At 47.2% G+C, this 70,784-nt stretch overlaps 1 protein-coding gene and 1 long non-coding RNA gene across 2 annotated transcripts; one reads left to right on the top strand and one right to left on the bottom strand.

Moving 5' to 3' along the window:
* Window positions 1–12,100: 12,100 nt before the first annotated feature.
* Window positions 12,101–57,314, bottom strand: LOC101532801 (myosin-13). The gene is made up of 40 exons (XM_058676275.1): window positions 57,103–57,314; window positions 54,874–55,017; window positions 54,629–54,785; window positions 52,102–52,129; window positions 51,902–52,013; window positions 51,371–51,463; window positions 49,419–49,482; window positions 49,230–49,328; window positions 49,011–49,114; window positions 47,553–47,691; window positions 44,953–45,071; window positions 43,768–43,917; window positions 43,433–43,603; window positions 42,326–42,635; window positions 40,536–40,603; window positions 40,355–40,442; window positions 37,978–38,095; window positions 37,508–37,631; window positions 35,877–36,013; window positions 34,264–34,519; window positions 32,252–32,494; window positions 30,570–30,746; window positions 29,433–29,578; window positions 29,251–29,341; window positions 27,590–27,979; window positions 26,123–26,249; window positions 25,925–26,043; window positions 24,274–24,470; window positions 23,710–23,893; window positions 22,517–22,682; window positions 21,431–21,559; window positions 20,728–20,729; window positions 20,018–20,326; window positions 19,726–19,929; window positions 17,152–17,277; window positions 16,749–16,919; window positions 14,440–14,544; window positions 14,253–14,348; window positions 12,491–12,625; window positions 12,101–12,191 (listed from the first exon to the last, which is right to left on the bottom strand). The coding sequence occupies exons 1-40, from the start codon at window positions 57,304–57,306 to the stop codon at window positions 12,177–12,179; spliced, it is 5,817 nt and encodes a 1,938-aa protein (XP_058532258.1). The 5' UTR covers window positions 57,307–57,314; the 3' UTR covers window positions 12,101–12,176.
* Window positions 13,851–15,776, top strand: LOC131482403 (uncharacterized). The gene is made up of 3 exons (XR_009246965.1): window positions 13,851–14,442; window positions 14,886–14,986; window positions 15,525–15,776. It is a non-coding gene; the product is annotated as an uncharacterized LOC131482403 (long non-coding RNA).
* Window positions 57,315–70,784: the final 13,470 nt, after the last annotated feature.

The raw sequence follows: 70,784 nt of genomic DNA, 5'->3' as shown, positions 1-70,784 counted from the left end.
AGGAGTGAACCAGCAGATAGGAGATCTTTTTCTCAGAGTGTCTTTCATTCTATAAATCTGCCTTTCCAATAAAAATAAATAAATCTTTTAAAAAAGAGAGAGAGAATTCACTGAATCAATGTTCCTGAGTGAAATTGACTTACAATTTTTGTGTGGGCACCAAGGTGATGCCAACCTCGTGAAATGAGCAGGCATATGATTTTGTTATTGTTCTCTGGGAAAGTTTGAATAGGGGCCATGGCCTAGTAGACTAAGCTTCTACCTGTAGCACCGGCATCCCATACGGGCGCCAGTTCATGTCCTGACTTGTCTACTTCTGATCCATCCATTTGGGGAGTAAACCAGCTGATGGAGGATATTGCTCTCTCTCTCCCTTTTAAGTATTAAAAAAAAAGTGTGTGTCGGGGAGGCCCTGGCTCTATGGTTCAGTGGCTAAATACTCACCTTGCACACACTGGGATCCCATATGGACACTGGTTAGTGTTTTGGCTGCTCCACTATCGTTCTAGCTCTCTGCTTGTGGTCTGGGAATGCAGGAGCAGATGACCCAAAGCCTTGGGACCCTGCACCCGTGTGGGAGACCTGGAAGAAGCTCCCACCCCTGGTTTTGGATTGGCTCAGCTCTGGCTGTTGTGGCCGTTTGGGGAGTGAACCAGTAGATGGAAGATCTCTCTCTCTCTCTCTCTTTCTGTGAGTCTGCCTTACCAATAAAAATAGATAAATTTTTAAGGAAATGTTTTCTTTTAAAAAGATAAAAGCAGAGAGAAAGAGAGCAGCAGAGGTGTATTCCATTGGTGGTTCACTTCCCAGATGCTTGTCCATTTTAGATCTTCCTGAGGTTGCAGGGATTTACCTGCTGCCTCTACAGGTGCACCTTCTCAGGAAGCTGGAATTGGAAATGGAACTGGGACTATAACTTAGACACTCCAGAATAGGCTGTGTGCCTTGGTTGGCTTCTCACCTGCTGCCCCAACCACCAGCACCCCATCTTTTTGCTTTCCCCTAACACATAAAATTCATATCTGTGTATGGGGCACCCTGTGAGGTTCTGGCGCATGTGTGTATTGTAAAATGTTCAAATCAGGACAAATACAGCTGTCCCCTCCAACACTGGTCATTTCTTCAGCATATTCACAATCCTTAGAATGACGGGGGAGTCCACAAACCGGCTTGTCATCCTGCAGAGGGGCCCCGGTCATCCTGCTCTTTTCCCGTTGTAGTGCATGGGCTACAGACGCGTGTGTCATTGACACTGCGAACTTCCTGTAGACCCCACAGAACTTCCTGCTGCGTTTACATCCATGTCCTTGACACTGACACAGATTGGACTAGAAAAAAAAAACCAAGGTTAGTTTATGTAAAATGGCAGTCATTCACCAATTGAGATGAATGTAAGCATTTTTTTTTAATGAAAATTCACTTTAGGGAGATGTATGCATTATATTTTTGCAACTCCAATTTTTCTGAAGGCGTAGAAAACAACTGATTGTCGTATCTGCTTCTGTATGGAACATCTGGTAACGTGTGTTGCCTGTTTGGGCCAAGCATGTAAAGAGAATTTAGCCTCACATAGATGTATAATTATAAAAGATGGAATTGTTTTCAGCGCTTTTCAGATAATTATTGGTGTTCTTCATTGATTGTTCAGCAAAACTCGAAATGTGGTGGTTCTCAGAGGTCAATTTCAGTGTGAAATATCAAGCTACATCACTAACCATTTCCTAGTCTGCCACAATAGTATCCATCGCTTTGAGCAAATGTTGCAGCCACAAATGACTATGTAAGGTTTTGTGTTAGTCAGTGGGAACGTGGAGTTGTGCAGACATTCCAAAGGCTAATGGGATTTATTGTAGGCGGGCGATGGCTAGATCTGCAGAAACTCCCAGGGAGCCAGCCTGATGGAATTTGCAGAGCAAGCTCAGGACTCTTGAGGGGCTGGGAGCAGTCTTGAGACCATGGCCTCAAACTACAGCACTTGCACATTGCCTGAATGGAGACCCCCTCAGCTCCATCTGAACATCCACTTGACATCACCTGTTTTGCCATCTGACCTTGGGCAGGTCGCTGTCCTCATTTCTCAAGCAAGAATTCCCATGTAACAGCTCATAGGTTATTGTAAGGTTTCAGGGAGATAAGGAGTGGGAATGTGTTTTGTAAATGGTGAGCTCACCCATTTCTGGCAATCACCCAGCTTATTAAATATGGTAATTGCAATGAACATGGTTGGCTGTTAGGATACTCTACCTTACTTTAGGCTAGAAGCCAGATCTTAGAACACTTACACCAGCAGCCTGGACCTGTCTCCTAAACTGCAGCAGTAACTCACTGCGTGGCCCCTTGGGCTGTCAACATTAGCATCACTTGGGAGCCTGTTACACCTGCAGATCTCATGCCCCAGCCCAGAACCAGTGGGTCAGGAACTTTGGGTTTCTGAGACACTCCAAAGTTTAAGAACCACTCATCTGACCACAGCGTCTCAGACTGCCCCTCCTAAACCACATGGACCAACCAGATACAACGTTCAGCTCTGCCACATTGAAATTGCATCTTTCTTAAAGGGATGGCTGTGGTGACCATGAACTTGGACAACACAGAGGTGCCAGATTGTTTTAAAAGCTTCTGAACACTCTGAGTGCGTGGCCCATGTCTCCCAAGTAGACCATTCACAAGCAGTTCCGAGCTGGGCACTGGTCTCTGGGCCAGAACTTGAGTAGAAGAGATCCATGTGTGTGCTTCTTGAATGTGACATGCCCAGAGAAGGCTGCGGGCTTTGCCAAGGGGCACGTTGGGATCCCCTAAGTCTGGGAGATGGCTGAGAGTCCATGCTCCTAGGCATGCCCGGGAGATTGAGGCTGCACTGTGGACCGTGCCTAGAAGAATAAGACTTTATAGACCAGAGCAATGGAGAGTATGTTCCCTTTTCTCATAAAAATCCACCTGAACATGCGCTAGCCATCACACTCTCATTTGTTAGGCTTCTGCTTCTTCTTCTTCTTCTTCTTCTTCTTCTTCTCTCTCTTTAAATATTTATTTTTATCAGAAAGGCAGATTCATAGAGAGAAGGAGAGACACAGAGAGAAAGATCTTCCATCCACTGGTTCACTTCCCAAATGGCCGTAACAGCTGGAGCTAAGCAAGCCAGGAACCAAGAGCTTCTTCCAGATCTCCCACATGAGTTCAGAGGCCCAAGGATTTGAGCCATCCTCTGCTGCATTCTCAGACCACAAGCAGAAAGCTGGAAGGGAAGTGGAGCAGCCAGGACATGAACCGGTGCCTATATGGGATGCTGGCATTTGCAGGTGGAGAATTTTAGTTGAGCCACTGCATTGACCCTGGTCAGGCTTCTTCTCTAGGCCAAACTTGACTGGTGTCCTCAACTCTTGCCCTGGACGTAGTGGTTCCACATTCCAACCCTGATCCAAGCTGTCCCATCTATGGATGCCAACGGCCCCTCTCCTCAAAAGTAACACCTCCTCTTCTCGCTTCTCCCTTCTCCCTCCTTTCTCTGACATTGAAACTATTCCCTTTGGTGTGTCCTGGGCTGGCTCAGCCCCAGGGGAATTTCCAGATAGCTCTTGTTTCTGGGAAGCTCTTGAGGGTCTGGAAGGAGGAAATCCCTGCAAGCTGGATGGCACAGTGCACATGTGCTTAACCTGGATGCCTGCCCGGCCCTTGCCTCTTGGCGCTGCTCTCTGTGGGCTCTTACTGTCACATGAAGAACTGGTACAATCCACTTCCAGAGTCCTGGGCTTTCCTCTCTCCACTCAACCATTGAGCACCCTGGGGCACTTGGGGAGTACAGGGCAAGTGACACTGACCCCATGGGGACGCCCTTCTCCAAGCTCTCCATCTTATCACCCCAAAGTTCGTTCTTCCATCTTTCAATGCAGCCCAGAGCCAATCCCACCGCCCTCCCCACCTCCCACCACCAGCCCTGAGTCAAGGATTGTTTTTCTGAAGTTCCTGTCTAATGCATGTTCCGGGAGAGAACGGAGGAACTGATCGACTCACTCCTTAACATCTCAGAAAGGATGGATAGCTTAAAAAGTTACACATTCAACTTACAGGGAAAGGAAGACTCAAATTAGAAACCATTTTATTCCCCACGCATATGATTTTCTTTGTGATGTCTCTTTACATTAAAAAATATACATTGATTGACTTAATCAAAAGGCAGAGTGGCAAGGGGATAGGCAGAGCTCTTCCTTTCTCAGATTCACTCCCTAAATGATTATAACAACCAGGACTGAGCCAGGAGCCTGGAACTAAATCTGGGTGTCCCACGTGGGTGGCAGGGGCCCAGAAACTTGATCCATCTTTGGATACCGTCCTAAGTGCATTAGCAGAGAGCTAGATCAGAAGTGGAGCAGTTAAAATTTGAACCAGCACTCCCTTGTGGGAAGTTAACCTGCTATAACACAATGCTGACCCCCCCCCCCCCAAGTAATATGGGCTGGTCAGATAAACCAGAGACCACACATCTCTAGTGTAATGACCTCTGGCCTTGTGTGAAGAGGTGGTAAGCAGATTTGTGGAAAACAGGATCAGAACCATGGTAGAGTGGGGGAGGGACATGGAGCAGCAACAGGTCCTCCATGCCCCTGGTGCACATGTTTGCCACCACCACCAGGTGGCGCTCAGGACATCCTCCCCCAAGATCACACTTGCTCATCCTCCTGTAAGGCCAAAGCCACAGACTGGGTCCCTCCCAGGCACTGAGGGGAGGCGCATCTGGTGCAACAGCAGAGTGGTCTGAGGCCCTCAGACCTGTGGCGGGGTCCCGTGGGATGCACGTACATGAGGAAGAGAATGCCATAGAACAAAGAGCCAGAGAGCAGGTGGGCACTGCACGTGGAGAGGGCTTTACTTCTGCCCTTTGCTGGTGCCGCGCAGTGTCCACCTGCCACAGCCAAGTGGGAGGAGGGCGGGGCTAGGGGAGGAAAGGAGCAGGATGGGCCAAGCTGAGATCATGGGGTCTCATTGTGGTGCAGCCAGCAGTGACGGCATCCCATGAGGGTGTTGGTTCAAGTCCTGGCTATTCCACTTGCGATCCAGCTTCATTCCTTGAACTCTTTTTGGCTGACAATGAACACATCTTGATGTAAACAAGGGTCAATATACTCTTGCATTTTGATGGACATGACACCCTCTAATCAATCCTGGAGTCATGTGGCGGTGGCAAGTGTAGGCCCTATCACTATGAGCAGTGTGACACTGGGCACAGTCCTTACACTCTCTGAGCCACACCACTCAAATAAGGATAAAGTAAACATCTATCGCATAGGGGTTTGGATACAATTCTCCCGATGAAGACATTCAGTGTCTTGCATGTACTTGCAACAATAATTGTAAAAAAAAAACCAGAAAAAATGCCAGCCGCTGATATTATTGTTATGAGTATCATGGATGCCATTACTAATCATTCTGGGTAGTATGCAGGGACCTTAGGATGCTGGGCACACTGGCCCTTTCTGGTAGCCTGTCTTGGTAGCCTCATCTCCACTGGAGTGTACCGAGGCAGAGGAGAGAGTGCTGGGTGGAATCATTGGCTTAGTGGTGTGGAGACATTGGGAGAGGAATGATCAGGCTGAGATGTGGGAGAGTGCTAGGGAGGCAGCGGGGAGTCAGGGACCCAGCTCAGTGGGGCAGTGGATGGAATGGGGATATGAGGGCGCTTTTCATCCTTGTCATGGGCTTCACTGCAGTGTTCTCCATGCCAACCTGGCACATTGCAGGGACCCCGGGTCACTCACCACGTGGACCTGAGCTGTCTGTTGGCTTTGCACAGGACACACCAGCCTGCTGCCGGTGGCCCCTGGCTTTGGATCCCTGCCACGGTCTGATTTGGCCCCAGATGTTTTGACTGGTCCCACCCAGATCTCTCCTTCCTGACTCATGGGACAGGAAGCTCCTGGCTACAGGCAGTGGCTCTGAGCAATGGTCTCTTCCTCCCTCTGTCAGCAGGGAAAGGCCCTACAGGCGACCGGGCCATGCACTTGGTGGGGCGGGGGAGGGGAGGGCAGGATGCTGTTCAGTTAAGAGACGCTGGGCTTCTGGTGTGAGCATTGAAGAGTGAGGAGCATCCGCGGGGTTGGGGTGTGTGGTAACCTACCAGGGTGCTCTGAAAAGAGCATGACCTGCATCTGAGGCTCTCGCCTCGGTAGCAGAGGCTTTTGCGGGAAGGGCGGAGAGAGAATAATGAAGGAAGGAGGGGAAAAGCCGGCCACCCTTCCTAGGGAGTTTCCTGGTAGCAGGCAGTTTGCAGCCATGACATGGCTTTCTTTGTACAATGACCTCCTAGGAAGGAATGATCCACTTAGGTTCAAAAAGGAGAAATGAGGAGTCTGGCACCCCTTGTGGCACCAGCATCCCATATGGGCATTGGTGTATGTCCAGCTGTCCCACTTCTGATCCAGTCCTCTGCTTATGGAAAGCAGTAGAGAATGGCCGTGGCCTTGGGACTCTGCACCCACATGGGTCACCTAAAAGAAGCTCCCAGCTCCTGGCTTCAAATTGGCTCAGCTCTGGCTGGTGCAGCCATTTGGGGGAGTGAACCAGTGTATAGAAGACCTTCTTTCTTTCCTTCTCTCTCTGTAAAAATCTGCCTTTCAAATAAAAATGAAACTTAAAAAAAAGTGGCGAGGGGTGTGTGTGTGTACAGAAACAAATTCAACATAGCCATAAGACTGGTAAGCCGTCCTAGTCAACATGTACTCTGATTTTCCACACTGCTGTTTCTGGGAATCGGAACTTGATCTAATGTGTCCTAACTCTCATCTCAGCCCAAAGGTTCTGGGTGGGGCTCGTGCCACTCAAAATTCCAGGATGAGCTGTGTGTGACTCAGCCCTGACCAACCCACATCCTCCTACCCCTTCCTGGATATAGGCACGTGACCACATGGGGTCACTGGAACCACAGAGAATTAGATGTTTGTTTTTGTTGTAAGATTTATTTATTTTTATTGGAAAGGCAGATTAGATGTTCCATCCACTGGTTCACTCCCCTAGTGGCTGCAACATACAGAGCTGAGTCCATCTGGAGCCAGAAGCTTCTTCTAGATCTCCCACATGGGTGCAGGGACCCAAGGCTTTGGGCCATCTTCTGCTGCTTTCCCAGGCCACCAGCAGGGAGCTGGATGGGAAATGGGGCAGCCAGGACTTGAACCAGTGCTCATCTGGGATGCCAGTGAGGCAGACGAAAGCATTATGTACTACGTCATGGTGCTGGCCCATGAACAAGTTCTTACGATGAGAGTATGCTAGGAAGCTTCGAAAACTCCTAGTATCATGAAAAAATGATGTGTAGGTTAACATTTTCTTTGGCTTCAAAGTAAACTTTTCATTTCATTCAGTTTTCCAGGAACGTTTTCATGTACTCTCGCAGGGGTGGAGTTCAGACTTGTCCATCAGCCTTGAGCAGTCAGTTGCAGATTTATTTTTACTTGGGTTTCATGGGTTCCATGTGGTCTGTGCTGGTAAACGCCAGCTTCCGTGGTGTAAATATTCCCACTGTGGTCAATTTCGGTACTGAATGCAGAGCCGGTGAGAGAGAGCAGAGAGAGCATGCTATTATAGTTAGTACCTTCACTCCAGAGCTACTTGCTTGAGGTAACCTTGAGAGCTTATATGGAGTAGCAAAATGTGTTTGATAGAAAAAAAAAAAAAGCTATTCTTTGGCTGTTTATCACCTTGGCTCTGGATCTAATTCATTTAACTGTATGTTTATGCAATTTCGTTTGTAATACTATTCCAACCAAGTAGCTCACCAAGTCACCCCAAAACTGTGTCACTGGCATTTGTGAACTGATATTGAGGGACAGGTTTCAATATCATGGATCTGCTACAGGGCCCCCCGGCAGGCAATGTTCAACAACTTGGAGTAGAATCTCTGGCTGGAAGTTTACAGGGGGGTCTCAAAGGGAGGCTAAGATTTTGCCCTCAGTGAAGGCCCGTGCTGGGGTGAATGTGCAGTGAAACTGAGCATAGGGGAAGGTCTTTGGCCTCCTGGTTGACTTGGCACACCCACAGCCCTTTCTGGGAGCACCCAGGTTTGAGAATTAGCTTCACTGTTGAGTCGAGCTTTCTGCCCAGGAGTGCCCTGGGAGGCAACAGGTGATGGCCCGAGGAGCTGAGTCTCTGCCCACTACGTGGGGTTCTGGAAGGAGCTCTGGAGTCCTGCAGGGTCGTTCAGGTTCCTGGCTTTAGTCTGGCCCAGTCTTGGTTGCTGTGGGCATTTGAGTAGTGACACAGTGGTTAGAATATCTAGTTCTAACTTTTAAGTGAATGAAAATACGTACACCTTTCTGAACAAACAAACAAAACATTGTGGGAGATGGAATTTTAGAAAGATAAGCAGGTGAGCCAGTGCTGCGACATAGCAGGCTAAGCCTCTGACTCATAGTGCCAACATCCTATATGGGTGCTGCTTCAATTCCTGGCTGCCTCACTTCCAATCCAGCTCCTTGGTTATGGCCTGGGAAAGCAGCAGGGCAGGGGTGGGGGCGTGGGGAGGAGGGTAATTGGTGGTGAGGGGGGAGCCTGAACCCACGTGGGAGACCCAGAAGAAGCTCCTGACTCCTGGCATCGAATCAGCCCAGCTTCAGCAATTGTGGCCATTTGAGGAGTGAACCAACAGACAGAAGATTTTTCTGTCTCTCCTTCTCTTTATAAATCTGCCTTTCCGATAAAAAATAAAAAAAAAAGATAATGAAATAATACTGCCCTTTTTTGTTTTAAGGATGAGCTTGTCTGAGTATCAAATAATTACTACCTAGCTGAATGGGGATTTATAACCTGGCGATATCTAGAGATAGCCAAGAGATTGTAGTCCTCATGTGGTCGGCCGGTTCTGCTCCGAAGGAGGAGTTGTCAGCCAGCAAATCATCACTGAGCAGAAGCTCCGGGGAGTGGGATGCCCGACAGCAGGGGGTCCCTGACCACACGGAGGGACGATGCAAGCAGACACCAATCTCAATCTCCAGCTTGTTCTGTTCCCTGTTGGCTGGATACACCTGGGGGGCAGAGGGCAAGGGGGTGCCGTTGATACCATCCTCTAGGGGGCGCTGAGCAGGGAGAGAGGTGCAGAGGGTCTCAAGGTCAAAGGCACAGTGTACTGCCCCCTGCCCCTACCCCTCACCTGTGCGTCTTTCAGCCTCGTGGAGACTCCTGGGGTGAGATCTGTGCTGCCGCCTTTGGTCCTGCCTTCTCTCTGCCAAGTTCCCTACCGTAGACCTTCAGCTGGGGGGAGCCTTGGTCTGTTAGCGGAGATCTGGGGTATCAGGCTTCAGTGCTTTGTCCTCAGGGGTAACTCGATCTGATCACAACCTGCGTCCTCTATTCTGTAAAACCAGGAACCTGGACTAAACCACGATAATTAAGGTCGCCTCTGAGTTGGAATGGTTAATGGAAGACTGAGAGTTCAATCCTGGGGTCAGGTGCAGAACGAAAAGTGTGTCTTTTCCTGGCCAGGAGGTGGCAGCAAAGCTCTGCTTGGAAGGGGGCTGTAGGCCAGGGCAGGCTCTGCACTCCCAGGCCCTAGAATTTACCTCTGAACTCAAAGACAGCAACAACGATATTGCAGTACTGTTATCATTACTAGTAGTAAAACAGAAGCAACAATGCCACCTTCAGCTTGGGCAGGATTACATTGCTGAGCAACGCTTTATTGTTGTTGTTGCTGTTATTTGTTTAAAAGGCAGAGTTATAAAGATAATCTTCCATCTGCTGGCTCACTCCCCAGACGGCTGCCACAGCCAGGATTCGACCAACCTGAAGCCAGGTTTTTCCAGGTCCTCACTGGGGTACAGGAGCCCAAGGATTTGGGCCATCCTTTGCTGCTTTCCCAGGTGGATTAGCAGAGGTAGGAGTTGGGGCAGCTGGGATTTGAACCAGCACCCATGTGGGAATACTGGCATCACAGGTGGAGGTTTAGTCGGCTGTGTCACAAAGTCAGCCCTGAGGGAAGATTTTGGCGCCCCGTCACCTGGCAACCTTGTAACGTGCCCATCATGTGGGGATGGGGGGTGGGAGTGAGAGCAGGACTTGCAAGCCCTAGGATCAGGCTCCTCAGACACATTTCCCGAGTTGTACAGGGCCTTCTAGAAGGTTAGGATGTGCCCAGCCAGGAGCCCACGCTCTCCTGTTTTCTTCCTCCACACTCCCTGTCTCATGCTGTGAAGACCCCAGGACAGGCCCTTTCTGCCCCTCTGGCTATGGGACCAGAGTGAGAGAGGCCAGAGGCCTCCAGCTGGCCAGGATGCACAGCACACAGCTGGGATCTGACTGGGGGATGCTGGGGGATGCTGGAGGACCCAGGCCCTCATCTTGCTCTTTCTTCCAGTCTCCAGAAGGGACAGGAAGGGTGAGGGGAGAAGAGACAGAGCAGAAAAAGATTCTTATTTCATCGTTTATTTGAAAGGCAAGGAGACAGATTAAGAGAATTTTTTCCATCCTCTGCTTCACTCCTCAGATGCCTACACTAGCCTGAGCTAGGTTAGGGGCCAACAATCTGAAACTCAATCCAGGTCTCCCACAAGGGTGGAGGAATCCCAAGTACTTGAGCCATCACCTGCTGCCTCCTGGGGTGCCTATTGGCAAGAAGCTGAGAGGCTGGGACTTAAACTAGGCACTCTGATACAGAGTGCTGGGGTGCCCAGCAGCCACTTGGCTACTCCACCAAATGCCCATCCCAATTATTCAATTCTTTTTGTTTTCACATTTATGTATTTTTATTGGAAAGGCAGATATACTGAGAGGAGAGGCAGAGAGAAAGATCTTCCATCTGCTGATTCACTCCCCAAGTGGCCTCAATGCCCAGAATTGAATTGATCTGAAGCCAGGAGCCAGGATCTTCTTCTGGGTCTCCCATGCAGTGCAGTATCAAAAGGTTTTGGGCCATCCTCTACTGCTTTCCCAGGCCACAAGCAGGGAATTGTATTGGACATGGAGCAGCTGGGACATGAACTGGCACCCATATGGTATCTCAGCACTTGAAGGGGGAGGATTAACCAACTAAGCCATTGCACTGGGCCCCCAATTTTTCAGTTCTTGTCAGGCCACATCTGTACCTAGGCATGGAAGACTCACATTCATTCACTCCTTCGTTCAGTCATCCAAATTCTGATGTGACAGAAGACCCAGTTAGGCATTTGGTCTGAGCGTCCTGGCTTTGCTTCTGAGTTGGCGTCCTGCTGCTGTACACTCGGAGATGGTAGCAGCTGGGTCCCTGCGCCCTGTGAGGGAGACTGGATGGCCTTCCAGGCCCCTGACTTTGGCTGTGGCCGAGCATTCGAGAAATGAGCCAATGAGAAGATCTATCTTTTTGTCTCTCTGCCTCTCCAATAAAACTGAAAACTAGAAAGACAAAGAAAGCCTAACTCAAACAACTCAATTAAAAAGACATAGTTGTGCGCTGTGAAGGATGGAGGCATGTTCTTTCTCTTCTAACTTGGAAATCTGGTGCCAGGAGCTGGGTGTTGGGTGACCAGGCAGTTGCAGATACATTGAGGGGTGGCTTTTTCCTACGGGGAGCCCAGGTGGCCTGGGGAACGCTGGAGAAGCTAGAACTCGGGGCTGGTTTTGGGAGCACATCAGGGAAAAATGCATGGTCTTTGATGCCCCCCGCCCCAACTGCACGTGTTAATTGCTCAAACCAGAGGAATCCCTTTAGAGACACAACCGAAGCCTCAAACTGATCTTCCCACGTGGCTGTTGTGAATGCTCTGCCATGGACCTCAGAGGGGAGCTCCCTCGCCAAGCCAGGAGCTCCCTTCCTTTGGTTATAAGCTCAGAGGTGGGATCGTTGGGTTATAGGCTAGCTCTCGTTGGAATTTCCCAAGTATCCCACCCTGTTTTCCATAAGGATGGTGTCTCTTTGCATGCCTACCAGTAGTGGACAGTCGCCCCCTCTTCCCAGGTTTTCACTGGCTCTTACTCTGTCCTCAAATGTGTGGGGAGCCAAGGGTTTATGCCAGCCAGCAATTTCCGTCTTGGGTTTTCACCTTGCTAAGGGGCTGGGGACAAGGAGGCTGCACTTTCCCATGACTTTTTGTCTCTCATGTTTACAGCAGAACAAACATGACCACAGCAGAGCCAGCAGCCCAGCACTGAGACTTTATTGCTCATACACTCCCCACCTCTCGCCTGCAGGGCTCCCACTGCAAGGGCTCCAGAGGGCTTCATTCTTCCATCTTCTGTGGAAGGAAAAAAATATGCATGCAGGAAATGAGTCACAGCAAGGGGAGGCTGGGCGTCGCCTTCAGGTGCAGCAGGAAGCAAGTCTGGAACTTCAGAAGCGTGTTCCAGGGACAGTTCCCTGCAGAGCGCTATCTCCGCCCCTTGCATCTCCGGCCCTCCTCCAAGAGAACACAGACACATGGCTTGTGCTGCTCAGCTCTCTGCACCTGTGGGTGCCGCAGCAGCACCAGGGCCGACTGGTGGCCCAGTCTCAGGGCCACCCCAGGTCTTGTCACTCTCAGGGAACCATGCTCACCTGGCCCCCCACGTCCCGGCTCTTGGCCCGGAGCTTGTTGACCTGGGACTCGGCAATGTCAGCCCGCTCCTCGGCCTCCTCCAGCTCATGTTGGACTCGGCGGCACCTGGACAGCTGCGTGTTGGCCTGCTCCTCCTGCAGAGGAGATGGACCGGGTGGGTGTGGGGCTTGTTGGGTCCCTTGCTGCGGTTCTTAGCATTGGGGAGGTGAGGAGAGGTTAGGAGAGGGCAGGAGAGGGTGGGCTCTGGCTCTCCCAGCAGGAGAGAAGAGATATGGGCCGAGTTCTGTGTGAAGACCGGGTTCCCAGCCTGTGACTTTGTATGCTGTCTGAGGTCACCCTACAAGGGTAGCAGCACCTCCTGGAACCCCTCCTGCTCTCTCATACCCCTCATCTATGCTGTGTGTCCCTCAGAACTCTTTGCAGAGCACCTAAGATCAGAGTTCTACAAGGTCTCTTAAAGGTGTCAGAGACCAATGGCTTTGGGCCCACTGGTCCCATGTTTCTGCCCAAAGCAGTTGTCTAGGGCCAGGCTATTGTATGGGAGTGCGTGTGTGTGTGTTTTCTCCAAGGGGTCCCTGCTACGTTGGCCTCCTGGGTGTGCTCCTGCCTGGCTAGTGCTGCTGGGTCTGTGCCAGTGCGCTGTGTGTGACCCCATCCCTCATTTAACCAGGCCTGAGCTGCTTCCTAGAGGCCAGGGGAAGCCAACCAGGCTCGTGGCTGGGAGCAGAGAGGGCAGTGGGAAAAGTTACATGCCTAGCTCCCCCTTGAATCCTGTTCCTCAGGAGAGTAGTTCTGAGAGAGGCTCTGCATACTGGAAGAAGGTCCCTAAGTCTGCTCAGCGTGGGAAATGGTGCCTTCTAGAACACTTCCCAACACATAACCTGTAGAATCTGAGAGGTCGATGGAACAAAGCATGTGGCTTTGTTTCCAAAAATGGTCTTTCTTTTAAAAAAAAATATCTATTTGATTTATTTGAGAGACAGAGAGCCCTCATCTACTAGCTCATACCCCAGCAGCCAATGCTGGGCCAGGTCAAAACCAGGAGCTAGGAACTGCATCTGGGCCTGTCACTAGATGGGCGACAGGGGCTCACACACTTAAGTCAACATTTGCTGCTTCCCAGGGTCCACGTGAGCAGAAATTCAGAATCTGGATGGAAGGCAGGATTTGAAGCCAGGTACTTGGCTATGGGATGCTCTGGTCCCAAGTGGTGAATATAGCTCCCCAGATGATTTTTCTTCCTACAAAAGAGAAGGACCCTCCCCCGTACTCCCACTGCCGTAGCTTCCTGTTGTTCACATCTCTTGGACAATGTGGGTGTCGGCCTATTCCATTGCCTCCCTGCTCTTTTCAACATTGGCTCAAGGGACAGATCAGTAAGGAGGGAGTGGGGCGAGGGCAAGTAGAGGCATGTGGTGGGAACTAGGGAGAGTGGGGTGTAGAGGCGATGCCAGTTAGTGTCCAAGGGCAGGGAGCGCTGGTTGGGCGGGCTGGGATGGAGAGAGAGCGAAGGCAATAAAGCCAGTGAGATGGGCTGAGATACCACATAGGTGAATCAAGGGAGAATGAGGCACATAGGGGTATCTGGGCCAGCTAGTGTGGGGCAAGAGGACACAGAGGTGGTGGGCGTGGGACCCTGGGGAATGAGGGGGACAAGTGTCTCTGTGCTTATGGCTTGTAAATGTCAGCTGAGGCCCAGGACCCCCAAACACTCACCCAGGAGGCTGTATTTGACGACTCTGAGGATGCCCTCACACTTACCGCCTCCTCAGCCTGCCTCTTGTAAGACTTGACCTTGGCCTGCAGCTTGTCCACCAGGTCCTGGAGTCTGAGGACATTCTTACGGTCCTCCTCAGCCTGCAAAGACGGCATCCGTGGTAGGCACCCACCCATCCTGGCTCTCTTTGCCCATGGGACACGGGCTGCAATCCGTTGGTGAGCCTTCTACCTGGTAAGTCATCTCCTTGACTTTGCGTTCGTACTTGTGGGCCCCCTTCAGGGCCTCGGCTCCCCTCTTCTGCTCCGCATCCAGCTCTGTCTCCAGCTCCCGCACCTGCTTGGGGGCGGGCGGGGAAGGAAGAGAACATAAAAGTCAGGGCAGATCCTTGGGGGCTTCTCCCATGGACTCAGGGGGTGAGCATTTTAGAGAGAACTAAAGATCACTTTGCTTTAAATTGTATTTGGCCCACATGTCTCCTCTTGGGGCTTAGAAGCCACAGTTTATTCACAGGGTCATCACTACAATGAAGCACCTTGTTTGGGCAGAAGCAGTGTCAGGTGCACAGAGTCTGGCTTGTGGAAACGGCCCCTTTCTGCAGCCATGCAGCTTGACTGAGCAGCTGCACTGGAGTACCACCTTGTCCCTGCAGCTAAGTCTGTACCACTTGCTCTTAGTGGGCCCAGTTCTTGATCAAGTTGGGCGGTAGGAGGTGTGGTGAAGACCTGGACCAGGAGTGGCCAAACAGACCAGGCCCCGTGGATGGATGGGAAGTCAAGTCAGTTATCATCACTAAGCACAGGTTTCTATATGTTGGCACATCAGACAGTTCATGCAATGAGTTTATGTGGGTTTCCCACCCCTAAATAAACTCATACATTTCCATGGATTGTTGATGTCCTCATGTATGTTTAGGATGGAGAAGGTTAGTGCCTGCTCAAATTCCTGAAAACCTGGAACTAAATTAGGCCAAGACCCTGGAGTCCCTTGAGAAGGAAAAAATGCCAAATGGGTGCTGTTCATTTCAGTGGTGGGCCTGCCTTTCCCAAAGCCTAAAGTCCCTTGAGTGTGCTGGTCACCAATTGTGGTCCCGACTGCACAATGCAGAGACACCTATATGGACACAGGAGGTGAGGTGTTATATAGGAGCCGATCATGTCCCTCTACCTCAAGCCCACCAAAATCCCAGTGGCCACAGAGGGGAGTGACTCTGGGCTTGGAGACTCCACAGACGACCCCTGAGAGCTCCTGGGAGGCAAATTTTAATGCACATGTCATTCCCCAAAAAACCTCCATCCTCTGCCTCATGGGTCCAGGAAACTCCATCAGAGTCTGTTTGCTTTCCTTGGAATGCTGTGAAAGATAGTGGAACTCAGGAAACCGGGAGGATTGGAAGGGGTCCTGCCTGGGGGAGGGGTGATGGAAGGCTCCCTGCCTACCCAGAATGCCAAGTTTCACAGAAGGTGGCATGGGCCCTAATCCCACACTAAGGGTGGGGAGGGTCTGTGTGCAGGACAGATGGAAGCTCACTTAGATGGTCCAGAACTGGGAGTAAGTGAACATGAGCATTTTACAGAATTTGGGGAGGAAGCTCTAACTTCCTTGGTGGTTACTGCAATTGTTAATATGACTTTGGGCTTGTTTTTTTTTCCAACCCCAAACCAACCAACCCCTTTCACAGTTAAAGGGAAGGTGGGCTTGGTATGCCACCCCAGGGAATCTGGTATTTGGGAGCTGACCTGCTAGGGGAGTTATTTCCTTCTTTTCCTGTTCTTCCCCCGCATCTCATTCCCTCCTGCTCTCTCATCTCCTCTTTTCCCAGGACAACAGAGGTGTTCTAGCAACAACCTCTGCAAAGCCCTTCTCCCAAATACCAGCTGATGCTGCAGCCCACTTTGATCATGATGGAAATGAACCATCATGGCTCTGAAAGGGAAAAAGCACTGGGTTACAGGAAGCCAAGGGGAAACTGAACCAAAGTCCACTCTTGGTTCAAGAAAACGCAGGACTTCAGCCTGTGGGAGAGATGAAACATCTCTGGAGGAAGGTGGCCCAGCCTTCCTTGGGAAAGTAGTGAGAAATACGCCAAGAACTGCAGACTGGAAGGCTGGGCAGGGAGCAGGACTCGAGAGGGGAGACACAGAGAGGTGACAGATTCTAAGTAGGCTGGGGCATTGCTTATCAAACTATGCATAGCCAAAAATCTGACTTACACACAAAGAGCGAATTTTATGGTCGCACAATATTTTTTTTCTATGTAGGTGCATAGACATGAATCTACATAGAAGACAGGATGTGAACATCGCAACCCATCCTTATCCTGCAGTTATCGAAGCGCCAGTATGTCAGAGTGGATTTGTGGGAGTGGAAGGGCAGGTGGAAGAGAAATCCCTGGGGAATGTGGCTGACCGGGAGTTTTGCAGACAGCCTTGGAATGAAACCTGCAGTCCACTCCGCCAACAGCCTCTTGGCCAACAGCTCAGCTTCCTGGCCCTGAATGGGGTGGCCCTTCCCAGCAGGAGGCCTCTCCCACCACATACCCTGGCCTCCAGCCTCTGGATCTGCTTCTTGCCGCCCTTGAGCGCCAGCTGCTCGGCCTCGTCCAGGCGGTGCTGCAGGTCCTTCACCGTCTGCTCCAGGTTCTTCTTCATGCGCTCCAGGTGGGCGCTGGTGTCCTGCTCCTTCTTCAGCTCCTCCGCCATCATGGCCGCCTGTGCAGCAGTGAAATGGAAGCGCCCTTGTCACTGGGCTGCCCACCCGTCCCCATGTGGAGCTGAGGGGTGATGTTGTTAAGGCATGGGGGATGAGAGGGGATAATAGCCTCTGTGACGAACTCCCTCCCATCACAGCCATAAGCATGCGAGGCCCACATGCAACACCCTGGATCTGAAGCCCCCAGGCCTTCTGCAAGCAGCGCCTCCAAGGAGCAAGCTGCGAGCTCACGTCGGTGATGGCTTTCTTGGCCTTCTCCTCTGCGTTCCTGGACTCCTGCAGGGAGTTCTCCACCTCTGCCTGGCACTGAGCCAGGTCAGCTTCCAGCTTCTTCTTGGTGTTCAGCAGGCTGGTGTTCTACAAGCACAGTGAAACATCAGGGATTTGGGGGGATGGGGACGGTCTACTGAGGCACCGCACACGATGGGAGGGAAGGCTCTGAGAGCAGCCGGAAATGGTTCACGGTCATGCTTTGGTTCTTATTGTCCACATGGATGGCCTGTTAGGTGCAGAGCCCTCTTTGACCAAACAGGAAGTCCTGAATCAGACTCAAGAACTGCACACTGAAGGATCCAGGCAAGGATAACGGTCAAGTTTTAAACATTTGAGTATGGAAAGATTATTCAATAAAAGACATGCCTGATAGAAATGCCTATGTAAAACAACAACAAGAGAAAATAATTCCGCTAGTCAAACTAGATCATGCGTTGGAAGGATGATGACACACTAGAAATATCTGTAATATATTACAGAGAAAAATAGTTGCTTTCTTAACATACAGGGTATTTCAAATGTTCATGGAGAAACAGAATTAGACGTTTATTTTGGTGCAAAGTTTTAAGTGTTTTTCAGAATCCACATTTTCAGCAAACTCTTTGAAGATTCCTTGTCTACATGGATTTCAAAAGTTTTTGCATTCAACTACACTTATCTTCATCGTATCATCCACAAACATTTCAAGTGCCCCTTGGAGAAATAGTACACATTAATAAGAAAAGGGGGCTGAAATAGTGGGTAAAAAACTCAACAGAAAAAACAACACAAATGGCCAACAAAAATGATTACATGTTCTAACTCATTAGTTATTAAAAAAATTAAAGGCCCTAATGCTGTGTAATCAAAGAATAAAACTGGTGAAGACTTCAAAGATATTACCTGAGCCTTCTGGGAATTTGTAGAAAAGAGCTGTCACATCTTTTCCCCAAGGGAATGAAAATTTAGAATGTCTTGTTAAAGAAAATGTACAATATGTTTTAAATGCATTTACTGTTTTGACACTGAGACTTTAGGAAGTTATTTACTTGTAGAACTTTTTTTTTAAAGATTTATTTTATTTTTATTACAAAGTCAGATATACTGAGAGGAGGAGAGATAGAGAGGAAGTGGAGCTGCTGGGATTAGAACCAGGGGTCATATGGGATCAAGGCGAGGACTTTAGCCACCAGGCCACGCTGCCGAGCCCTTACTTGTAGAACTTTAAAGATAATAGTAATAATCATAGATTATGTTAGGAAAGTTAGGAGGGAGCTTATCACAATAGATTTAATAAAAGTAAATTTTTTTTTAAATATTTCTCAGGGACCTAGCACAAAAGCCTAGTGGCTAAAGTCCTTAGCCAAGATCCCATATGGGCACCAGGTCTGTACCCCGGCTGCTCTACTTCCCATCCAGTTCCCTGTTTATAGTCTGGGAAAGCAGGTCGGCCCAAGGCCTTGGGGCCCTGCACCCCTGTGGGAGACCCCAAGGAAGCTCTTGGCTCCTGGCTTCAAATTGGCTCAGCTCTGGCTCTTGTGGCCCCTTGGGGAGTAAACCAGTGGACGGAAGATCTTTCTGTCTCTACTACCATCTGTAAATTTGCCTTACCAATAAAAATAAAATAACCTTAAAAAAACAGTAGTTTTTTTAAAAACTGGGAGCAGTCTAAAATAGCCAGATATGGCAGAATAAGTAAATACCTTGATACACAGTTAGAACAGCCATATCTAGTTCATATCCTAGATCCAAGGGGTGATCTGTGTTAACCATATCCTAGGACTGTTCAAAGAGGTGGGAACTTGAGCATGTTCATGAACATTAGCCAATGAAAATGCCAAACACTGGGCACATTTTTACAGAAGCAGAATAATATTCTTGTAACTCACAATGAGACCCAAAAACATCAATGATACTGTTGATTTTTTTTCCCTCTTGGGTGTTTTATTTGTTTGTTTGTTTGTTTCCTGTGTTTGAAAGCAAGAGACTTTAAAAAGTTTTCTATTAAAATAATAAAAAAAATTTTTTAAAGAAAACCCTCACATTGTAAGATTTCAGTTTAAATGGTACAGGGTGATCACTCCTAATTCAAACATCCCAAATCTGAAACAACCCCCAAATCTGACACTATGTGGCTGACCATGCTTAAGTGGAAAAATCCTACTCCTGGCCTCCTGGGAGGGCCTCTAGTGAGGGCGCAGAGGCACTAAAAATACCGACTAGAACTGTCTCCAGGCTACCTGGGTGAGGTGCCTTGTGTTTTAGTCCCTTGCCAAGACATTTCATTACCTAAAAGCAAATATTCCAAAATCTGAAAATATCTGAAATCTGCTATACTTCGGGTCGCCGGCATTTCAGCTAAGGAGAGCCTTGCCCAGGTGCGCCATGCAACAACCCTTCCTTGCTGTGGCTCCTGCTTCTGTCTTTATCTTTGGATAAAAGAAAGCTCAGACGTCTGTGGATCAAGAGCTGCTTAGTCCAAAGACCCAGCTTAGGGGGAGCTGGGTGTTTCCCTCTATTGCAGGGGCCCGGAGCCCAGCGGGGCAAACGCACCTGGGAATGCAGTAGCTGCACGCGGTCGCTGGCGTCCAGCAGCTCCTGCTCGGACAGCCGGCGGGTCCGCTCTGTCTGCTCCAGGGCCACCTTCATCTCCTCTAGCTCTTCCTGCAGGAGGCCGTTCCTGCGCTCCACGATGGCCAGCTGCTCCTTAAGATCCTCGTTGCTCCTCAGGGCGTCGTCCAGGTGTAGCTGGGCATCCTGGGGAGACCTGGAGTGAGGCCAGAGCCAGGGACAGAATCCAGGCTCTGCCGCAGGCCCACCGGAAGTGGGCAGCACAGTCGCTCACCTTGAGCTGGCCCTGGACCGTGCGCAGGTGTTTCTGAGTCTCCGCCACCTGGCGGTTGGAATGGCCCAGCTGGATCTCCATCTCATTGAGATCTCCCTCCATCTTTTTCTTGAGTCGCAGGGCATCATTGCGGCTCCGGATTTCGGCGTCCAGCACGCTCTGCATGGCCTCAGCAGCCCGCTGGCTGTTGCGTTTCAGCTGCTCCATCTCTTCATCCTTTTCTGTGACTTTGCGGTCCAGCTCGGACTTGACCTGATTCAGCTCTAACTGGACGCGGAGGATCTTGCTCTCCTCGTGTTCCAGGGAACCCTGGTGAAAGAAGTGGAGGGAGATGGCCCGGGAGTGATGGCCTAGTAGTTAAATTCTCGCCTTGCAAGCACTGGGATCCCATTTGGGTGATGGCTTGAGTCCAAGCTGTTCCATGCTTGTGGCCTGGGAAAGCAGTCGAGGACGGCCCAAAGCCTTGGGACCCTGCACCCGTGTGGGAAACCCAGAGGAAGTGCCTGGATCCTGGCTTCAGCTCAGCTCAGCATCGGCTCTAGTCACTGTAGCCACTTGGGGAGTGAACCAGAGCACAGAGATCTTCCTCTCTGCCTTGCCTACTCTGTAAATCTGCCTTTCCAACAAAAATAAATCTTAAAGAAAAGGGGAGATGAGGAAGGACTTGTGAACATTTCCATATCTGTTATGATTGAACAGGTTTTACTTACACCTTTAACAAGTAATGAGAACAAGCCACGGAGATGTCTGGGGTACAGCTGGGACTAAAATGTGTTATTAAGAAACGTTCTTGGGTCTTGGGAGGGACAGAGTGTCTTCTGGAATAGCAGAAGTTTTATTGAGGGTATCTATTGTCGTTGGCACTGACCCTGGCACTCCTGGTCTAAGACGGCAGGGCAGTTGATCTCCTGTTAGCTGCGTTAGTTCACACGGCCCTGTCACGCAATAATCTGAACCAATTGTCTGTCCCACACTGACTGTGACTGTTTATGACACCAGGAGACCCTGGGTCTCAATTTTATGAGGCTGCTTCAAAAGTTGGTGGAATGTGGAACTCAAAAATATATTTCTCTGGGTGCAGAGGAAAGTGTGAAGGCCATGCTGACTCCTACAGGAGTCCTGATAGCCAAAGACAACCATGTTCGCCTCCCCCAGGGTATGGGAGGAGTCCCGAGCTGGCTGTCAGGATCATAGCAGGTGGAGATTTTGGCTTCCCAGGGGAAAGCACCGAGTACATCATCAACACATTTGCTTGCTTGCAAAGGGGGACAGTGTGCTAGAGGAGAGCAAGTAACAGAGAAGCGAGACGGTGTCTGTCGGCCCCCAGGGCTGCCCGGCTGTTCCTCCCACGGGAGGCTCTGGGGGTGGTCCAAGGCCGCCCCTTTCAGTTTCCAGGACATCACATCCCTGTACTTGCCTCCGCCTCTTCTAAGGCAGCCTGGAGGTCCGACTTCTCCTGCTCCACCTGCTTCTTGGTCTTTTCCACTTCCTGCAGGTTCTTGCCAGTTTCTGCAATCTGCTCCGTTAAGTCAGAAATCTCTTCTGCAAAAGGACAGGCTCGACTTAGGCTGTTTTCGCAGGCTTCTGCTGACAGCTTAAGCATTTGTGTGGCACTTCATGGGGCTGGCAAATCACCTGTGACCGTTTATTCAGGAGCGAATACAGAGAAGCCATTCCCAAGAGGGGTGTGTGGGCAAGACCTGGAAGTGCCGACTGACAAGCAAGAAAGACTACTGTGACTGACATTAAAGGAGGTTTGGGGAAATGGGCGTTTAGCCCAGTGGTTAATGCCTGCACCAGCCACATCAGAGTGCTGCTGTTAAATTCCCAGTTCTGTGATGGCACAAGAAATTGGGTTCCTGTCACTTATGTGAGCGACCTGGACTGAGTTTCTGGGTGCCAGCCCTGGCCTTGCCCAGCCCTGGTCACTGCAGGCATTTGGGGAGTGGATAAGTGGATGAGAACTGTCTGACTGTCTCTCTCACCTTGCTTCTCAAAAACACTTTTTTATGAAAGAGTTTTTGTGTCTTGGTTCAACTGTGTCAATATGAGGGGTAGAATGTGGACAAGGATTTCTTTGGAGCAATGGAAAAGAAAAGGCATTTGAGGGCTGGAGTTATGGTCTCATTGATTAAACTTCTGCCCCTGGTGCTGGAAACCCTGTGGGAGCTGATTCAAATCCTGGATCCTTCTCTTGTGATCCAGCCCCTGCTAAGGCATCTGGGAAAGCAGCAGAAGATGGCCTAAGTGCTTGGGCCCCTACATTCCTGTGGAAGACCTGGAGGAAGCTCTCGGGTCCTGGCTTCACCCTAGCCCAGCCTTGGCTGTTGGTAACATTTGGGCAGTTAACCAGTGGGAAGATCTTTAAATGTCTCTCCACTCTCTGTGACACTGCCTTCCAAATAAATAAATCTGCAAAAAAATTTTTTTTTCAAGTTGGGGAAGGGGCTGGCGGGAGGAGCTGGGGACGGGCACGCCTGTGGCATGGAGCTAGCTCACCTTGTAGGTTTTTGTTCTCTCGCCGCACCGTCTCCAGCTGGTCCAACACCTCTTCATAGGCGTTCCTCATCTTGAAGATCTCCGTGCTCAGGGCCCTGGACTCCTTCTGAGCGGCTTCCAGCTCAGCCTGACTTTCATCCAGCTTTTGTTTCCACTCAGCAAGGACCTAGATGATGGGAGAAGGGTGTGTGAGAAGCAGAACAGGGCTTTCAGTGGAGACTAGGGCAGGGGAGTCCCCTCAAAATGTCAAAATTCCCCCTGCCATCCTCAGGGCCTGAAGGAAGAAGCTGGGCCCTCTTCCGGATCAGGGACCTCCAAACTCTGATATCCCTGCAGGGGGGTCTGCTGGACTTTTAATTGATTTAGTTAAAAGACAGATAGTAAGAGAGAGATAAAGAGAGAGAGAGAGGAGACCTCTGGTTTGCACCCCTAAACAGCCTCAACAGCCAGGTCTTGCAGGCCAAAGCCAGGGGCCAGGAGCAGTCCCATGTGGGTAGAAAGGACTTGGCCATCCTCTGATATCTTTCCAGATGCGTTAGCAGAGAGCTGGATCATAAGCAGAGCAACTGGATCTCAAAATGGCACTCAGGGGATGTCAGCGTTGCAAACCAAGGGTTAACACATTGCTTCGTTTCCCTGACCCTCTTGGCTGGATTCTTAAAGATACAGGTGGAATATCCCTTATCTGAAATGCCTGGGAACAAAACTGTTTGGGTTTTCATATTTTTTTAAAAAATCATCATGTATGTAATGAATATCCTGGGGATGGGTTTCAAATCCAGATAGAGAATTCATTTATGTCTCCTGTGTACGTTATTCATGGAGCCTGAAGATAATATAACAGTATATTGAATGCACCTTGCTTTTCACTGTAACTCATCACATGAGCTCAAGCATAGAATTTTCTACTTCTGTTGATGTGTCCGTGTTTAAAAAGTTTTGGATTTTGGAGTGCTTTGACTTCAGATGTTCAGATTAGGGAATGTCCCACCCTTACTGCAGTCTCAGTATAATCTGTATGAATTTCAACTAGAAATAAAATTATGTTCAAAGAGATTGTAAAAAAAAAAAAAACAATAAAGAACTTTGGGAAAGGCTCCTGAACTGGGAACGGATTCCGGAACTGGGGGCCTCCACGGATGTATATGCCTCCCACTTTGAGCCCTGCTACTGCTAAGCAGGTAGGGAAGCACCTTGTCGAAGTTCCTCTGCTTCTTGTCCAGGGTGGCGCAGGCCGTGTTGGCCCTCTCCAGGTCCCGCATCAGGTCCTCCACCTCTCCCTGCAGCCTCTGCTTGGTCTTTTCCAAGGAAGCACACTTGGAGTTCGCTGTCTCTGTGTTTTCCTCAGCTTCTTGGAGCCTCTGGGCCAGTTTTTTCCTGTGAGAACCATAGTTTCCTTTCCTTGGCAAAGATGGGATAGTTCAGAAGGCAAGCGAAGAGATTGTAAGAGAAGTGAACTGACTAGAAGGGACTGGCCTTTGGTAAGACCTAGACCTAGAAGGTGACGAGGGGAGAGGATCCAAGTGTCTCTCTTGGAGAATCCCATTACGCTGGGTGGCAAAGCAGGTCCTCACGGAGGCAACTTGGGGGCTGGGGGCAGGGCAGGCAGACCCTGAGAGGACAGGGGACAATCTCGGAATGTTGAAGAAGCCAAAAAGGTCATGGGAGGGAAGGAAGAGTTAGGATTGGAAGGTGTCTCTGCCCCTTTGCAGGTGTGCCAGGGCCACCTGTCCCACTGTAACCTTGGAAGCCCATACTTGGCCTCCTCCAGCTCCTCCGTGCGCTGGATGGCGTCCGTCTCGTATTTGGTCCTCCACTGGGCAACCTCACTGTTGGCCTTGGACATCGCCCGCTGCAGCTCAGCCTTGGCTTCCTGCTCCTCCTCATACTGCTCCCGCAGCAGGTCACAGTCATGGCGGGAGGACTGCAGGGCGTGGGCCAGGGCGTTCTTGGCCTATGGATGACAGTGATGACAAATTTGCAAGGACACCTGGCCCTTTTGCAAGTGAGGCTTTCTCTCAACCTGAATCCTTCCCAGTCATAGCAGTTTCCAATTGGCTTCTTCATTGTAATTCAAATATATGCATTGTAAAAATTGGTTACATGACAGTAACTGGACAATCACTAATGTCTGCTGCACCAGAGGGTAACCACAAGAATAGATGGGAAAAAAAGCGATATCATCATGATTTAAGTAAGAGCTGCTGCCTGCTGTGGCTCTATGCCTGGGGCCTACTCTATATTTCTTAATCAGGTAAATAAACAAACACTGGAGAGCTATTATCCAAATTGAGGCCTTTCCCTTGATGTAATCAGAAGGACTGAGGCAGAATTAGAAAGGCAATAATTTTCTCGCTATTTGATGCCATGCTTTGGGATGCTGCAACCATGAACGACCCAAAAGCATGTTTTTGGTGTTCATCGGCTGTGGCCCACCCTGGGGACTGCCGGTGCAGGTGTGTTGCAGCTGTGGTTCCAACTCTTCCCGAGCAGGGGAGTGAGGAACACATCTGGAGACCTCCATCATACACTCATGCCCCATCAGCAGAGGGGAGCAGTCCAGCTACAACTATAGAGGTTCTATACAGTTCTATCGTTTTTAACAGGCAAAAGAGAACTCTGCTCAAGAAGGAAAACCCAGACGTTGCTGTGTTCTGGCCAAAAGACAGCCCGGCTTCCATAGTGGGACCTTCGCATTGCTCATTCAGAAAGGAAACATAGAGCTTGGGGAAATCCCACAGAGTAGCTCTGTCAATCTCAAGCACTGTGCAGCTGCCTCCATATTCAACGCATGCAGTTTTGGAACTCCCAGATTCATATTCTGAAGCTTGAAGGCAGCATTCTGTGCGCTATCAGAGTAGGGAAAAGTTATTGTTGCCCAGCAGGAGTTTTCAGAGTAACGGGGAGTTGTAAGCACAGACAGCCGCCAGGTACTGATGTCAAGAACCTGAGGGTGTACCCAGGGTGCCCTCAGGTCACGTAGTGTTTTTGGGAAAGGAGAGCTCCAGTGTGAATGCCAGAGGAGGTGACAAAGGGTCATGGAGTGGACACAGGAGGACCTTTGGAGTGGCCTGGCTGAACTGCTGCGCAGAGGTAGTCCAGTGGGTGCAGTGAGAGGAAGCAGGTGTCCCTGACTGGTGATGGAAGCTCATTGGACCACACTGTGTAGGTTAGGGAGCCAGAGTATGGGACATCTTGGTAGAATTTTCTAGACTAGAGGAAGGAGTTCCAATGCCAAGACCCTCTAACCTTTCAGAGCAAGTTCCTGCCTTGCTCCAAGGTAGCAAGGAGAAGCAAATGTCTTTCTGGTGATGATGCCAGGTTTCTGATAAGGCCCAGAGGTGAGGCGGGCACATTATCTGGCTCCTTGGGTTCTGACTCTGCTGTTCCTGTAAGTAGCATCCTTACCTTCGTTTCTTCTTCCAGTTGCCTCTTAACCTCCTCCAGTTGCTGACTGACAGCCTGCTTGCTTTTGGTTAACTGTGAAATCAGAGATTCCTTCTCTTCCACCTGATGGCTCAGCTCCCCTACCAAACAGAGGCCCATCAGCATCGCCAGCCACACTCCCCTCCAGGCCGCCAGTCCCTGGAGCCTCACTGTGCTCACCATTCTGAGTCTGCAGTCTTGCCTTCTGCATGTTCAGGTCATGGATTAACTGTGTCTGCTGGTCGTCCTTGGCTTTGATTTCATTGAATTGGTCTTCTACAGAGCGGCACAGTCTTTCTACATTACTCTTTAAAAAACAAAAGGCCACATGAATCGAATAGCTTGATATTTCAACTTCTTGCTGGGTAAAATAAAAAAAAAATATGAATACCAAGCATAAGAAAATTGATTTCCAACGCATGTTGTCAGTTATGAAATGATATACCTTATTTTTATTTGTGATTACTGCTTAATCTCCAATAGCTTGTAGCGGTAGCTTTTGTTAGCCAAGTTGTTGAGAGGCAAGGAGAGAAAGAGACAGAGAGACAGATGGACAGATTTTATCTGCTAGTTCCCTTCCAAATGCCTGCAGTATTCAGGGCTAGGCTGGGCCAGAGCTGGGATCCAGGAACTCAGCCCAGCTTTCCCACATGTGTGGCAAGAAGCTGGAGTCAGCAGGACAGAGCTATAAATCCAACCGGGGAACTGCGACGTGCTTTTGCAAGTGCCCTAACCTTTAAGCCAAATGTCCCAAACACTCTTACGCCCAACGGACAAGAAGTTTCTGTAAGAAATTTGGGCAGGATGGTGCAACCTCGCATGGTGGCAGCTTGAGCGTTTTTGTGCTCCCAACTTTACAAACTCCGTTTCCAGGGCTGTGGTGCTAGGAGGCAGAGCCTTTGGGAGAGTGATTAGCTCGTGAAGGGGCACTGTTCACAACTGGCAGAGCTGACCTATAAAAGAGGGCAGAGGGACTTGTCCCCCTCCCCTGCCGTGTGAGGACATGGCAGCATAGGCTCCTCCTGCGAAGCAGTGAGCGAGCCCTCACCAGTCCTGGAATCTGCTGCTGTCTCTGACTGTGAGCAATGACTTTCTGCTGCTTACAGATCTCCCCAGTTTAAGGTGATTTGTTACGCTGGGATCTGTATGCATCTGAGCAGTCGGTGGAAGGTAGCAGTGGGGAAGAGGGCTTCGGTTGGAGGCAACTCCGGGGTGGGGTGGTGGCTGCTGTAAGGCGCAGTCGCGGTGGGTGAAGGGCAGCCCAGGAAGAGGCTCAGAAAGGTGGCTGATAAGGTCTGCAGAATGCAGCTCCCTCCTCAGCCGCACACTGGAACAGCGATGTATGGATTCACCAAGGTCGAAAGGAATCTACAGATCTACAGCACTCTATAGCACCATATAAGGCACATTCTTTGTCCCCCAAACTGTACCTTTACAGCCCCCTAATAAAAACAGCCCCTCACGTCCCGTGGGTGCGACTTCCCTGGCTGGCTGTCTCTACCGGACCAGTGAACCTTGCCCAGGGTCACTCGGAATAAAGCTTGTTTTGGGCTGACCTTTATTCTGTGTGGATTTCTGGGTCTGAACATGAACTTGAGCCTCACAGCTGCCTCGCCTCAGCAGAAAGCAGAAGGGCCCCTTGGGTACCTTCGACTTGGAGACCGTCTCAATGTTGCTGGCCATGTCGTCGATCTCCATCTTGAGCTCGCTCTTCTCCTTCTCCAGCTTCTGCTTGACCCGCTGCAGGTTGTCGATCTGCTCCCCGAGCTCAGCCACGCTGTCTGCGTGCTTCTTCCTCAGAGCAGCAGCTGTGGCTTCGTGCTGCAGGGTGGCCTCCTCCAGGTCCCTGCGTAGCTTCTGGAACTCAGCCTCCCGCTTCTTGTTCAACTCCACCTGAGCAGAAGTGGCCCCACTGGCTTCCTCCAGCCGCTCGCTGATCTCCTCCAGTTCCCGGGAGAGGTCAGAGCGCTGCTTCTCGATCTTGGCTCTGAGAGTGTGTTCCGCTTCAATTTCTTCCTCCAGCTCCTCTGTGCGGGCCTGAAAGGGTCATGGTTGTCAGGACCGGGGCTCGGGGTGGAGGAGAGCGGACCGCGTGGGGAGAAGCTGGGTGGTAGGGAACTGTGAGCAGGTAGCACAGAGTGAAGTGTGTTCTAACATTGGAAGAAAGCTAGCTGTCCATGAACAGGGGAAGGACTATGTTAGCTGTGCAGCAGGGCTTGAAGCAGCTGGGCTCAGCGCTACATCTGCCATGGCTAGCTCTGCAGGACATGCTGCTACATCAAAGGAGTGAGCTGCAGAATGACATTCTCGGAGTGAGGAAATTCATGGCAAAGATAAAAACAAGAATAATTGTTTTCTTGCAATGTTATGAGGGTGCTTCAAAATGTTTGTGGAAAATGGAATTAGAAGATAAGTTTCAGGGCAGGTGTTTAGGACAGTGGTTAAGATGCTGTCTGGGATGCCTGCGTTGCACACTGGGGGTGCCTGGGTTTGAGTTCTGGCTCTTTCTGATGCCAGCTTCCCACTAGTGAGTGCTATGAGGGACACTGGTGTCAGTTCAACCATCTGTCATCCATGTGGGAGACCTGGTTTGCATCCTGGGCTCCTGGCTTCTGCCTGGCCCAGAACCAGCTGTTGTGGGTATTCAGGGAGTGACCCAATGAAATGGCAGATCTCTGTATCTTTCGGCCTGCCTTATCTTCAAATAAAGGATACGTTTATTCAGGCCCAAACGTTTTGAAATTCATGCAATAGTTTACTCTGTAATACAGAGTTTCGTGCACCCTTTGAAGACCCCGCATGTGCATGGATCCAAAATATTTTTTTTGTACCAAAAGAGACTTATCTTTTAATTCCATGTTCCATGCCTGTCTCGAATGAGCCTTGTATTTCTTTGTGCTTCCTTTGATCTTGATTGTGAATAGAAACACACGGCAGAAGACCCAGAGGGTTATTTCCGGGAACACAGAGCTAGGGGCGGTGGATCAAAGCACCTTTATCCACAGTGTTTACCCTTCTGGTCACAGAGACACTTACATGTTACTTAGAAAAATGGAAACCAATTTGAGGGAGTGAAGCTGAGGAAGAAGCATGGGGATCCTCACCCTGGAGTCCTGACTCCCAGACCCTGGGCTCTATGCCATCTGCCTGCATTACCACAAGCAGGTGCTCAATGAAGGCTGGCAGGAAGACGTTTCCTGAACGCATTAGAATACGGCTTTCAAGAGGTGTTGGGGGAAGCCACAGCCTCAGAAGCGAAGAGGCGAGGAGCAGTGGGAGTTCCGGAGTGCGAAGGCCTTGCCCTTTACCTGCAGCTCCTTGATCTTCTTCTGCAACTGCAAACTGTGAACCTGTTCGTCGTCAATTTTGGCTTGTAGCTGGCTGATTTCAAACTCCTTCCTGCAAACAGAGCGGTGTTTAGGAGGCCGTGAAGTGGCGGAGACTGGTGAGCTCGTGGGCTCAGGCACAGAGGCGGGTAGGGCACAGTTACTTCTTCAGCTTCTCATCCATCTGCTGCTTGTCGTTTTCCAGATCCATGACGGACTCCTGCGACAGTTTCAGGTCCCCTTCCAGCTTCCTCTTCACTCTCTCCAGGTCTGCCCGCAGTTTCTTCTCTTGCTCTAAGGAGCCCTCGAGCTGGGGAGACGTGGGTAGAAAGGCCGATGCTGCTGCACACGTGGGCTGGGTGCAGCTGTGGCCCTCTGGCCTAGAGGAAGCAAGTCTCCCCCCACCACCTCCCTTCTCTTTCCCTCCCAAGCAAGGCTATTGCAGGAGACTCGATTAGTCCATCCCTGGACCTCCTGGTGACTCTGCTGGTGGATTCCCGCTTGGCCTGCTCCTGGGTACCTTATACTCGCTGTAGGAGTACACTCCCTTCAGGCAGTATACGGCACCCACAGGTGCATGCTCTTGCTATCTTGCCATAGAGAGGAACAGGTAGGGGCTGCCACAGAGGGCACCAGGAAGGCCTAGGTTGCATTCCCTCCCTCCTCTACACCTTACACTACGCAATCAGAGACTGAAATAACAAATGTGTGTGTGTGTGTGTGTGTGTGTGTGTACGCACCTGCACAGGGGCTCAAAGAAAGAGGTGTGCAGAAGAACAGTGCGGCACACGTGTGCACACACACACACACACCGACTCCAGGAAAAGGAAAAACAGCCAGGAAAGTTTGAGCCTTAACGGTAAAAGCTAAAAAACTTTAAACCCAGCTCTGACATTAAGACCAATAGCGTGAAACACCAGGGGGGAAAAATTACTCTTTTTTATGGCCATGAAATACACGTTGTTGTGTTGCATTCAACTGGGACAAGACCGGGGACCCTGCAGAGGAATCAGAGGCTGACACTGGCGACAGCAGCAGCCCAGGCTCCCTGAGTGTCTTGTGTGCGGAGCTTCCCGCACCAACCTCTGGCTTTCTCTGAATCCCGACGGCCCAGCGCAGACAGGGAGGGTCTGCGGGGACTGAGCGACTCTCTCAGAGCCCCACACCGGCTCAGCACTGCGGTGAGGCTGAGGGCTGCAGACTCTGGCATCTACACCCCTCCAGCCCTGCTCTGCTGAACCCCGCGAGCCTGGCACTGGGGACAGGTGCTGAGGGGGCAGGAGGAAAGGGAAGGCCCTCACGTCGTCCGTCTGCTGTTCCAGCTTGGCATTGGTTTTGATGAGACTGTTGACTTTGTCCTCTTCCACCTGCAGGTCGTCCAGCGTTTGCTGGTGGGCTTCCTGGAGAGATTTCTTTTCTTTGTTCAGCTTAGAGATGTTTTCTTCTAGAGCGGTCATCTCTTCCGAAAGGTTCTTCACCTGGGAGAGTGTCAATACGTTCGATATGGAAATGACTGGTGCAGTGAAGCCACGGGCTCCCAACAACACCATTCTCCCCCGGGCCCCATCTCTGTATTGGTTGCTTCTCATTTCCTCAAAGTGGCATTTGCTTCTTTCCTTGTTGGCCTCCCCCAGTGCCTGGACTTCTCCCATTAGGATTACTCCTTGGAGGAATGCTTTATCATTTGCAGAGAGGAACACTATCTAAATACAGACACGCTGCCTCTGACAGTGAATCGCTCATCAGTATGTACTCACTTAAGAGGCACACGTGGCCATCTCCTTGTTGGGCTGGCTGGTGGGGGGTTAGAACGAGGCAGGGAGAGAAATGGTGGGGTGGTGGGGACAGGATGGACTCTGCAAGGACATCTAGCATGGGAGCTCTGTGTTGCCAAGGAGTAGAAGACCCCACGCACGCAGCTGTCAGGCCTCAAGCAGAAACTTCTGCAGGCAAGGCTTCAGATCAGAAGCCACTAACTCCTGACCCATGGGCTGATCTGGCTCCACACGTCTTGACTTTAGTTCACATAACGTCTTATGATTTTGGGATCAATGCTGATGAAACCATGAGATTTCACATAAAATCCACACCTCTGGCTTCTTACGGGAAGCATGCAGAAGTTCTGGCTATGCTGGATTCACATTCCCAACCAACAGTGAGCAATGCGGGCTGAGTCTCACTGCCTCCTCCCCGGACACGGTGGGAGCTGTCTGGCTTGCCGCAGTCCCCACCCCTCCCTGTCGTCCCTTTCCATGACTTTTAGCTGTCCACTCCCTTATCCTACCCTGGGGAAAACCACTAGGATGTGGATCATGTCATGTTTGATGACACACTTTTCCTAAAAGTGTCTGTCATAGCGTTCATTGAGTGGGTGCAGTTTCCAGTGACATGCATGCTGCCAGGCAGTGCTGGTGTTCAATGTCTGTCTTTGCTGCCCTGGGTATTTGCTCCCAGTGTGAACCCACACTCTCTGTCTCCCTGCCCCAGTGGTGCGCCATCACACTGCCTCCTCTCTCCCTCAGTGAGAAGGTTTACCCACAAACATCCTTGAACATGCGCCCTTATGATCCAGGAGAATTCCTTAGTCTACACAATCAGGATCACTGGCTTACAGGATATATGGATAATTCTTGCTTTGACCAAGTGACTGTATATGACTTTCCTGCTGGTTGCAGCTGTCCTATACCCTGCCGATGAAGCATGAGGACCCCTGGGTGCCCAGCTCCAGGTCAGTTCTTGCTGCTGTCCAGTTTGTCTCCCTTACCACATCTGCGTTCTGCCTGACCTTTTGGGTGTTTCCTTTCCTTGTCGCTGTACCAAGTGCCAAGAGACACAACAATGGTTCCTTGCAAGGAAACGCTGCAAGTGTGTGCAAGCAGGGAGGCTGAGGGCCTGGGACCTGGGCCGGGGTGGCTGCAGCTCCCTACAGGGAGAGAGAGAGGGCGGGGAGGAGGAGGGGCCAGGAGCCCTGGGGCTCCCCCACCTTGTTTTCTGTGGCATGCTTCTCCTTCTCCACCTTTGTCAAAGTCAGCTCCAGGTCGTCGATGTCTCTCTTGAGAGAGGAGCATTTGTCCTCCAGCGTCCTTTTCTTGGCCACCAGGTCAGCATTGATCTCCTCCTCCTCCTCCAGCCTCTCGTTCAGCTCCTTCACTTTGGCCTCCAGCTGGATCTTGCTTTTGATGAGGCCTTCACATCGTTCCTCGGCGTCCATCAGGTTGGCCGTTTCCTGGAAGAACCAGCTTGTTATGGGCTTGTGTTCAGCCTCACGGGAAGTTCTAGAGGGCAAAGGCCTCGTCCGCTAAGAGGCCAACAGCTGGACCCAAGCCCAGGCTGGGTCGCGTATGCACAGTACGTGTCTGTGTCTCCCGAATTATGCTTCTTTGCGCCATTGCACAGATCGTTGAAAACATTCAACACTCCATGACTGAATAAACACATGTTACAGAAGGTTTAAAAATACTCCAAATAGTATTTATTTATTTAGAAAGCCAGGGCCCATGCAATGGCTCAACTGGCTAAATCCTCACTTTGCAAGTGCCAGGTTCCCATACGGGTACCGCTTTGTGTCCTAGCTGCTCCACTTCCCATTCAGTTCTCTGCTTGTGATCTGGGAAAGCAGTTGAGGGTGACCCAAAGCCTTGGGACGCGCACCCGCTTGGGAGATCGAGGAGAGGCTCCTGGCTTCAGATTGGCTCAGCTCCAGCCTTTGTGGCCATGTGAGAGGTGAACCAGAGGATGGGTAATCTCTCTCCATAAATCTGATCTGCTTTCTAACAAAAATAGCTAAAATCTTACTTATTTATTAAAAGAGAGAGAGAGCTGCAGAGAGAGGGAGAGACAAATTTTCTATCTATTGGCTCACTTCCCAGATGGCTGCAACACCCAACACCAAGCCAGGAGGCCAAGAGCTTCACCCAGGTCTCCACCAAGGGCATCAGGAGCCCAATACTCGCACCATCTCCTTTTGCCTTTCCCAGGCCATTAGCAGGGAGCTGGATGAGAAGTGCAGCAGCAGAGAATCAAACCGGTGCCCATGCAGGATGCTGGAGTCCCAGGCTGTGGCTTTATCCACTGTGCCACCACTCCAGCACCTGTAGGGAGCACTCTGGACCACGACGAGCTCGCCCTGGGCCCTGATAGCTCCATGGTCGAGTGCTCTAGGGACGAGGCATACCACGGCAGAGAAACAGATGGCAAGACAGGCCAGAGTCAGTGGTCATGTTTATGGGATGTCTGTTCAAGGTCACATGGCTGCCAGGCGGAGGAGCTGAGGGTCGGACACAGTTATCTGGTCCTTAAACACGTCTTCTTGCACACCATGCCTGGAAATGATCGCCCAGTGCTAACCGAGAGGGTGAACGACTCTGGGGGTTTATGTCAATTCATTAACAGCGAAATGAAGCAGTTACAGCAGTCGTGCGCACTGTGCAAAAGGTTTAAAATGCCGTCATGTCTTTTCTTTTCAGCATTATCATTTTGTTGAAAATCACCCAGGAAAACTACTCTGTGTTCAGTTTGATTGTTTGCTATTTTTTTTCCCACTCATACAAAGTCAATTTTAAAATAGCCACAATCTCCTTAAAACTATAACAGGATGTAGTTACCGTCGACTAGTTTGACAAAGATTCTTTGCATCAAAGCTTGAGATCTGGTTTATAGAGATAAACGGAGGAGAGTTTTCTCAAGACCTCCTGTGCGTTCCTGACAGTTTATCCTTAGGATGATCCACATGTGTCCCTCGTGCCCCGTGTGAAACAGGGAGGAGTCCAATTCCTTTATGGTGTTTTGTTGTTCCCTGGGACACACTGCTGAGTGTTTGGCTAAGCTTACGGGGCCTGCCCACCGGCCACTGGCAGGGTGGTACTGCAATACCGTATGTAACCACTGAGTGGCACCACTGCCTCTTGAATAGCCCCTTGGCTGGGACCTCCTGGTTCCTCCCAGCCTGTCCTCCGAAGTTGCTGTGTATGGCACACTCAGGTGGAAGGTACTTACAGACTGCACCTGCAGCTGCAGGTCATTCTTCTCCTGCAGCAGGGACACCATCTTCTCCTCCAGCTCCTTCCGGCGTGCCTCAGACCTGGCCAGCTCCTCCTTGGCCCTCTCAAAATCTTCCTTCATGGTGGCCATCTCCTTCTCGGCCTCCGCGCTCTTGAGCAGGGGTTTGATCTTGAAGAACAGGTTCATCCAGGGCCAGTGCTTGACGTTCATGAAGGAGCGGATGTTGTACTGGATGCAGAAGATGGCGTCCCTGTGCATACATCCGTGAAGACTCGGGTTAGTAACGCACAGTGTGCGGCACAGCCCTTGGGTCCCAGGACCTCCCCGCCTCCCCCTAGGCGGGAAGGAGGTATGGTCCAGTTTGGCAGACCCTGTGAGTCCAGGGAAGGTCTGCAAACGAGGGACAAGGGTTGAGAGGTAAGAAAGAGATGGGGGACGGCTGGAGTCACCCACTCAGCCTGCTGCCCCTCCAGCACCTGGGGCTGGCAGTGACTGTTCTGGGGCTTTCTCCCACATTTGAATTTCTGATCTGCTCTTGCTCCAACTGCGTCCCAGTGTTCTGCCGTATGGATCCTCCTCCTGTTGGCAGGATGGGTGGGAAGCCAAGGCCAGGCCCCTCCATCTCCCAGCCCCTTGCCCTTGGAGCGTACATCTGTTTTCCTTCTTTCCATCTGCCTTCGTCCCCGCGCCACTGCCACTCTGTCCTGTGCCTTCCACAGCTTCATATTCACAAGGCTCACAGATATCTAAAAACACTGTTTCTTTTTTCCCCTCTTAAACTGGCCCTTCTTTGAGATTTCATGAAGATCTCATTTCTATGCAGGCTTCCATTTGCTTCCCTAAGCTGGTTGCCTGGGCGTTCCTCCCGACAGACCAGCAGCAACAGAGCTCTGCAGGGTGCAGGGACCAGGGAGAATGTCCTCTGGAAACACTCTCCTTGAACCCACGGCAGCATCATCAGCACTGCGGCTGCCTCTCAAACATTCCTCCCAGCCACGCCCTCCTCTGTCCATTAACCATGTCCGAATTCAAGGCCCCATTGTCTCTTGCTTGGATTCTGCCGTCCGTCTGGTCCACTCCCTTTGGCTCTTCAGCTGCACTGTCCCCCTCCACTGTCGAAGGGACCTGGCCCAGTGCCTCACTTTCTTGGGTGCCTTTCGTGGCTCCCCACTGCCCGAAGGACACAGCCTGGATTGTTGAACTTGATGCTTGCCTATCCCTGGCTCTAAGCTTCAATAACGTGGCTTGCTTGTCAGTCTCAATGAGACCATCCTTTCTCAAGCTTCTTCCAGAAAGTTCTTTTCTCTTGCTTACCCCCTCACACCTACCCCAACCCAGCCACCAGTGTGCAGGCTGATTGTACTCTTGTCAGTTCTGCATGGCCTTGAATAGGAGGCTAGAATTGCCCTCATCTTAGGCATTGAAGTCACCAGGCCACTGGCTACTTCCCACCCATGTTGGCTTCCAGCCTGCAGGGTTCGTTTCTCCACCCCAGGGCCAAGCACCGACTTTGTGACTTGGGAAATGCTGCTTAAATGGATATCCCAAGGCAACGGGCAGGAGGCGGCTATCGGCAGCTGAGTGGGGAAGGGCAAGGCCTGCGTCACCTCCTCTCCATCATCTTCTTGAACTCCACCCGCATCAAGTAGCCCCTGCACAAGGCCTGGGTACGCGTCATCAGAGTCACCAGCTTCTCATCTCTCATCTCCTCCAGAAGTCCCAAGAGCCCGGCTTTGAAAAACACCTGCAGGAAAAGGGAGAGCCCTGCTTTTGGTCCTCAGCAGGGGTTCAACTCAGGCCACTCACCAGAGCCTGCTTCAGCCCAGTCGCAACCCGGATCAGAGTGGGAGCTGGCAGCAGCTCAGCTTCCAAGGACCCTGCTCTCAGCGGCTCTGGTCTGCTCGGGAGCGCCCCCTGCTGGGCAGTGAGGTGGCCTGGTCTACAGGAGGCAGACACAGGTCAGAACCCAAGTCAGCTGCCGCGAAACTAAGCTGCGTGTGGATTCAGGCAGGTTCCAGGTGCATCAGCACACCGTCCGGGTCCTGCTCTGTTCACCTGGGAAAGCCAGTTCCGTCTGTGCTCAAGCTCCCCTCATCTGCAACCTGCTGGGGAGCGCCAGTCTGCTCCTGTGCAGCAGGTATGGGCGCTGTGTCTTTGTCCTCACTGTCCATCTGACCTTCATCACTGTCCTTGCCTTTCTGAAGCTGTCATCTCCTGACCCCCTCCACCCCGAGAACCTGATGAGATCAAGACCATAAAAAGTCTGCATGCCAAGTGGCATTAAATGATTTGTTTATTTTAGTGAAAACTTTTTTCTGAAATCCATACATAGCTATTTCTTTTAAAGTTTGTTTTTTAAAAGAAAACCACCGAGGTATGCAGATTTAATTACAAATTTAAATTCACTAGGTAGTGGTTATTGATTTTTGTATCCCTGTAGAAAAAGCATTCAGCAAATACGAACTTGTAATTATGGATCTAATTATGATACTTAGATTAAGCTATATACTGCTTGTAAGTACTGATGACAATCCCCTACTCATTAAATAAAGATAGCCAACATACAGTAGTATAAAGATTATAGCCTAATTCTTTGAAAAATTACATATTTTTGAAAACTTAGCAATCTTAATCATTGCCAAATTTATAAGTGTTGTTTGCATCGACTTACATCTTGTAAGTTGCTATTTCATAATATGCAGTGTCTGAGTTTTTGAAGACCACTTTTATGCCTGCATTTCCAACATTTCTGCAACAAAAGAGGCTGGCTTTTTTCCATATTATTTCTTTAGTTTCTTTTTTATCTCTGTATTTCTAAGGCATCTTCTGTAAGCCCTCCGAAGCACCCTGGCACATACAGAGGGCTTTCCAGGGCTGCTTCGCATGTGTTTGATGCATGGCAGCACTTGGCCTGGAGTTGGCTGCTCTCAACTCCTCCCTGTCCCTGGAGCTTGATCTGTGCTCTCTCCCTCCTCCCTCAGCTTCTTGCTCCTCCTAAAGCCCCTCCTCCCACCTCTCCCCGCAGACCAGAGCTTCCCCATGCTTTCTCTACAGGTTTCTAACCCGAACAGCTGGTCACCTACAGCCCGCGTGGAGCCAGCACTCTGCAGCTACACACACAGCTCCCTTTGCGCTGCTGCACCAAGGGGAGGTCACGTCGCCCTGCAGGGCAGACAGCTCTGCCCTTGAGCTGCCAACGAGCAGCCCAGGCTTGTGCAAGTGGCGAGGGACTTCTCACCTTGGTGTGGCCAAACTTGTACTGCTCTTGGTCCACATCGATAGAGCTGAGCAGCTTCTCAGACGCGTTCTTGCTGTCAATGAACTGCCCTTCTGGGATGGCACTGGCATTGAGAATCCGGTACCTGAAGAAAGAGGCCAGGATCTCCTGAGTGCCTTGAGCTCCCTGAGTGAGCCTGTGGCTGGCCTTCCAGAACTGCCCTTCTAGGCTTGCTCCAGCCTTAAGATATTGTACTGCAGGCCTGGGAGGGGAGGTCCTGGGGTTGATTCCAGCAGGAGGAAGAGCAGCGTTGGGGGAAGGACACTCACCGTTAAAATTTGGCTTTTAGAGAGAATGGCGGTTTTCTGTGATCTGCAAACAATGGTTCTCCCTCCACCCCACACAAAGTTTGGAGCCCATGCGTGCTGAAAACCACCATTTCCTAAAGAGTGCCCTCAGAGGGGGAGAGCTGCCAAGGTCTGGAAACCTACCGCTGTTTGAAGTCAGCATAGAGGATCCGGCTGGGGAAGCCTTTGCGGCAGATGCGGATGCCCTCCAGGACCCCGTTGCAGCGCAGTTGGTGCATGACCAAGAAGTGGTCCATCACACCTGGGGAGAGAATGTTCTGGAATCATGTCTGTGGCTTTTTCATTCTTTGTTTTTGAGGCTTTGGGACACCATAAGACACTCCAAGATACCCAGATTTGTGTGGAGAGAGTTTGAGTCAGCTCTGAGACGGAGGGGTTGGGATGGCCAGAATTTGCCCATAGGTCTCACAGATCTCACAGTAGCAATAATTCCATCAGACTCTAACACTTTATAACTGTGCAAATAAAAGCCAAAATATTGACATGTATTCTGTCCATGGCTCTTGACTCTGTGGCCAGACTCTAAGACTAAAGGACAAGGATGTATGACCTACAAGCTGTGCCTACAGTGGGAGATAGGAAACAAAAAAACGTAAGAAGGAGAGCTGGGGCTGGCCTTGAGGCCCAGTGGGTTAAGCTGCTGCCTCCAAAGTTGGTATCCCATATGAACAGCAGTTCGAGTCCCAGCTGCTCTACTTTCAATCTAGCTCTCTGCTAATGTGCCTGGAAAAGCAGCAGAAGATGGCCCAAGTGCTCGGGTTCCTGCCAACAATGTAGGAGATTGGTGCAGAGTTCTAGACTCCTGGTTTCTGCCTGGCTCAGGACTGTCCATTTGGGGTGTGAAGCAGAGGGTGGACAATCTCTTTCTCTCTGTGTCACTACCTTTCAGATAAGTGAAATACATCTTTAACCTAAAAAGGAGAGTTGTGGCAAGTGGCAGAGAAGTTTGAACACAGGGAAGCTGTTCAGCACCTGCTACAGGGAGCAGCAGGGAGACCTAAAACTTGGGTGGACAAGAGGAACCAAAGGGACAAGTGTTTGTAAGGAGGTACTGGCTTGGGTCAGGCACAGAACCAACTGGGCCTGGGAAAGCTCCCTTTTGGAACTATGATTCTCTAGTGAAGAAGTGGACAAAACCAAGGAGAAGATGCATCAGAAACTCTGCCAATTGCTGACCTGGAGTGACACTACCTCTCGTGAATTCTCAGATGACGATTCTGAGTGGTTCCAACCCCCTGTGCTGTGATGTTTACTGGTTACATGAACTTAAGACTTTTGAATCACAGTGTCTGCTTCATATGGCTGTCAGGAGGACTGAGTGAGTTAAGACAGGAAAGAGGTGTAAATAGCCCTGACACTGTGCACGGTCAAACAGCTGTTCTGTTGTTGTCATTGGGTGCTACCAGGCCTGGTAGACATATGGGAAGAAAGGCATGATTAACAGGACAATAGCCCCTCTTGTCTGGAGGAAAAGGTAGACTGTAGCTTGATGATGAGGAGACCAGACCTGCCACTACACCTTCTGCACTGTGCAGCCTGTTGGGAATAATGCTCACAAGGAGGCCAGACCTTCCTCATCCTCTCTTAGACTCCCATGCACTGGTGATGGTAGTGGTGGGGGACTGGGGATACAGAAGCCTAGAGGGGTACATGCCTTGCTCACAGGGGAGCTGCCACTCTGGGATGGGACTCCCTTCTTATGCAGGGCCCCCTCGTTCAGCTGGGTCTACAGCTTTCCCCACCAAGTCCAGGCTGAGATGCTCCTCAGCAGGTCCACAAAGAATCCTCCTTGGCCTCTAGAGCAACACATGGAACTTCCAAGGAGTTCCCTGAGCTATGCTCTATTCTCCTCAAGCCACAGCCATGGAAGTGTGTCTTTCCCATCACCTGCTTCCCCACTGTCCCTTCCATCCCAGTCTGTTCTGCTGTCCTGGACTTCATGAGCAATGGTGGTAATCACACTTTCTCTTTAACTTATACTTTGTGATTCTTTGACCCCTTGGGGTCTTGATGATTTAGGTGAGACTGCACCTTCCAGGGCTGGTTAATTCCTAATTATACTAGGTGATTTACAAGGATATCAGAGTCAAAGTCCTGATGTTACAATACCACCTGTGCCAGGCTGTCATGGGGCTGCTGTATCTGGGACCTACAGCTGCCTTTCCCCTGATCCCTGGGGACAGTTCTTACTCCTTCAAACCAGTCTGAAGCCTGTTTAAGTTAAGCAACTGCTTGTCCTGTCTCACCCATTGTTTCCCTTGTGATCTGCCCTCGGCTCCTAACCCAGCCCTTGTTCTTCCCCACATGTGTGAGCCTCCCTCTTGGGAACTGTGAGTGACAAACTACTTGATATCCACTGATCTGCTGGCCGCACGATACCTGGGAGCACTTGAAGGAGTGACAGAGTAGAATCCTCTACACACACACACACACACACACACACACACACAGAGTCTGGTATGTGTCCCAGGGAGTTCTGTTCTGGTTGATGGCAACTCACCCGGAGTCTTGGTCTCATTGGGAATCAGGCATCGCACAAAGTGGGGATGAGTGCTCCTCAGGTTGGTCATCAGCTTGTTTAAGTTTTCCTGTGACACAAACCGAAAAATGTGTGTTCATCTCAGCAGATGCCACACCCTGGAGCCAAAAGACAGCCGAACGTGAAGTTGCCCAATACGAACCCTGAACACGGCGGATACGGTCTGGAATGAGGAGCCCTTCTTCTTCCCACCCTTCTTGCTGCTGTCACCTGCAGACACAGAAGGGCACATCAGGGCAGTCCAGGGGATATGGAAGTGAGCTTGCTAAGCCATTGAAGAAATGGTTTCAAGCCTCAAATGGGAATTTTGGTTTCCTCTTGACATAGAGAATCGAGGTTTGGTTTGTTTTTGACACACCTCCAAAGAACCGAGATTTGAACGAGATGGAGGTGGTGTTTAAACGGGACTTGGACTTCACTGAGTGTGAAAGAGTGTCCATGCCTTTGCCAGACAGGAAGCCCAGTCGAGTCCCTGAAGAGACTAGGAAGATCCTCCTAAGGCTGTGGTTTCCCTAAAGTCTTAAAGCCCCTTTATCGTTGTCTTTAATGAAGAAACACTAGAAATTTTCAAGAATATTCTACATGTGATTTCTTTTGCTTGTCTTTTCTAAATGAGACTGTCCTACACTCGATCTTAGCCAAAAGGCTGAAAAGTGATAGACTGTTCTATTTGCGCTCTGAGTTTGCAGTCAGTGACAGTCTACTGTTTCTGAATGGCTCCACTGCAGACTTAGCCTCTGCCCCTTAACCAAGATTCAGCCTGGGGAAAAATGTTATGTTTCACTTTTCCCCAAGCATCCTTTTCTTCACCTCCCCTGAACTCTGAGTCTTGCAGAAATGCATGCTTGGGCACTTGACCAGATCTACGTCCACATGGGTTCTTACGTGAAAGTCATGGTGTTGCCTCTGCAGTGGTAACCTGATCAAACAGATCAGGTAGACAACGATGCTCACCATTTCAGTTGACATATGTCCTATTTATCACATTCCTCTAGTCACAGTCTATTAGACATTCACTTTTCAGAAAATTCAATTATCCCATGAATTATTGCATTAAAAGCATTAGTTTATTAAATGTATACATTTAAGTAATCCACAAATTTTAAAGTTTTTCTTTTTTTCTTTTTTTTTTTTTTTGGCTTTTTAAGCTTTAGCTGTCATGGGAAGCCACTTTGGGGAACAATTCAATGATTCCTCAAAAAGTTAAGCCTAGCTGCCACACGCTCTAGCAACTCCACTCCTAGGTATGTACCTAAGAGAAATGCCCATATATACCCACATGGGAGTTTGTATACAGATTTGTACAGCAATGTCACTAGCAATAACCAAAAAAATTGAGATAACCCAAATGTCCATCAAGTAGATAGAAAGTTGGCATATTCATACAGTAGTACTGTTTGCCTAGAGAAAGGAATGAAGTCATGGACAAATGTTGGAATTCTTGGCTTGAGTGAAAAAGTCACATAGTGTAGGACCTGATTTATAGGAAATGTCCAGAATTGGCAAATTCCTGGAGGCAGAAATCAGATTACTGGTTGCTCAGGGTTAGAGATAGGAGTGGGTAAGTGATTGTCCAAGGGTTTTAGGATGAAGGATATATTTTCAGATTGAATAATGATGATGATTATACAACACTGTGAAAACATAGTCCTTGAATTTTAAGGGTGGATTTCATTGTATGTGACTTATAGCTGCTTAAAGTCTAGTGGGCAATGCACTAGTGGCTGTTTTGTCCAGCCAGAGGTCCTGTTTGCCTCTGCTGAACTCAGTCTCTTAAGGAAGAGGAGGACAACAGAACATGCGGAAAGAGATGAACTGCTAAACCAAGATCAAGTTCAGCAAACTTTGTATTTGCTGACTCTTCATTAGCTGCCGTGGAACGTGGTAGCTACATAGGGCTTTTCACAAGAGGAATACAAAGTAGAATTTCACCTGTTTCTGCACCCGCATAGTTGGAGAAAAGGAAGGATAGCAGCTTCAGTGACGACTTCTGGTAGAGCCCGACCACGGTCTCGTTCAGGGGGTCCTTGTTCTTGTCCAGCCAGCCAGCGATGTTGTAGTCCACAGTGCCCGCATAGTGCACCAGCGAGAAGTGGGCCTCAGCCTTGCCTTTGACCACCTTAGGCTTCTGGAAGTTGGCAGACTTGCCCAGGTGTTGGTCGTACAGCTTGTTCTTGAAGGAGGTGTCTGTGGCCTTGGGGAACATGCACTCCTCTTCCAGGATGGAGAAGATGCCCATGGGCTGGAAGGAGGGTAAAGAGAACATGCATCTGCATTGAATAATAGGACATATCACTGGCACAACAGTCTGGCAAGCACAAGGAGAATTTCTTTGGTGTTATCACTCTGGCACCAAAATACTAGACTATATACCCTGGTTCGTGGTCTCTTTGGTGTGATGGAACAACAGTGCTAGGCATAGGCACGTGCTTAGTTAATATTTTGTTGAGAAAAAGAGTACAGAATGAAATTATATGTATATATACACAGAGCTCACTTTCAGCAATTGTGAACTTTACTTTTAAAGGTCTGGTTACATAGAGTACAGTCATAAACTAAAATGAGTCATTTTTAAAAAAAAAATCTGGATTTCTCCTAGCTACTTAGGAAGATAACAATATTCTTATTGCAAGATGACCAGTGCTTAAAATGTTACGCAATTCTGTTTTTTAGAAAGTTGATGTCTCTCTTGTTCTATAGTAACATGCTGCCAAGAAACCCTGGTCCTATCTACTTGGGATTTGGGGCAAAATCAAATAGATAAGAGAGGTCACAGTCTTTGTTGGGATTCCATTTGTCCTATTGGAGATAAGGACAAATATTATTCACTCATGCATTTCCTTAGCTGTCAGATTCTACAGATTCTGGGACTTTGCACAGGTTTATCCTCTCTGCACACAGGCATTCAGGTACCCACAGGCATCCAGCTGGGAAGAATGGAGTGAGGGGCATCATTCTATCAGTTGCGACAAGGCAAAACAACAAGGCGAGAGTCATAACCAAGAAGCAACCATCCCCTGGGCAACAAGAGTTCCCTACCTTCTCAATGAGCTCAATGCAGGCAGCCAGGTCCATGCCAAAGTCAATGAACTCCCACTCGATGCCTTCCTTCTTGTACTCCTCCTGCTCCAGCACGAACATGTGGTGGTTGAAAAACTGCTGCAGTTTCTCGTTGGTGAAGTTGATGCACAGCTGCTCCAGGCTGTTGAACTGAGGGTTTCAAACACCAGAGTGTGAGTTTGGAAAACCCATTGGTTATTTGGCAAAACAGAACTAATTAGGAGAATTTTGTCTTGTCTTCTCTCTCTCTCTCTCTCTCTCTCTCTCTCTCTCTCTCTCTCTCTCTCTTTTGGTTATTTACCCAAACAACTCACATCAAAGATCTCAAAGCCTGCAATGTCCAAGACCCCGATGAAGTACTGCCTGGGCTGCTTGGTGTCCAGCTGCTGGTTGATGCGGGTCACCATCCACAGGAACATCTTCTCGTAGACGGCTTTGGCCAGAGCGCCCACTGAGTTTGTCACCTTGAAGAAGGATCACCCACTCAAGCCTCAAACTCGTTTTTATGTTGTATGTGTAGAATTTGAAATATATAAAATTAGTGTCTTAAGGGTCAAAAGCAATTGGACACTGGCACGTTCACGTAATTTCACCAGTTATTAAGTGTGTTTTTAGGTCTTTGCCCAGTTCATGATATTTTTCCTTCTCTGAGAACTGTTTGATTTACAAAGACAGTTTTCAAATAGCATGATCATAACACATGGCTGGCTCCAGTCCCTGCCCACAGTTAACCAGGCACTAAATCAAGTTTTTTATTCATGCAGTCACTCTCCTCAGATTTCTGGAATTGGAATGGAAAGACACACAGTTTTAAGAAGCAAAGAGAGGAGCCCGTTGCTGTAGACTAGTGGCCAAAGTCTTCGCCTTGCACGCACCAGGATCCCATATGGGCACCTGTTCATATCCTGGTTGCTTTACTTCCCTTCCACCTCCCTGCTTATGCCCTGGGAAAGCAACAGAGGTTGGCCCATGGCCTTGAGACCCTGTAATTACACGGGAGACCCGGAAGAAGCTTCTTGTTCCTGGCTAAAGATTGGCTCAGCTCTGGATGTTGCGACCATTTGGGGAGCGTGCCAGCAGATGGAAGATCTCTCTCTCTCTCTGTAAATGTGACTTTCCAATAAATATAAATAAATATTTTTTAAAAAGAAAGAAAGACAGAGGAAGTAAATTCTGGAATGATGGGTTGGCTCTGGGCAGGAGGAGTAGAAGGGGCTTGTCTGCCTAGCAGGGACACGACAGAGAAGGAGGGAGATGGCAGCTATGGGGCATGAGCTGAGGAGCTCAAGTTGGCTCTTCATTTTCTAGCCCTGGCATTTAATGGGTATCCCTTGATTTGTGTTCCCTGAGTTGTTTAGGAGGACTAACAATTAATGACACATTTATAAGAACACCAGTTTCTTTTGCATTTTTTGAAAGCTAAAGTTAAACATATTTGAAAGATGATGATTAAATGAGAAAAATACCAGAATCTACAGCATTCAGAGCATCTTGGTTACCTGCTGGACATTTTGCCCTTTGGTGACATATTCATTCCCCACCTTCACCCTTGGACAGCACAGGCCTTTCAGCATTTCTGCAGAATTCAGACCCATCAGGTACCCAGCTTTGTCGGCCACTGGAGGAAGAAGAGAAGTGGTGTCACGCACAGACAACAGCTGCTGAGGTGTGCAGGCCTGGCTCCTCCCACAACAGTCCTCTATAATCCTTTTAAATGTTTATGTTCTCCTACAATAGGACACCTAGGGTCGTCTCATCAGGCTTTAATTCCATAGCTCGGGGGCCGTGGTTCTTAAGAACTTTCCATTTCCTTCCAGATACAACTTTAAGAAAATGATGTTTCTTGAGTCAATCCTTAAACTATCTATATTTCAGTTTCATAAAAGAGCTATTCATTAAAAATATGTTGGAGTCTGATAATACCATCAAAATGTTATATAAGCAAAGAAGGCTGCATCATCCTGATAGTGGAGTAGATACACAGCGTATCTTTCTAATTAATGCAGAACGTTGTGCTAATGGCTTGACCCCGCCTTCAAATGTTTGGAGATGGTTAAAAGCATGTGCGTGTGGAAATTTTATATTCTTCACCATCTGCAGTCTGCTCTGTGTGTCTGTGGGTTCTACATCTGTGGATCAGTTGAGCCAGACTGAAAATACCTGGGAGAAAAGTGCATCTGTACTGAACATATATCGACATTTTTCCTTGTTATTATTCCCTAAACAACACAGGTTCACAGCCATTTACATCTTGCATACTTTAAATATTACAAATAACCTGGAGATGATTTAAAGCACAGAGGGATGTGTGTGGATTCTATGCAAATACTGAACCATTTTAGGTAAGGTGCCTGAGTACTCACAGATTTTTGGTGTCTGTGGCCAGGGGTCCTGGGACCAATTCCCTGAGGGATGATCTGTACTTAGTTTCATGCAGTTCAGTGGACGTTTATTGACTTTGGGACTGGCCTGGCTGTGTGTGTGGAGCACACTGAGGAGTTAGAGAAATGCTCCTTCAGCCCAACGTTGTTTGGGTCCCTCTCTTTGTTCCTGGCTGGAGAGATGAGTTAATCACGGTCCAGGTCAATCTTTGTTAACTGCTTAGAAAGAGGTCAAATTCATGTTTTAAGTCTTTGCTCAAACTATCTCCTTCCTACTTTGTCCGTTTAGGTAGATGGTACCTGATTTTTGTATTTACTTTGAAAAGCTCAGCGATGATGCAGCCCTGCCTCCGTCCCATGATATGCCTGTTCATCCCACCCTGGGACCTCTGGCCTCTCGGTGGTTTCCAAGAGCTGTAGCCGAGGAGAGTGGGAAACTGCCCGGGGTTCACATTTATGCTTTTGCATTTGGGAGTTTCCATGTTGTTGTACTGACATGGGGGACAAGCTGCATTTCTCTCTGCTCCTTGGTCCCATCACATTCCTTCCTCTCTCCGTTGCTCGTGACATTTCTTATGCCAAGACCCACCTTCTCCCTGACAGCTTCCAAAATCCTATGCGTCCTTCAAAGTCCAAATCGGTGTCCTCTCTGATAGGAAGTCTTCTGCGATTGCCCCCAGAAAGAAATGATTCCTGCTCTGAACATTTGGGTCTTTCTCCTGATATTTAGCCATGACTGCTGTGATAAGCAGGATTCTAAACCTGCATGCCTCTGATGTACCTGCCTCGTATAACGTCCTTTTCCGAGTGCAGGTGAATCTGTGAGTACGACATAAAGAGGTCTCCAACCAGCCACTCTGCACTGCTAAACAGGAAGATCATCCCAGATAGCCCTAACCTAATCAACAGCACTGACAGGTGTTTGATAAGACCATACCTCCCTGACCTTTAATTTACAAATTATCATTTCCTTTTATCGTCTGCTAAAATGTACCGCTTCACATACTGGGAGCATAATTTAAAAGTAGAATCATTAGGGATGATTCACATTGCCAGCCATTTGCTAGGAGAAGTTTCAGGGTGTATAGTGAGAGTTAAGAGCTTAGATGAGTAGGATTTACTGGGGGCGGGGAGAGGATGAGTCCCTTTGCTGTTCAGCTCCACTTTTTCCCTCCACCCTATTTCTAGGCTTCTAGTGATGAGGTCGAGGGTGATGGGGTGGTCAACCAGGTGAGAGTCATGGGAAGATTTGTTCACTGGTCCCTAGTTCAGTGTCAGGTTCAGCAGATGTCAGGGAGGAAGAATACTTAGCCTCAACTTTATTAAAAGTTTCATTTTTTGTTACAGATTGTGAGTACAGTCAAGATTAATTACTTGCATTAATAATGATAGCCTGGAGATAAAATGGGGCTATTTTTCATAAAATTTCACTGTAAAAAATTAGGGAAAGTTTGATGGTGAGAAGGACAGAGTGGATGGTGCTGATTCATTTACCAGAATGAGGTCTTTTGTTCAAGGATTTTCCACCAGAGAAGTTCTTGGTCAAGTAACTGAAGTTCCTTTCCTAAGTGAGTGGATAGGCAATGTGCTTGAGACAACCCAAACACACACTTTTGGAAGAGCTCTTGAGGTGAAGGCGTATCTCATCTTACATGACTTCACCCACATGCAGGCAGGTGGAGAGTCAGCTCCCAAGCGCCCTTCCCAGAGGTGAGTACCTTCAGTACCGTCTGGCTCCGCCTGCTCCTCCCGCTGCTTCTGCTTGAACTTCATGTTCCCATAATGCATCACAGCTCCTGTCAGCTTGTAGATCCCAACTTTCTCCTCCGAGCTGAAGCCCAGGATGTCAATGGCATTCTGGGAAACAAAATTGGACATATAAATCTAAATACAGCTTTTTCCTGCTCACAAGACCTCAATTTTATGCCAAATAAATGGATGACAGATGGGTTGTGAAATTTCTTGGCCATGTTTGTGTCAGTGGGATGAAGGGAAAAATATGATTCATCCAATTTTATCCATCAGGTAAGAACTGAGTGTCCGCCTCTCCCACTTTACCCAGCTTTGGTGGGTCTCTTCTGCACAAGTGTACCGGGAGTCAGTGGGTGAGCCTGGGAGAAGCAAGTCTCCCAGGTAGGCACCAAGCGAAGGTGTCCAACAGCTCAAGAGTTTACCGCTGCCTCATAGAAATTCCAAGGCTGTTCCAAACTGATATATTACGCATGACGAAATTTAGAACTGGAAGTAAAGATCATGGACGATGCACTGTCATCTTTTCACATGAGACAGAGGCAAACTTTTGCAGCATCACTTCTCTGTTACAGGCCTTGAGTAGGTACCACCCACGTATCACCTAATTCAGTCTTCATGAGAGGCTTTCAGGTGCATAAGTTTATTTTTTTTTCCAAGTGAAGAACTAAGGTTCTATGAGAGTAAGCTGCTTGCCATGGCATACAATATACTCAGCGTTATTAGTGTTTACGCTATGTTTTTATTAGCATACTATATTATGCAGTATGATACTACACAATGAAATATCGGCATATTAATATACCAATACATATTTATATACTATTATAAATATATGAATATCATTGTATATTTGCAAATACATCATCATTTTATTAATACACTGTATCAACATTACTGGTTGTGTTTGGTAAGTAGCCTGTCACGGTGTGATCATTGTTCTGATTATTAACCCTACAGATCATCCCCAGCATCAAGGCTCCCATCCAACAGATGCCCGCAAGGGTGAGCCCAAGGTGACAAGTGGATGAAAAAGGCAGGGGCTGTTACAGAGATAGGGCTTTCCCCCCACCACCTTACACTTCCCCCCCATTTTCTAGAAGACCTGTAAGGTAGCTTTGTACCCAGAAAAGTTTCAACACTTGTACTATTAAAAACCTCACAAGTGCAAAGCCTTTTTCTACTGAAAATATTCCTGAAGATCTGCTTTGAAGAACCTTCTGGATTCTCATTCTGGACTCTTGTAAAGCAGTGCTGAGCGGAGGTGGGGGCAGTCTGTATTAATTCTCTGTGTTCTTCATGTCTGGGATCTCAGCTCTAACCATTTCACTCTTGCGGATCTCAGATTTCTCAGGAGTTCACTCAGCTGCCTTCACAGCTCACAAGCTCAACAGTTCTAGGTACCAACAAATAAGCAAAGCACTTACATCCGTGGCCAACAGTTCTTCACTATCATCAATGCTGGCTACTGTGACCTCTCCTTGGCTCACGAAGGGAAAGTCAAAGGGGTTGGTTGAAATCAGAAGTAGGTCTGCAGAACACAAAGAACCCTTTAACATCTCATGCACAACTTACTCCAGGGTTGTCCTCCTCTCCCTCCAATACCACTGAAACAGAAGGTTAGGAATGACATCTTGGGAATTTACCAATTAGTTCTGGCTTCTTGTTGGACATGATTTGATAAAAAATATGATAGCTCCTCTCACTGGATAACTGAAACGTCACTCTGGATTTTTCCAAGAGATCTAAGTGAAAAAAAAAATAGTGTGACTTCGGGTTCCTAAAAGAGACTTTTGTGGACAAAGACCAAGGTGTCTGTTGAGGGTTGGACTCACAGGTTTCGATGTCTGCCGAAGCCAGCTTTCCCGTGGCTCCAAAGTGAATCCGGATGAACTTTCCCTGTCCAATGGTACGTTGGCAAACACCACGGTTATTTCATATATACAGTTACATGGCTGGCTTCTGTCAGGTGCCACCATCAATGGGTGGCATGCACAAGTCAGGAGGGAAGTGAGGCAGAAGCGGAAACACTGTCCTCTTATTCCCATCATCTGGGTGAGCCCAGATCCGGGTAGTTCTGCCAGCACTTGGCCCTGTTCCTGTATCTCAGAGGATGCCTGCAGGTTCCCTCTCCAACTCTGCCTGGGCCTACTTCACTCTTGACTACTGCCTTGGTCTTCATCTAGCTGGCTTACAGGTGGACTTACAAACGTTCCAGCATAAAACGTCTTTGGATTAACAATCTGATTGCCCTGTTTGTTTTAGCACTTCTTTTCCTCTGGATTTTCTTTCTCAGATTTCTTGCCTCACTTTTACATATAACTCATTAGAAGCATCTCTAGCTTCTAGAACCAAGGTTCAAGTCCAGTACCCTGGTTGCCAAAGCAATCACTCGGGGTTTGGGCTGCTTCCTTTTTGGAGAGAGGTGAAATGGGGTGTGTGATTGTGTGTGTACTCTTATATTATCTGCTTAGTTGGTTCTATACCATTCTGGAAACAAACATGAGAGCAAAAACACTACCTTGTTTGTCTGCCCACAGAGTTTGGAATGTGACTGGTGCTCAGTAATATGCTCAGTAGTGCCTGAAAACAGCCTGCAAGGAAGCAGTGAAAAGATGGTGGAGATACATGTGAATTGGAGATATGTGTGAATTCTAAGTGCTGGATGTTCAGTATTTTTTGCCGTTTCCTGAAAGATGACAGGAAGCAATACCTTTAATTTAAAAATGCTTGAAGAATGGAAGGAAGGCAAAATAACTGGAATGATTGTGACTTCTGGGTCCGGATCAAGAGAAGAGGCCTGTGAACTAAGTAAATAGAAGTGTTTACAGGGTGCTTTCTGAAGGCATTGTCTGTCATGCTTGTGTGAGCACAAAAAAACTAACCTGGCCCAACCATGTGTGGAATATCTCTGGCATGTAACACATATGCAGGTTCCCCTTAAGGAAGAGGAGCTTCACTGGGGAAAAGACACGTGCAAATTGATAAGATATAGGGTGCAAAGGGCATATCCCGGAATGGAAATTCAGAACCATGGCAGTTGATGAACGCATATACCTTCTCATCAACAGTTATTTTCTTTTTGAGGAATGATGAGAAAATGTGAATTGAGATACCTGGCCAGTGAGATGTATGGAGTTAGGATATATTTTTGCAACTGCAGGCAAAAATGAGGGCTTTATCTCTTAGTTCCTACCCTATTAAACATTATTATCTAGAAGACTATTAATTAGAAGGCTGGATGTTATTTATTTGCCAGTGTGGAAGTAAGTAGCTCTTTGGTGGAACTAATCTTAAATTCAATATGAAAGGATAGGACAGGCTATACCCTTCAACATCTTCAGTATCAACTTGCTCCTTTTCTTGTTATTTGTTTTGTTTTTAACTCCTCTGCTTTCGCTCATTTTGCCTAGTCCCAATGCTTCCTAACCTGGAGGCCGTTAAGTGCGCTCAATTCATTCGCATGAATCTCTGTGTGGCTAAGATAATGGGTATTGTTCAGTGGACTTTTACATTTTCAAAGGTTTCCACAGAGACCAGTGCTAGCATGCAGGAACTGCCTTCTAGCTGTGCACTTGGAAACACTGTGATGACTTCAGGATGCTGCAAGGTGATGCTGACTTGTCAGGGAAGTGCAGCAAAGTCCTCCCTCTGTCAGGATTAAGCCAACTTGCTCTCTAAATTATTTTAAACTATCCCAGCTGGGTAGACTGATCTGTGTCTAGTTCAGTTTCTTATGCGGTATTTGAGTGAAGGACGGGGAGAAGAAAACTGGACTGATCCTTACGAATCTTGAAGAGTTGTCGTTCCTCACGGTCTTGGCATTCCCAAAGGCCTCTAGGAGGGGGTTGGCCTGGATGATCTGATCCTCCAGAGTTCCCTAATAGGAACCAGCAGAAGAAAATGTGAAAGAGAGGTCTCACAAGAGACCCGCGGAATCAAAACTTCTCAGACTGGTTAGTTGGCAGTTCAGCAGCTGTGGGCTTACTGCTGGCATCTGAAGGGGGTGGTAGGGTCTGACACTAACTCTAGGTAGATGGTGTCAGAATGCAATAGAATTGTACAACCTCTGACCGGTGTCTGCAGAGAATACAAGAATAACTTAGGTATGAAACCCATACATTTGGTATCAAAATTGTTCTGTGTGAGCAGACACACACACAGAGAGAGAGAGAGAGAGAGAGAGAGAGAGAGAGAGAGAGAGAGAGAGAGAGGTTTTCCCTCTGTCTGTTGGGCACATGCCTACACGCCCTTGGTGATCCCCCTCGTTCTCAGTTATGCTCGTTCTGGTAACCCCTTTGTGCACACCGCTGCCCACCTGCATTTTGCCTGGCTGCTGTTCCTTCTTCTTGTCCCCAGTGACTGCAATTGTTGCAAAGTACTGGATGACACGCTTGGTGTTCACGGTCTTCCCAGCCCCGGATTCTCCGCTGTCAATTTGAAAGGCAATTGGGGGTCAAGGAACAAGGAGAGGACATGACTGGCTGCTGAGTAATTGTGCACACCTGGGTTACTCACGTGATCAGGATGGATTGGTTGTCTCGATCTGGAAACACAGAGGGAAGCAAGACAAAATCAATCAACAGCAGATAGAACATAAGGAACAGGGCGACAATGGTTTCAGGGCACAGGCTTTAGTTGTGATTTGGGCAATATCTAATCTTTGGGACAATTTTTGGAAATTGTCCAAATGTGCAATGTGTAGCAATAGGCAGCCTAGGAGGTGACAGTGACCTTAATAGTGCAACAATCATTCATGCTCAAAAATCTTTTACTCCTCAGGACCACTTTCTTGTCTCCCTTTTTAGCAAAGAAAGCCAGTATCACTTCCAGTACTTGTAGGTCTAATTTCTAATTAGAAATTATGGGGAGGAAGGGGCGGGACTGTGGCACAGCGAATTAAGCTGCCACTCGCAACGCTGACATCTCATACCAGAATGCCAGTCTGAGTTCTGGATACTCTTTTTCTAATCAAGCTCCTTGTTAATGTGCCTGGGAAGGCAATGGAAGATGAGCCAAGTGTTTGGGTCCCCGACACCACACAGTCCTAACTGCCGTGGGAGTTTGGGGGAGTGAATCCCTGGATGCAAGATCACCCTTTCCCCTGTCTCTTTCTTTGAAAAATAGACTGTTAATGCATTTTTCCTTTATTTATTTACTATTATTATTTGTTATGTTTGCTCTTTTATTTCATTTACCTTCTACTTGTGGAAAATGATACTGGCCTTCCAGTCATAATGTTGTACAGATTGAGTTGTGTCCTTTTACAATTCATATATTGAAGTCTGAACCCTCAGTACCGTCACGTGTCTCCTTATTTGGAATTTACATGTAAGCCAGATGCAGGTGCAGGTGTGTAAGTAAGATGCAGCTAAGTTGTGGTCTGACTGCAGTAGGATGGGCCCCTAACCAATGTGACTACTATCCTAAAAGACACAGAGAGCCGAGGATGGACATTTCGTGTAAGTTAAGATGCCATTTGAAACATCCACATTATGTCGGGGTCAAGCCCCAACTCCGCTTACAGTTCTAACAGTCTACTAAAGAACTCTCTGGAAGGCAGCAGATAATGGCTCAGGTGGTTAAGTCCCTGCCACCCACATGGAAGACTTAGACTGATCTTGTAAGGCTCTTGGCTCTAGCCCACTCCATGCATTGTGGCATTTGGAAAGTGAACCAGAGTATGAAAGAACTGCCTATCTTTTTTTTTTTTACATTGATTTATTTTTAGTTGAAAGGCAGATTTTTACAAAGAGAGATACTGAGAGAGGTCTTTCACCTACTGTTTTACGTCCCAAATTCCTGTGACAGCCAAGAGTTGAGCTGACTAAAAGCTGGGAGCCAGGAGCTTCTTCCGGATCTCCCAGACGGGTGCAGGGTCCCAAGGCTCTGGGATGTCCTACACTGCTTTTATAGGCCACAGGCAGGGAGTTAGATGGGAAGTGGAACAGCTGGGACACAAACCAATGCCCTTGTAGGATGCTAGTGCTTGCAGACAGAGGACTAGCATGCTACACCATTATGCTGGATCCCTGCCTATCATTCTCTCTCTCGCTTTCTCTCTGTCTCCTTCTTTCTCTTCACTACAAATGAAATGAATTTTAAACATGGAAAACTGGGGCACAGACTTGCACATAGGAGGAGTGTTGTGTGGAAACAAAGGGAGAGATTGGGGGAGGCCTCCACAAGCTAAGCAAAGCCAAAGGCAGCCAGGAAAGAGCAGAAGCCCAGGATGAGGGCTGGAGCACATTTTCCCTCACAGCCCTCAGGAGGTGGGTGCAGCGCTGCCCACACCCTGGTTGCAGACTACCAGCCAACATGTTTCTGTTGTTCACCCAGTCCTTGGCACTTCGCTGCTGCAGCAAAGCAACTGAGGTGAAGAGCAACACTCATTGCCTCCATTAAAACTTCAACTTCAGCCAATTTAAAGAAACACGTTAAATTTTCAAATTTGGTGAAGATCATGGACTTTAAAGAGAAATGACTGGAGGCAGAAAACATTATTTTGGTTGATTTCTAAACATTCTTGGACCTCAAATGCCCTCTTCTACTGCTTCTGTCCATGCCTAGTCTAAACAGGTGATCAGGTGAAAGCTGAAGAGATAGATGCGATATTAAGAACATGGCATAACAGAATTACCATATCCATATTTCTGGTGTTATCTTGGACATGTGGGAAGGGGAAGAAGGAAGTGGGGATTGGTGGGAAACAGGAAATGTGATCTGGCCATAACCATTGCCCCTAGTCTGCCTTCTAGTCTGCCTTCTCTAAGTGCCTACTCATGTAGCTTCCCTTCGAGGATGCCCATATGATGGCTTCTCTGGCGGTAGGGACAGGGTAGCTCACCAGAGCAGCATGAACTTAGTATGGTTTCAACCAGGTCCACTGTCTCTGCTATGCGCTGTGACTGGCAGTAGAAGATGCTGCATCCTGGCTTTTCCTTCCCATTCCATTAGCTTCAAGGTTGAACAAGGCCTGGCAGGGTCTTGAGTAATTAACTAAAAGCTACTCCAAAGAAACCAAGAATCAGCAGAAATCACTCACCAGTCAGCATGAACTGATAGGCGTTGTCAGAGATGGAGAAGATGTGGGGCGGGGCCTCCTGGCGCTTTTTGCCTCGGTAGGCCGTCACCACCTCAGGGTTGTACACTGGCAGCCACTTGTAGGGGTTGACGGTGACACAGAAGAGTCCTGAGTAGGTCTGGGGGAAACCAGAACATTCAATGCATGCACCGTGCTTTTATTCAGAGAAATAAATGGGATAAAAAGAGAAGTTTGTTGGCACTCACGTAGATCATCCAGGCTGCATAACGCTCTTTGAGGTTATACAGCACAGCGGGCTCATGCAGGTGGGTCATCATGGCCATGTCCTCGATCTTGTCAAACTTCGGAGGGTTCATGGGGAACACCTGATCACTGTTCAGAGTGAGCGTCTGGGTGGAGAGAACGAGCAGTCAGCGAAGGGGAGAGAGGGTGACTCTCACATGCTCTACTAGAGTACTGGAAGTTGTGAGATACTGGGGTGCAATTACTCCAGCTTTACTTTTTTTACTTTTATGAGCTAGTTTCATGTCCAGAGATGACCCATTGGTAACTGGCCTTGACTAATCTGGCTCTGGTCAAATTGTATGAGAGGACTTTTAAAAGGTCATGGAAAAGGGAACTAAAAACTAAGTTTTTATTTTGGTGCAAAAAATTAAATTTCATGTGTATTGCTTTCACTCTCATCTTTTTACAAAGATTTATATATATATATATATTTGAAAGATGGACAGACAGAAAATGAGAGGCAAGGACACAGAAAGAAAGATCTATCTGCTGAATCAGTCCCCAAATCCCTGCAATAGCCAGGAATGAACTCCAGCCTGAAAGCAGGAGTCAAAAACTATCCGGGCCTCCCACATGGATGACAGAGACCCAAGCACTGGCCCATCATCTAATGCCTCCCAGGTACACCATCTAAAAAGCTATATTGGAAATGTGGAGCAGCCAGAACTCAAACCAGACACCCAATATGGGATGTGACTGTGCCAAGGGGAGGCTTAACCCACTGCACCGTACTGCTTACCCCATGATCCTTTGGAAGACCCTCCATGTAACCAATTGCTTCTGTTGGCCCCAAGGTGCCTTGAGTGAAGCAACCAGACAAAATCTGGAAGGTTGGAAAGTGCTACACCAACCTGTTCTGGCCATTTACATTTCAACACTACTGCTTAAATGCATTCCGTTGTCTAGAATGTCTTCACTGAAATAATTCTAGAAACTTTCAAGGTCAACTCAACACCACCTCTTCTATGATCTGTTTTCCCTCTCCTTTGGGTCTTCCAGGCCCTCACAATTCCTTGCACATCTGCTCTAACAGGCTACTTGCATTTGCATCACAGTTCACAGCTATATAGTAGTTTGAGATTCTGATTGAATTTTTCCTCTCTGTATTCTTGTCTTTCTCTCTCTTTCAAGTGTATAGCTGACTCTGCACACCACAGAAGACTGGGCAATGCAGAGAAAGAAATTTATATCTTTCTGGGTTTTGTTTTCCAAGAATCCAAGTCTTAGAAGAGCTGTGTGAGTTTTGCAAAGCAGAAGCTGTGCTGGGCTCCACCCAAGGACGAGAAACCCCTCCATCCCACTATGCTGGATTAAAAATACCCACGGTAGCCAAAAGAAGGCTGGGAAAAAATCGCTTATCCTGAACCTTTAGGGTACGGGATTTGTTTCTTAATAGAGTCTTCAGAGAGACACTGAAAATCCACTGTGCAAGAGATTCTGAAAATACAGTACAACTCTGAGATAGAGGAAATCCAAGAGCAGTTAAAGAAAATAAAAATCATCCTGTTGAAAAAGGGACTGATGGTAGAGGTTAAAGCTCAATGATATTTGTAAAAATTAGGGGCAAGATCTGTTTCCTACGCCTGAGTATGTGAACTGAGATCCATGTCTGTAATATCCACTTTGATTGCTACACACTGATTGGTCATCCTTGGGAAAGCAGCTACTTATGTGTGACTGGGTTTCACAAAATTTGCAGAAAATGAAACTAATGGATAACATATACCGTCCCTAAACTTTCTGCAGCCACTCTTATTGCACAATGACTTTGACCAACACCTGGGGATTACTAGTAGATACTGAAGAACACTCTAATTTTCCACATTAAATTAGGTGATGCTCCTCTTAGAGAGTCCTTTGTGGTTCAGAGAGCTATGTTTGCTTGGTCTATTCAGCAGGAGACAACATCTGTCTCTCTTTAACACAACAACCTCTTCCACCATCACTTTCCACTTTCCAACAAAGCAAATGCCACAAACCCCTCACAGCTAAGTCTCTGAAGAAAAAAAGAGATAGAAACAAGTGTGTGTCCAATAGCACCTTTGCCTGGTTGTTTCGTCATAGGATGTATCAGTAGAAGCTGTGCTCCGTATTTGATCCTTACAGACTGGCACTTGATGTCCACTATCCTCTTGCAAAGAAAAAAGAGGACACCTGTGTGGTCAAACATACCTGAGACCAATGCTTACCCGGTCATCCAGGGTTTTGACGATGACCTTGTCATTTTCCCTGCTCTGGATCATGCCTTTCACATACATTTCTTTCTCATCCACTGCAAAGCAGGCTTTCTTGGAGTCAAAAGGGCGATTCTGATCCTCGATCCTCTCCTTCTCTGGTTTCCGGAGGTAGGGAGCTGCTTCTCCAAAAATGGCCATCTCTGCATCGGAGCTCATGACTGCAGGAGGCTAGAAAGATTCAGGAGACCTGCTGAGTATTGCACTTGGTAGCCCTGAATTTTCAAGGCCCCACCTGTTACTGCCATTCAACGAGGGGTCAGAGAGGAAGGCTCCTAGGATGAACCTGGGCCCTGAGGATCTAAGACCAGGTCTAGGAGCTTAGAGTGGGTTATTTTCTTCTCTGAGTGACAGATTTGGGAACGTATCAGTTCAGTGACTGGAATGCCTATCATTTCTAGAGAAATTCCAGGTAGCTCAGTGAAAAGTCAGTAACTTGACTGTAAAGATTTGTCAATAAGGTGAGAGGAGGCAAGATGACCCAATGCAGTGGTCCCAATATGTAGTAAGACCAGATCCCCTGAAGGGCTTGCTAATATACTGATTACTTCATTTCATTCCCAGGGTTTCTGATTTGGTAGGTCTTGGGTGGAACTTGAAAAATTAGCATTTCTGGCCAACTCTTGGATGATGTGATGCTACTGTTCCAGGGATCATACTCTCAGAACTGCTGGAGTCATGCTTTTTTCTTCTGAGTATGGGTCTTGAACTGTCACATCGATATCACCCAGGAGTCTGTTAGACAATGCAGAATCTCAGATCTACTCCAGATTATTTATTCAGAACCTGCCTCTTAATATTTCCAGGAGGGTGTGTGCATATCAAAGTGAGAAGTGTCTGTGCAGTGCTTCCCAAACTTCTACTTGTGTATATCATTCTGAGGGCAGAGCAATGATTTGATTAGATTAAGATCTGCCTTACATGCCATTACACGATTTGCATGTGTGTGGTATACCTGAGTGTCTCTCTCTCTCTCTTCCCTTACCACTCACTATTTTATCTCTTCAGGACTCTCCTCCATACTATCCCCCTTGGTTGACCCTTCTCTTTATGTATTTTCCCTTTTGAGAAAGCAAAACATTTGTCTTTAAGTCCTGGCACAGATGTTCATTAAGCCATTCAGCTTCCTTGAATCTTTGTTCTCCAACTTAGCATGAAGAAGCCAGACTGACTCCTGGTCCAAGGTCTGTGGGTTGTGTGACCTGGGGATTCCTTTCCCCACCTCTGTCTACTTGTTTCTCTCTTACTCCCTGTCTGCATTCCTTTTCCCTCAATTCCACTATTCATTTCCCCATTCATTCTTCTTCACTTCCTTCCTCTCTCCTCTTATCTTCCCTGTTCATTCTGTTGAAACTGCCATAAAATGGAATTAAAGTTGTACACACACACCTCTTCATATCTTTCTTAAGAAATACTTTTTTTTTTTAAATTTAATGTTCCCATTTTGAAATGGGAAAGCTGAGCAAGTTGCAGTTCTCTCTCCCGCCACTGCTTTTCACAGGGAACTGGCCATTGTTTAAATCTCCTTTCTTGTGATTCTATATTCTTTCTGGACTTTATTCAGATTAGTTGCAATTCAGCTTTATCTTCCTCATTGGCTCTCTTGAACCATCTTGGGGTTTGTGGTCAAGTTTCCACAGCAAGAGACTGGAATTTAATATAATATCCCCCAAGTGAGCTCTTGGCCTGCTCTCATCATACAGGTTTAAATTTTCTGGAACTGAAAGGGAAAACCTATCCCTTAGGCCTTTATGCAGACTTTATCAGCCCTGCTCCCTTAGCTCCTGCTCTTCTGTCTCTGCTTTGATGACTGCAAGTCAACTCCTGACTACCAATAAACTTTCTAAATTAAGAGAGTGGTGCAAGCAAGAGGCTGACTCCACAAGGCCCAGGTCATCAGGCTCAGAATTCAATTGTCAACTCTCTAGCCAACAGTCCACCTCTCATTGCCCTCTGAGATGTTTCACCAGGACCCTAGACCCTGAGCAAACAAAGTGATGACCATCTACTTATAGACTCCAGATGAACTGGGGCCCACTTTGCCATTGTAACATCTGGAGGGGCACAGCTCCTCAGCTCCTTTTTCTGACCAACCTAAGCCATGAGGCTTAGGCTAGAACTAAAATTTAATAAAAGGTTTTCTTATCAGATTTTTAGGTTATTCCTAAAACTGACTTGTTAATAAAAGAATTAATGTGCACATCTGGCTGTGAAAAATATGATGAGCACAATTTGACATTGCGTTTTGATTTGTAAGAAGGCACAAGCAGTTTTATTCATCCTTGCTTTTGCACCACTCACATAGTGAGCAAGGTGAGGGTTTTATGAAATTGTCCAACCTCTTGTATCTCTGATTCTTAAAGACTGCTGAAGATCCAGGGCCACACTTGAGAATGGCTGCATGATTGTACAGGGCATCTTGGCTGGTACTGTTTTCATGGTCTTTATATTATTTAGAAGGATTTAGTATTAAGATACTCAAAAGTGTTGTTGGAAGATAATCCACACTAAAGCCCTTTGGAACATTGGTGTCAGGAATTTTTTTCATAAGACTTCAGCATGATATCTGGGAATCACAGTTTTAAAGTATTATTTTACTGTTTTTAAAACAATGTTGCTTTAGGTTGTGGTTTAATACCATTGGTTGTACACAAAATAATTTTAGGAAAACATTTCTTAATTTAACAATTATTATCCATTTTAATTTATTACCTTATTTTATCAAAATCTAAGATGTGTGTTTCTACGTTCCACAAATAAGCCAAAATACAGTTCAGTTAAACCATAAAACCCTTTTTTTTGTGGATTGTTATATGTACCCTGATTTCAGAAGTAACATCCTATGGAAAATGTGGGAAATCAGAATTGGAAAAAAATGATAATAGGTGCTTCCTATTTAAGGAATGTCTGTATTCATCTAAACTAGAGATATAAAACAGGGATTTTTCAGACTTCAATATGTCTATGAATCCACCTGGAAATCTTCAACAGGTCTTGAGTGAGGTTAGGTATTTTGAATATTTTAAGAGTTCTCAGCTGATGCTGACGTAACTTGTCCACACATTAATAGAAAGAATAAAAGGTAACTTTTAAAAACAAATCTAAGAAAAACATGAATCAATATAAAACGATTATTAAATGAACTAAGAGTACCAGTGTATTTTGGTTCATTTTCAGTATAACAACTTGATGGGAATGGGGGATGCCTGGAGAATTGGTAAATTATGTGTAGCCATATCTCTGAGGCTGCTTCCGGATAAGACTGATGTGTGGGTTAGAAAACTGAATAAGGAAGATTCACTTTAAACATGACACCTGAATGGAACAGAAAGGGAGAAGGAAAAGACATAGCCTCTCTCTCTCTCTTGATCTTGCCTCTTGAGGGAGTTTATTTTCTACTGCTGCTACACGGAGAGATCAGACTTCAAGTTCTTTGGCATTTAGCTTCTAAGACTTGCACCAGCATCCCTCATGGGACTGCTGAGCCTTCAGCCTTAAACTGGGGGTTGTGGCATCTGCTTCCCTAAGTTGGAGGTTTCTGGCATCTTGCACTGAGCCATGACACCAGTTTGTAGACAGCCATCATGGAACTTTCCAGTCCTTGTGGTGTGAGCCTATGAAATTCCACACACAACACAGACACAGACACACACACACACACACACACACACACAATGAGTATTGGTCCTATTTCTCTGAGGAGCATAATGCATGACACTAAATGGGTATTTCAACATTTATGACAGTAATGTTAGAGTAAAACTTGAAGAAGCTGCGGGAAATCCTAATATCTAATCCTAAATATCTAATAGTTGAGCTATACTTTGTTTTCCTAGAAAAGCATTTCCATCTGCATCTCAAATCACTACTAGTTTTCAGCAGATTTTTCTTCTGCCATCTACTCTAACGATTCGAAACTGATATCTCCTAATTGGGTCACCTGGATGACACTTGAGGTATCTTGGCAATATTCTTGTAAAGCTATTCCTAGTTTTGTTGAACATCAACATGTCCATGCCTCCCTATCAGACAACTGCAATGATTCCATGGCTATTCTGGCTTCTCCTCACCTTGACTTTGCTATGAAAAACAGCCCCAGCTCCATGTTCATGTGCTTCCTCCATGGTATACTTTAGTACTTCCCTGACTGACCCAGTCCCTCTATTCTGCTACCCCTGTTAATCTCTTCTAATGTGATATCCAAGCCACATGTCACCCTTCACTAGAGAGTGCCCTCAACCTCCTTTGACCTAGGTGTAACGGCTGAAGTGGTGACTGCCCATTGGCAGTCACGTCATGCTGCTGACTCATCATCATTGTCAGGCAAAGCTCCTCAATCCTCTCTGAGCATGTGGTTGCTAAGTCAACTCTTCTCCCTATATTTATGCTACTGCCTATTGGGTTCCAGAGTAAAACCGTATATTCTTGGCTCAAGAACTTCATCTTACGAGATATGAACTAGGTGTGACTCAGTACTCCTGAGCTGTATCCTCAGAAACTTGCATCTCCCATGATTAGCCTTATGCCCAATGGGAAAGCATAACCTGCTTCCAATGTTACATAGCTGTATCCTGTCAACCACCTCCTCCTAGTTGACATGGCAACCTCCATAACAACCTTCTGATGCCCCTCTCATTCTGTTTGCCATCAGTGTCCTTGACACTAAGGTTATGTTTCTCTTTCTACTGGGAATTTCTCATTGTGTCTTGTCAGAAAAAGTAGGGATGGAACTCAATTCCACTTTGGTTTCTTTGGTTCTATCCCATTTAGAATTACCTTTGATTAGAAAGAAATTTGGGATGAGAAAGTGTCTTTATTGCCATATCGGGCATAGGTCGAACCAATCCCACCTTTATCTTACCACATTATAAATTCAGGGTGCTGTTCAATGAATACAAAGGTTAGTCTGTGTGTGAAGACTGAATCTTGAGCCTATGAACATCACACTCTGTATTTACCTAGAGCCTATATGTCAAAATTCTGCACTATATTTAAAATGTCTTAGGGTAATGAAGAAATTTGAGAGGACATTCTACTTTTGGTAGAACTTGTACTGTAAGAATACTTACGCAACTTGTTTCAGACTCGTCAATTTCAGCTTCTTATGAGTGTGTCAAAGAAGAGTGAGAACACATGGAATAATATTTTCTGACTTCAATGCTTGCATTCATGAACAAACTGGAAATAATTCTTACCTTGTTGGTTTCCCAAGTGATGGTGAGTGTTCTTCAGAAATAAAGGGCTGTCTTTGGGATTGTTCAAGCAATAAAAACAAGCAGACAGAAAAACTAAATGAACTACAAAGAATTTAAATAAACATAGAAACTGTGTTTGTTCTTCATATTTAAATAAATGCACAGTGAATGACATAGGAAGAAAATAAATTTACTATTGTGTCTTTTCTCCTTTCAGTTAAGCCATTCTTTAGATAACAGGTTAATTGCAATATTTCATTTAATCTGTTTTGAGAATCTGTCCAAGGTACCAAGTCATTTCCTGAAAAGAATTTGACTGGGAGGAGTGCAGTTTAGTAAGAGTTTGGAGATCTACCCAACTTTTTGAATAAGGAAGAACAAGACAGATTTTCAGAAGATTCTAAGCAAAGTAGTATAAATGTGAAGATGTTTCTGGTTGGAGGCCTGTGAGGGGTCAGGAATGAAAGAAGGGAGTGGAATGATCTAGACTTTAGCTAGGATGTTCACAGGCAGTCAGGAGAAAATCTGTGCATTGTGAGCCAAGACGTATTTAAGAGTTCTTGAAAGAGTACATTCTCAAATGCCGTTCATTGCCCCCAGAGAAGTTCAAGGTAGGATAACTGAGACTGGTTTGGGTAAAGGAGTCTTAGTTCAGGGAGTTTACACCTGTGGTTAGCTCAAGGAGTGGTAAGAGTATGGAAAATTTCCAATTTCAAATTATATTCAAACGAGCAAACTTCCCATTTACTGCATACTACTTTCATGGAACCAGGGAAACACACCATAAAATCACTCTCAAGCAGGCACAGCTGTTCTACTATTTGATTTTCTGTTCTGGCTGCCTGCTTCTCTCTCCTTCTACTGTATTTCGAGTCTCTAATAAACCCCCAGTTACAGTTCTAAAATTCACGCAAACTTCTCATAAAAGAATGAAATTATTAAGTATATTTAAAATTCTTACTTTGTTTAAAAGAGATAGAATCTAGAGGCAGAGCTACCAATTTCTAATGGCAGTTTTAAGTAGTTGTGATTTCTTTGCATTTTTGTTTTCTTCTGTAAGGTAAGACAGGTGGACCAGAAAACTCCCAAGACTTTTTTCAGCTCTGTGAGTCTATGAAATGAAGGGGATATGTCTTTTGAAATCAAAGAATTACAGATTCGCAAAAGCTGGAGTCCTCTGAAACATGCTGTACATTGTTAAACGTGGCTCAGTGCAAAGTCCATTAGTCACATCATGAAAGACCAGCTTGCAATCGGGCAACAGAACCACAGGACAATGCATTCTGAGTTGGATGAAATGCTTGGATTAATTTCCTTTCTCTCAAAAATTTTGACATGGAAAACCGAAGTTAAATAACTACCCCCCCCAAAAAAAAATTTCAATAGGTCAAGGTAGTTGGTAGTTGCAGAAGAGATGTAACAAGTTGACACCTTAATTTGCTAACCAAATGGCATAACGCTGATCTAAACAGTCAGAAGAGGAATTATAAATCATATTCATTTTTGTTCTGTTAATGGCTTTTTGGTTTCATAATTGCTTACATTCTTGTCTTCTCACCCCCTGGAGAGGCATCGTGCCTTGCTATCCTGTCTCTGCTATTGCCCTTAATACAGACCTTACACAAGACAGGTCTTCAGTGAGGGTTCCCAGATGGCTTTCCATCCTTGCCTAGGGACCCAACCAGATGTAATCATAGTTACATGGAGTAAAAAGGTGGGTACTTGTGACCACTTACCTTAAGATGCTGCGGTCGGAGCAACTTCAGGAGTGTGGTCCCCCACCTCTCTTTATACTCCCAAATCTGCTAGCCCAGCACTCTAGCTTGGCTATATTTGGGGGATCACCATTTACTTGCTAGATGTAAATGTGTTGTAGCCCTGATCTCTCACTCTTGTTAAGTTACTTGGATAAATGACCAGCGGAGGCTGCATAATGCCAAGTCAGCTGCGTAGGGATTTTGACGTTGGACACAGATCTTTGAGACTTAGAGAGTCCTAGGGGCTGAGTGGAACTGGGGCAGGGTGTGCTAAGAAGGTCAGTAAAGGACAGAATCACAGGATGATTTACCAGGTAATGAGCAATCAATAGTACGGAGAATCACTTGACCTCATTTATCTAGCATTGATAGAAATTTCTGGAAATCTTACGATTGAGAGAATTTAACACTTCTAGTCCTATTTATTCATTTATTTCTCTCTCCTCACCCCCTCTAGCTACCTACCTATTTAAATTGGTTTATCTAACAATCATGTTAAAAATCCATTATGGGAGGAAAGTTTTCTATAATTTATTACACATTTCCTTAATTTATATGGTATACTATCTTGAAGAGTCTGACTTTCTCAGTGGCTCAGGAAGTTCTGAGAGATGCTGTCATGAAGTCCTCATGGATATTAGGCTCTTGATATGTTTTATCTTGCACTTATTCCTAGACAGCTGTGAAATTTTGTGCCTAATTTTTAGTTTTTATATATTTGCCTTCATGGTCAAATTTTTAGGTATATTTTTTTCTGTGTTCAGTGAGTTTGTCTTTACTATTGTGATTTTGTGTTATGGACTGAGAAAGAGATTAGAAGATTAAGATCAAGTTGGAGAAAGTTAAGCTCTGTGTGAGGATCTGGAGGTTTTCAATGAAAGCAGATGGCCTGTGTGACAACTTTTATGGGTGCTCAGGGGATTTTCTGGAAAAGCCATAAATGATGTCTGAACATGGAAGAACAAATGTACATGTAGAACTTGGAGCCATTTTCAGTAATATTATTTGATGTGTTTAAAGTGGTTGTGATTAACGTTGCCTGAGTCAAAGATATTACATGCAGTCCTGTAAAGGTTGAGTTTCAGACGGGCCATATCTAACACACAGGTTCCACTGGTCACAGAGAATTTCTGGACAGTGCAGTAGTGCAGAGGCATAAAACTTCCTTCCATATAACCTTTTCCAAAGTATATTTGATAGAAAGCTGATCCTGTGGGAAACCATGAAATGAGAGGTTTTGCAATGAAATGAGTTTAGGAACTGTGGCAAACTCTATTCCCACCTGTTGCAGATTCACGATAAATATCAGCTTATTAAAGGGGGTTGAAAAGATCCACAGGGAAATATGATTAGCCTTTTTTTCCCCCCAAAGGGTGAGACCTGGAATCTCCCTGGTAATCTGATAGTGTGATATTGGAAAGACCCTCTTGTTCCTTGCTGTAGAAAACAGGAAAAGGAGGCTGAGAGATGCAGTCTGTATAGAGGTTTTTGCCCAGATGAAAGCAACACAGAGTTGTAAGATACAAACACAGCTGCTTTCACCCAGTGGACGGTATTTCATAAGTAACAGATGCTCAGTTAATGCCTGTTGCCTTGAACAAGCAAATTAAGATGATTCATTTGGGGGGGAATCTGTGTTGTAACAGGCATGGCATGAGAAGGCAGAAAAGGATGGGGTCAGGCACTCCATTTCACTGCACAGTAACAGTTAAGACGTGTAAAGAACTCACACAGGTCAGGATTTATGTATGTTGAGTCACTGAAGCTTCGTAATAGCTGTGTGAGTCAGATACTAAAATCATTCCCATTTCACAGGCAAGGAAACCGAGCCTCTGAAAGTTGAAGTGGATTTCCTAAGGCTACCTAACTGACTAGTAAGCTGCAGAAATTAGATGCCAACCCCTCTCTGGATCTAGAGCCCATGTTGAGAACTTCTCATTTTTGGAAACACATAGTTTTCAAGCACCTTCCTCGTTATAGGGCAATAGGGATAGCAGATAGGGCACCTATCCAAAGCCATTGACAGTAGAGATGTGAAGGGAATGTATAGGTAAAAAAGAGGAATTGCTTTCCCTCAACTATGCCAAATTGAGGGGGGGATGCAAGATGAATTAGGTGTGAATGCAAGGTGTCTGAAAACTAAAGTGTGCTGGGTGTAAACAATCACCACAATTGTTTCTGTATGATCACATTGCTTGGTAGAAGGGAAGGGATTTGCTAGGAGGGAGGGATGACTGGATAGTAAATAATAATATTTCTGTCACTCTGTACTGTTTACATATCATTTTTGGATATTTTGTGATGTACAATCCTCTCTATAAACCTGAAGGATTATTTTACTTTTCTTTGGACAATGGGAAAACTGAGGCTGAATGAAATGAAATTGAATGACCCAAAAGCCCCACAGCTAGGGGGCAATAGATCCAGAATGAATTCCGAGGGTTCCTGACTCTAAAGTCACACTTTTTCTTCAGTTCTCAACTGTCTCTCTTTAAATGAGGGGGACAAAAATCAGGTATGGGCTTAGGAATCTGAGGAATCACAGCTTAGGTTTTGCAGGAAGTGTTTTAGCTTGGTTGTAGCACATGGTAGGATAGGGATTAACACACAAGGGTCAAGGCCGGGGATTTGGCAGGGCTTGTTAGTGATTGGTTTCCACTGCTAATGAGTCTGAGATCAGAGAGGAACCCTTGAGTTGTGAGCAGATCACACACACACACACACACACACACACACACAGAGACATTATTTTCTGAAGTTGAATCTAGAAGCAGTAATAGGAATAGTGATGGAAGACCCTAGGGACCCAGTGGTTACTTAGTAATTGTTCAAAAATTCTTAGTGTAAAACTTACTGCGATGATTACACAGGCACTGATGACTTGTGGAGAAGGTGGAGAGTTAGCCAGTTAGAATTTACTCTTGGATGTCTATATTATTTCAAATTTATGTTAAAACTCTTCATTGCACCAGAAAGTGGCTTTCATGGCGCTTCAATTCTGCAGACTAAAGGTGTATACTGTACAGAATGGCAGTTTTTCCTGCCACACCATCTCTTTTAGGTTCAATAAAAAAAAAGAATTATTCTTCTTATAATTTACATATTCATTTTTATTTTTTTTGATAGAAAGATTTCTTACCCACTGGTTCACTTCTGAATGCCTGCAAGAGTAGCGGTTAAAGTCCTCGCCATGAACGCACCAGGATCCCATATGGGTGCCGGTTCTAATCCTGGCAGCTCCACTTCCCATCCAGCTCCCTGCTTGTGGCCTGGGAAAGCAGTCGAGGACGGCCCAATGCTTTGGGACACTGCATCCGCGTGGGAGACCCGGAAGAGGTTCCAGGTTCCCGGCTTCAGATTGGCACAGCACGGGCCATTGCGCTCACTTGGGGAGTGAATCATCGGACGGAAGTTCTTTCTCTCTGTGTCTCTCCTCCTCTCTGTATATCTGACTTTGTAATAAAAACAAATAAATCTTAAAAAAAAAAAAAAGAGTAAGGGCTGGGCCAGGTTAAAACAGGACCCTGGAACTCCAAATAAGTCTCCCACATATAAAGCGGGGATCCAAATAGTTGAGTCACAACCTTCTACTTTCTCAGGTACCCATCAACAGGAAGTTGGATGAGAAACACAGAGATTGGGACTTGAACCCAGGTACTCTAACATACGATGCCAGCATCCCAAGCAGTGATTCATCTGCTCTACCTAATAGCTGTCCTGGAAACTCCAGGAGTGAAGCAGATGTATTTTCAGGCTAACTTAAGACTTCTGTAAGCTCTAGGCTCATCTTTGAGGCCCTATCCTATATTGTATTTTTTTTTTTTAGATTTTTTATTATTATTGGAAAGCCGGACATACAGAGAGGAGGAGAGACAGAGAGGAAGATCTTCCATCCGATGACTCACTCCCCAAGTGAGCTGCAACGGGCCGGTGTGCGCCAATCCGAAGCCGGGAACCAGGAACCTCCTCCTGGTCTCCCACGCGGGTGCAGGGTCCCAATGCTTTGGGCCGTGCTCAACTGCTTTCCCAGGCCACAAGCAGGGAACTGGATGGGAAGTGGAGCTGCCAGGATTAGAACCGGCGCCCATATGGGATCCCGGGGCTTTCAAGGCGAGGACTTTAGCCGCTAGGCCAAGCTGCCGGGCCCCCTATATTGTATTAATGTGTTAAAATCTACCCACTGCACATTAATATCCATTTACTTTGAAAGCTAATCATAGTCTTATATGCAGATGGCCTAGATTAAATGGGATGAAAATCAGATTCAAAAAATGGAGATAACTCAAGACACATCCTGAAGGCAAGATGCATAGGATTTTGGTGATCAGGCTCTGATGGGTTTGAAGGGAGAAGAGAAATCCCGTTTCTCATCCAGCCCTCATTTCAATGGAGGACTTTAGAGCCATGTATAAGACCAGAAAAGTCACAGAAGAGAGGAAAAGATTGCTTTTAAATTTTTATTTATGAAGATTTACTTGAGACGGAGAGACAGAGATGGGAGAGCAGTACCACCCATCTGTTCATTCTTTCCTCAGATGCCTTTAATGACTGGGTCAAAGCCAGGATCTGAGAATTCTGCTTGGGTCTCCTACATGCATAGCAGGGACCCAAACACTTGAGCCATCCCCTGCTGCCTCCCAGAGGCAGCATTAGCAGGCAGCTGGGATCAGGAGCAGAGCTGGGCCTAAGCCAAGCACTGTGATCCGACATGTGGGTGTCCTAAGTTGCATCTTGATCATTGTGCCCAATGCCCACTCCTGAAGAGGAGAATGATTGATATTTGAGGTATGTTGAGTTTGAGATGATGACGGCAGTATCTTGCTGGATGGCAGGTAGAGGCAGGAGATTCAAATTTAAAAGAGAAGTTAAGGCTAAAGCCTGGGTCTGTGTTTAGAGGTTAATTATCTGTGTGCACATGATAATGGAAACATTTGGGGGGGTTGAGCTCCTATAGAAAGGCTGGATGTTGAGGATATGGGAAAAGCAAACAAAAGCAGAACAATAAACGAATGAATAAATGCCCCTGCCAGCCTCCACGTTTCATCCAACCTTGATCCATGCCTTGGCAAAGAATCAACCACCACTTGAATTGTAAATGGACTATGTTGGCCTGACCTGAGACTTGGTAGGCAAGAATAGAATATTACATGACACACCTCAGAGTAAATAATCTGTCTGATCTATAAAGCCCATTTTTCTTTACATTATGATGGAGGCCATTTCATTCCTCATGTTAGCTGTCTCTTGCAGAGGTCGTCAGTGATTCGCCTATTGTCTGGGGCCATCTTAACACTGCCACAGACTTATTCATCCGGTTACTCAGCAATAGGAAAGTCCTTAAATAAAAGAGCACTTCCATCCTTAGAGGTGAGTTTGGCCATCAGATACTTAGAGTTGCACATACAGTACTTAGAAAAGCTCATGGGGCCCAGCGCAGTAGCCTAGCAGTTAAAGTCCTTGTCTTGCACACACCAGGATCCCATATGGGAGCTGGTTCTAATCCTGGGAGCCCCATTTCCCATACAGTTCCCTGCCTGTGGCCTGGGAAAGCAGTCAAGGACGGCCCAAAGCCTTGGGACCCTGCACCCGCGTGGGAGACCCGGAAGAGGCTCCAGGCTCCTGGCTTCGGATTGACACAACTCCAGCCATGGCAGCTACTTAAGGAGTGACTCAATGGATGTTAGATGTTCCTCTTTGTCTCTTCTCCTCTATATATCTGACCTTCCAGTAAAAATAAAATAAATCTTTAAAAATTAAAGTTCATGGAAAATGTGCATTATGAAAAAAATGTGTATGGATTTTAATTTTGGGGGGGAGACTCAAAATAAAGTTACCCTTTGATTACGTTTTCTTCACAAATCTTTAAATGTGCTTGTATGTCCTTCAATGCTGGAGGTATCTCATGATTTCTCTCTCTCTTTTCCACAGCTGCATTTAACTGAAAATTTTTAGGAAACCCGGCACATATTTTTTTTAAACATGCATTTTTTGAGAGACAGGGAGACAGATATAGATAGATAGATAGATAGATAGATAGATAGAACAAATGTTTCCTTTCTCTGGTTCACTACTTACATACTCACAACAGCAGGGACTGGGCTGGGCCTAACTCTGGGAGCTGGAATACAATCCAAGCCTCCCATACGGATGACAGGAAGCCAACTACCGGAGCCATTGCCATTGACTCAGGGTCTTCACTAGCAGGAAGCTGAAGTTATGAGCTGGAGCAGGGACTCAAACCCTGCCACTTTGCTATGGGAAGCCGGATGATAACTGGCATCTTAACCACTAGGCCAAGTTGCCTGCCCCTGTGCATGCAATGTTGAGTGTGCATAATTTTTTGAGTTTGGATAGAAAAACACACCCATGAAGCAATGAAAGTGGAAGTAAACATGTCCCTGACTTGTAAGAGTTTCTTGAGTTGAAGGGGGAGGAGGATCTCATCTTTAATCCACCCCATTCTATCCATGCTTCCCACTTACACTATCAGCCAACCGGCATTAAACCTGAAAGTTCTGTGAATAAGAATGTTCTGCTGTGTTGTCATAAAATCATTTTGTCAATTCAAAAGTAGAGGTACCTTTGTCATTAGTGTCAAAAGAGGTCCAGGGAGGTGACATTCCCAAGGACATGGTATAATGAGAGTACTACAGAGAAGCCAAAGAGGGTCAAGAGCGAACGGGCC

Source organism: Ochotona princeps, chromosome 17 (genome assembly GCF_030435755.1).
Source record: "Ochotona princeps isolate mOchPri1 chromosome 17, mOchPri1.hap1, whole genome shotgun sequence".
Classification (NCBI taxonomy): Eukaryota; Metazoa; Chordata; class Mammalia; order Lagomorpha; family Ochotonidae; genus Ochotona; species Ochotona princeps.
Note: the sequence above shows the minus strand (reverse complement) of the source record. Positions and strands in the feature narration are given on the sequence as shown.

Bases quoted from the DNA above. Each gene is read 5' to 3' on its own strand.
- LOC101532801 (XM_058676275.1), bottom strand. From the start codon at position 57,306: ATGAGCTCCGATGCAGAGATGGCCATTTTTGGAGAAGCAGCTCCCTAC. The intron at 17,278-19,725 runs GTGCGTTTGCCC...CTGTGCTTGTAG, and splicing joins TGCAGCTACTGCATTCCCAG to AACACCAGCCTGCTGAACAC. The intron at 12,626-14,252 runs GTAAGTGTGAGG...TCTCCTCTGCAG, and splicing joins AGAGGCAGGCTGAGGAGGCG to GAGGAGCAGGCCAACACGCA.